Raw genomic sequence first — 55,000 nt, 5'->3', positions numbered from 1 at the left:
AGGATGGTAGTGTGCCATGAAGGTGAAGAATTTATCATTTTCCTATTTGCAGATGTGGGTACGAACGCTGTTATTTGTGATTGTAAGATATGGCATTCGGGCAAAATACCCCCGGACGAAACACCAAACTGGTTAGATATATTATGGGTTGTTTTGGGTTGGGTTGTTTTGTCATTTATATATATATACATACATATATATATATATATATATATATATATATATATATATATATATATATATATTCATATATTTGCCTGGGATGTTTTGTCCGGTGGTGTTTTGTCCTACACTCGAAAAATACATTGACCTCACAGTGACCCTATCTGACCTGCCTTAACCCATTCCAAGTTAACGTTATTCCTAATCTTATCCCAAAAATGATGACATTTGTTATTTTATTTTGCTTTAGTTGTAAGTAATATTCATTAGCTTACAATCAGTTCTATTCAACGTAGTACATTTGGTTTTGTAATGAACATTTCCGTTGAAGAAATACGCAGAAAATGGTTGAGTGGACTCATTATCTGGTTGTTTTCCTGTAAATATTTTCCTGTGGTCTTTTCCTGTGATTACATGCTCTGGGCATTCCAAGATCTAATGCAGCGAGAACAATAACAAATAAAACAATAAACGTAATAAAACAGTAACAACAAAACAAGAGAAAAACAATGATAAACAAATGTCACAGGGAAATGGATGTACTGGCCAAATCAATCTTTCTCAAATTGAATCTGTTTTTATGTCGTCACATATAAATATGAATATGTAAAGTAACGACAAACAAAAGTGATGAGACAGTTACCGTGGGGACTGGACCCCCCCCCAAAAAAAAAAAAAAAAATCCCAGGTTGTTAACCTCCACCTGTACCGGATATAAACCCTACTCATTATCGGGGAGAGAGAGAGAGAGAGAGAGAGAGAGAGAGAGAGAGAGAGAGAGAGAGAGAGAGAGAGAGAGAGAGAGAGAGAGAGAGAGAGAGAGAGAGAGAGAGAGAGATAGAGATAGAGATAGAGATAGATAGATAGAGAGAGATAGAAGTAGAAAGAGAGGGAGAGAGAGAGAGAGAGAGAGAGAGAGAGAGAGAGAGAGAGAGAGAGAAAGAGAAACTACTGAAGAAAAAAACAGCACTTCGAGACAAAATTCCTTTATAGTGATAGTAAAGATAAAATACAAACAATAAGTAAAACAATTACAAAACAGATAAAGTATATTCAAAACTTTCAAGAGAGAAAGAGAGAGAGAGAGAGAGAGAGAGAGAGAGAGAGAGAGAGAGAGAGAGAGAGAGAGAGAGAGAGAGAGAGAGAGAGAGAGAGAGAGAGAGAGAGAGAGAGAGATAGAGCGAGAGAGAGAGAGAGAGAGAGAGAGAGAGAGAGAGAGAGAGAGAGAGAGAGAGAGAGAGAGAGAGATAGAGCGAGAGAGAGAGAGAGAGAGAGAGAGAGAGAGAGAGAGAGAGAGAGAGAGAGAGAGAGAGAGAGAGAGAGAGAGAGAGAGAGAGAGAGAGAGAGAGAGAGAGAGAGAGAGAGAGAGTGAGAGAGAGAGAGAGAGAGAGAGAGAGAGAGAGAGAGAGAGAGAGAGAGAGAGAGAGAGAGAGAGAGAGAGAGAGAGAGAGAGAGAGAGAGAGAGAGAGAGAGAGAGAGAGAGAGAGAGAGAGAGAAACTACTGGAGAAAAAAACAACAACAATACGAGACAAAATTCCTTTATAGTGATAGTAAAGATAAAATACAAACAATAAGTAAAAAGATTACAAAATAGATAAAGTATATTCAAAACTTTCAATAATTTTCTTACAGATCCAGTTTAATAGTCACTTGCTAAGGCTATACATACTCTCATATGGACTATAATAACATGTAAATTATGTAGTAAAAACAAAAACACCGATTCCTCTAATATAATAATGTGCATTGTATAAAAAAATTATTTCCCCTAAAAATAGTTACAACGCTTTCACATACATCCATTACTATGTACAAAGGCAGTGCAATTGAAATTGGAAATTACGCGACGGGACCCTACGAGTGTTACTCATTTCCTGTATAATGCGATTAGATAAATATGCGCACGCACGCGCGGGCACACACGTGTATGTGTAGGTGTGTATGTAGGTGTAGGTGTGTGTGTGTGTGTGTGTGTGTGTGTGTGTGTGTGTGTGTGTGTGTGTGTGTGTGTGTGTGTGTGTGTGTAGGTGTGTGTGTATTTACCTAGTTGTATTTTGCGGGAAGGGGAGCTACGCTCGTGGTGTCCCGCCTTTGTATCTCGCAGTGTCTAGTTTGCTTTTAAACTCATGAATGGTTTTTGCGCACACTATTTCATTGTCCAGTTTGTTCCAAGTGTCCACCACTCTATGTGGAAAACTGTTTTTCTTCAGATCTCTTCTGTAGCTATGTTTTTTTTTTATTTTCTTTCCATGTCCTCTTGTGCTTCTCTTGTCCCAGATTACCAAGTCCTCTCTATCAAGTATTTCTGTGCCTTTCATGATTCTGTAGATGGTCAGTAGGTCACCTCTCTCTCTTCTTTGCTCCAGAGTCGGTAACTCCAGTTTAGCCAATCTCTCCTCGTATGACAAGTTTGCAAGTGCAGGTGCCATTTTTGTTGCTGCTCTCTGGATTCTTTCTATTTTCTTTATATTCTTTTTGGTACTGGGTGACCACAATGTCGCCGCATATTCTAGTCTAGGCCTTATCAGTGTGACCAATATTCTTTTTAATAATTTCTTCGTCCAAATATGTAAATGCCACTTTTATTGATCTTAGCAAGTTGTAGGATTCTCCGACAATTTTGTTTATCTGTTTGTCATAGGACAAGTCGTTTGAGATAATTACACCCAATCTTTTTCGGATTCCTCCTTTACCTCCTTGGTTCCAATTTTGTATTGTCCTGTGTGTGTGTGTGTGTAGGTGTGTGTGTGCATGTGTGTGTATATGTGTGTGTGTGTGTGTGTGTATGTGTGTGTGTGTGTGTGTGTGTATGTGTGTGTGTGTGTGTGTAGGTCACGATATTACCCATAGATACCATATGTGAGCTCTCGTCCGGTAGAATAATAACTGTCGATCATGAGTCCAATACGTGATCCAAGATCCAAGACCGTGGTGAATCACCCCCCCACACACACACATATTGCAACCTCGATGTCGCAGTGGTAGCCTTCGCAGCCGCCACTATGGTGGTCCGAGTTCGAATCCCGCCCAAGGCTGAAATGTTTTCAGTATCGCTGCACTGCGAGTTGTTACTCCAACTTTCGTGGGCGGGGAGTTGGGCGTGTGTGTGCGTGTGAGGTCACAGCACTACCCATAGATCGGTCATACATGAGTTCTGAGCTCTTATCCGGGAGGGTAATAGCTGTCGATCACGAGTCCAGCACTTGGTCCAAGACCATGGTGAATCAGACGCACGCGCGAGCGCACACACACACACACACACACACACACACACACACACACACACACACACACACACACACACACACAATTACACACACACACACACACACACACACACACACACACACACACACACACACACACACACACACACACACACACACACACACACACACACACACACACACGCACACACACACACACGAACATTGCTCCTTTCCTGTATACACACCTGGGTAAATACACACATTTCAATCAGGTGAATGAACGTGAGATAGCTGCACCTGTTGTGGGCCCCACGGTCAAGCCCGGTGGTCGATAAGTGACCTCGTTACAGAAATAGGATCAGGTCGAGGTCAGGTGACCTAGTCCCATAGACATTAATTTCATTTATTCATTTATCTATTTATCTATTTATCAATTTATTTATTCATTTATTCATTTATGCGGAGGTCGGGGGACAATCCATACATGAAATCAGGAGGGGTCCAAGTGATGTCACAGTGACGTATCAGATGAGTTTTGCTCCGGCTAAGCGCCAGGGGGCATCGACAGGAATTTTTGTAGGAGGGGGAGGCAAAATTATAAATATTATATACATGTTGTTCACGGGTGTAGGACAGTTGCTCACTGGATAGTTGCTCACCGGATAGTTGCTCACCGGACAATCGCTCACCGGAGAAGTGACAAATAGGACACTTGCTCACCAAAGATTTTTTTTTACTTTTCTTGAACTTGATAACAAACAATATACAGTATTTTTTTAGTTTTATTTAGGTTTATTACAGCAATAATACACAAACAATATCCATAGACGGACTGATGCTTAGCCGAAAGATGAACATACACGCATGAAACAGCACTGGATCCCAGTGGTGCACGGATAACATACACCTGGCGGTAAATATATATTGATGGGAGAAATTTGTATTGAATTTTATAATTATTAAAAATTAAAATATGAAAGTTTGGATATTGTTTGTGTATTATTGCTGTAATAAACCTAAATATAACTAAAAAATCCTGTATATTGTTTGTTATCAAGTTCAAGAAAAGTAAAAAAAATCTTTGGTGAGCAAGTGTCCTATTTGTCACTTCTCCGGTGAGCGATTGTCCGGTGAGCAATTATCCGGTGAGCAATTATCCAGTGAGCAACTGTCCGTACCCGGTTGTTCACAGTATAGGGTTACAGGGGCGTTCGTAGGAAATTTCGTAGGGTGGACAAGAATTTTTGTAGGGGGGCCAAAACTAAAGATATTACATATATATGATTAATAGTATAGGGTTATATCAAGATATACACTTCAAATTGGCCGCATAGGCATATATATTTACCTTATTTACAAGGGTAACATTTTGACTTTCATCAGTCATACGCTGATATACTATAACTTAAAAGACAATGAAATAATACGTGACGACTGGCAAAGTTGAAAATACAGCCTGGATTTATGGGAAGGGGGGAGGACAACTGCCCCCTTGCCCCCCCCCCCCCTCCGGACGCTAAGGTCAAACTATTTTACTCAAGTAAGGGGCAAGTTCCAGCCTGGAAGGGGCAGTGGCGTAGCTAAGGGGGGGCGGTAGGGGCGGTCCGCCCCGGGCGGCACTTTTTGAGGGGCGGCATTTTTGGTCCTTGTATGATTGATGTAAAATTACGTTAATCAGTCTCTCATAGATGTCAGTTTTTTCTACGTTATTAAGCATAATAAAGCGTGACAGTTTGCGAGCGTGTTAACATCGATCCGATTGAACGGGTATGCATGGGTGAAAATGTGCATTTGTAATATTGAATTATTTAATTCCTTGTGAGAAGAGGCGGCAAACATGAGGTCAGCCCCGGGCGGCAAAAGCACTAGCTACGCCATTGGGAAGGGATCTCGATTGTTCGAGAAGTTCTTCAGGGTTGAGGTCGCTTCCCCAGATGCGTAGAATCACGTCTTTAGCCAGAATAAAACCAGTAAAAGTCTGTCACTGTGTTGAAAGGGTTGAAGCTTCATTACCACCATCTGGGAAAAAACCTGGCTGAGAGGATATACAGGGTTAGATATGCCAGCGGGGAAAAAACGGAACCAGTACTTCTAAGCCTGGTTCTCCCCAGGCAATCTCTGCCCAGATTGCAACAGACTATTCAAGGCGTGGATTGAAGTTATCAGCATCTTCGTACACACATCCCTTAGTGTTGAGTAATATATATAAATATCATTGCATTTTTACCGCAGGTAGAGGTCGTCTTCGCCTGTGAAGGACAAACTACAACCAACAACAACAATAACTACATTAGCAGCGCCTTCTCCTTGGGATTCTGCCACTTTCCGGTTTTTACATCCGCATCCAATTCGGGAACTCGACCTGCACTAGATCGATGTGACCGTAACCTTCTTCAACCTTGGGTCCTATCTTCAGCTGAATAAAAACGCCTGTCTGAGAAAACCCATTGAGCAGTCTACCGTACATTTGGCTCCATTTTAAGGACTTTAACGAAAAAAAAAAAAAAACGGCGATAGAATTGTATTTCTTTTTAATTTATTTCAACACTCTCAGTACAGTGTTCTACTGTTCATAAAGAAATATAAACCAGGAAGTTCCAATATTGGGCAAGATAACGCCTATCCTAAGTGTATCACATTATTAATATGTGCATCTAGTATTTGTGTTTTCCTAGATTTTGGAACGTTTCGTTGCGACTATTGGGGACTTTCTAATTTTAGCCGAAGCCCAAACTGAATTGAAGTACAGTTTCAAATTCTCTCTTACTTGAAATGCTGAGGTAGTAAATCTAGAAGCCTTTCGAGTGAGAAAAAAGTTCAAACTGTACTTCAGTTCAGGAACAGCAAAATTGTTTTTCCTCTGTGCTGCGTTGCCTGTGTCGCCTGCGTCTCACTTTGAGCTTAGGCTTTGAAATTCCCAATAGAGAAAATTATCGGGATCTGATTCTCCCTTCCATCCTCATAACCATTCTCCGTGACTGTCTACAGGTATTCAGGTGAAGATACTTCTAACATGCGGATCTCTATGCCATCCTCCACTCTGTAAACATTTTATTATTGTTATTAGCATTTTATTTCTTTTTAATGTACAGTTGGATACATTTCTAAGCACTACGATGTCCGACGTCTTCTTCACGTCGATAATTTACGATTCTCGTATGTTCACGAGGTTGTAGAGGACTTCATGTCGTAGACAAGCTTAGGCACCTTAACTTACACTCACTGGAAATATGAAGAGTGCGAGGTGATCTAATAGAGGTATTCAAATCGGTCAAGGGCTTTAACAAGGGTAATGCAGGCAAGGTCATCATAATCAGACAGCAGGGCAGGACTCGTAGTAATGGATTTAAATGAGATAAATTTAAGTGTAAGAAGGAAACAAGCAAGAATTGGTTAACCAACGGAGTGGTTAACGAATGGAATAGACTTCGTAACTATGTAGTGAGTGCTGAAACAACTGGTTGTTTTAAGAAAAGGTTAGATAATTTTATGAATAGGGATGACAGGTGGTACGGGGCATTGGAGTGCTTAGTGTAGGCCCTATGGTCTCTTGCAGTCTCCTCCATTCTTATCTACGACTGCGAGTTAATGCGTCTTCCGCAGCAACAACTGTAGTACTTAGAAGTGGAATCGGATTGAAACCTCATGTCCGACTCTGAAGTGTAACATGTTATTATTCATGAAATCTAAAAAGAATGTATTTCCGACGAAATGTGTTGGGAGATCTTGGGGTTTATCTCTCTCTTCGTCCCACTTTACACCACCTGCATCCGTATCCTGTGTGGGATGTACGCGTCTGTTTCGTTTTTTTTCGAGATTTGTTGACAACTCGATTTTCCTTTTTTTTTTTTTTTTTTTAGGAGGCACTACTTCTACAGCGTCGTTTTATTTATTTATTTATTGCCTTTTCTTCTATTTCTACTATAAAATCTTGTATGGTCATGTATTGAACTCATTATTATACACAGCATGAATAATATAAAGTACAAATTTATTGATAAAGTCATTTTGGGTCCAAGGACGTCTAGTTGCATGCGCTGGTGCTGCAAGATGGATAACAAAAGCTACCCATTTTCGAAACTCCTCAACCCCTCAGTTGCAGACCGAGGTGCAGACACCCTGCCTCCACTCTGGGCCCAAGATTAATCGACTTCATTATTATTTCCTACACTTTTTCGTACATAGAGGGCTGCTAAAGAGAGGTAGCTCATCTTCGTTTAACACAGGGGTTCCCTAACTTTTCAGCTCATCGACCCCCTGGTAAAGTTTAAGATTTTCTATAGACCCCCAAACTATTAATTCACGAATTATGTCAGTTTATTATTATTATTGTTGTTGTTATTGTTATTAATGCTAGTAATATTCTTATTATTATAGTTGTTATTGTCATTATACTTATTATTAACATTTGTTATTATTATTACTATTATTATTATAATTTTTATTATTATTATAATTTTAGTTATCAATAGTGTTATTATCATTATTTTGATCCGTTATAAAAGGGCTAAATGGCAACATTCATCAAGGCGACGGCGTTCCAATAATTATACAGACATTTTCACATATACATAAGCATAAGTTTTAAAATGAATATTTATAATTTACCAATAGCTTTAAGAGTTATACTATATATTCTTTATTATAATACTATAAGTAATAATTATTCAAGCCAATAATATTACACAAGCTCGTCATTTTGATGTTCATTCACGATGTGGTTGTGTGTGATTCTCCCTACTTACACAGAATGGGGAGGATTTTCGACTCAGAGTGAACTGACATGGTTTTTCTTTGATTTTAGATATAAGTTGGTTGATTATTCTCACTCTTTCAGTACGGGAAGAGAACAGGATTATTTCATGCTAACCATCTAATTTTAAAGACTGCCTTTCGACCCCATAGTAATTTACTGACCCCTTTCGACCCTGTAGCAACTACTGGCCCCCTTTCAACCCCTGGGGGTCGATATAAGAACATAAGAAATAAAGGAGACTGCAAAAGACCATAAGGCCTACACTAGGCAGCTCCGTATCCATCACCACCTGTCGTCCCCATCCATAAAGTTGTCTAATCGTTTTTTAAAACAACTGATAGTTTCAGCGCTTACTAAGTTTATTCCATTCATCGACCACCCTATTCTTAAATCTAAAATTTGTCCAGTTTATAACCATTACTGCGAGTCCTGCCCTGTTGTTTTATTATGATGACCTTGTTTGCATCACCCTTGTTATAGCCTTTGATCCACTTGAACACTTCTATTAGATCACCCCGCACTCTGCGTCTTTCCAGAGAGTGTAAGTTTAGGTGCCTAAGCCTCTCTTCGTAAGGCAAATTTTCGAGTCCTTGTATCATTTTGGTCATTCTTCTCTGTACTGATTCTAGTGAATTTATGTCCATTCTGTAGGACGGAGACCAAAACTGTACCGCATAGTCAAGGATGGGTCTAACTATCGCTAGATAGAGTTTAATAATTACCTCTGCACTTCTATTCGTTACCGTCCTAGCAATGAAGCCTAATGCTCTGTTTGCTTTATTTCTGGCGCTAATGCACTGCTTCCTGGTTTTAAGGTCCGGACTCACCAGAACTCCCAAGTCCCTCTCGCACTCAGATTTTTCTAAAAACGTGTCATCTAAGTTGTATCTATTTTCGGGGTTGTGTAGCCCTACGTTTAACACGCTACACTTAGAGATATTGAAGTTCATTTGCCATTTCACCGACCATGTTAACAGAATCTGGGCGTCTTCTCCTGACCTAATTAGGCGTCCTATTTTAGTGTCGTCCGCAAACTTACTAACATCACTATTTAACCCATCGTCTAAGTCGTTTATATACATAATGAACAATAAGGGACCCAAAACCGAGCCCTGGGGGACCCCGCTAGTAACATTGCCCCACCTAGATTTTATTCCATTTATGGTGACCCGCTGTTTTCTGTTACTAATCCAAGCTCTAATCCATTCTAACACTTTTCCTCCTATGCCATGGGCTTTGATTTTATTTAGTAGTCTCTGGTGTGGCACTTTGTCGAACGCTTTGCTAAAGTCAAGGTAAATAACATAGTAATTTTCATTGTTGTCTGACGCCTTATATACCTTAGTGTAAAAGGATAGAAGATTAGTCACGCATGACTTACCTTTGGAGAAACCATGCTGTGAATCACGAATTAAATTATGCCCTTCAATGTGTTCTCCGAGTCTATTTACTATTATTGATTCAAGCATTTTTCCTATAACCGATGTCAAACTGATTGGCCTGTAGTTGCATATGGTCGATCTATCTCCCTTCTTAAAAACAGGAACAACGTTTGCCTGCCTCCAAGCAGTTGGAACAGAACCAGTGTCTACCGATTTATTGAATATTTCAGTTAACTGGTCGCAGATTTCAAATTTACACTCTTTAAGCATTCTTGGAAAAATTTCGTCCGGACCCGGAGATTTTGTAGCTTTAAGTCTGTCAATCTGCTTGATAACTTCTTCTTTACTAATGCTGATATTAGTTAGGCTATTTTCTTCATCCCCTCTGAAAATCGGATCGCAGTCAGGTACTTTATCTAACCTCTCATTAGTAAACACCGATAGAAAATAGTTGTTAAACTCCTCACTCATTTTTTCTTCCGATTCTATCATGACATTTTCATCGTTTTTAATTGGTCCTATTCTTTCTTTATTTTTTGTTCTATAGAGGTGAAAGAAACCCTTTGGGTTGGATTTTGCTTGACTGGCAACCTTGATTTCATAATTACGTTTCGCTGAACGTGTATTCCTTTTAACCAGCTTTGCCATTTCGTTATATCTTGATCTAAGGTGTGATTCCCCGTTTTTCATTTTTACGTAAAGTCCTCTTTTAATTCCGATCTCATGTTTCAATCTGTCCGTCATCCATTTGGGAGTATTACTATTTTTCCGTATTGACTTTAGGGGGATAAATGTGTTTTGTGCATTAATAATTAGATCTGCCAGATTGCTATACATCTCATCCAAAGTACTGACCTGATTTTTGGGCCGTCGCCCCGAATCGACCTGACCCAAGGCACGCGCATCACTCTCTTTGACCCAGACCTGACCTAAGGTATGCGTATTTCTCTCCTTGACCCAGACCTGACCCAAGGTACGCGTATCCTCCTTGACCCACTTCTGACTATCAGCAATCTACTGACCCCCTTTCGACCTATTGGCTATTTGTCGACCCCTGGGGGTCGATATCGACCACTTTGGGAACCCCTGGTTTAATACGTTCAGTCAGTGACCAAGAAACTATCCCAGATCAAAGGATTACAAAGGAGGAGCATGCCGACAGGAGACCTTTTGGTCCATAACTAGGTCAGACGCAAAATAATAATAATAATAATAATAATTAAATAAATAAATAAAAATTATAGTATCATGAATAATAAATAGAATAAATAAATATGTAAAGTTAAATAATAAATAGAATAAATAAATATGTAAAGTTAAATAATAAATAAACAGGGAAATAGTAAATAATAATAGACAGACAAATAATGATAAATGATAATTGAATAATAATAAACAGACAAATAATAACAAACAAATAAATAGATAATATAAAACAAATGGCAAATTTTCTCTCCAGGGAGAGCTGTGATTCACCATGGACTTGCATCACGTGTTGGACTCGTGATCGACAGCTGTTACCCTTCCGGATGAGAGCTCAGATATGACCGATCTGTGGATATTGCTGTGACCTTACATGCACACACACCCACACCTAAACCTAACTCACTGCCCACGACTTGAAGTAACGTCTCGCAGCGCAGCGATACTGAAATTATTTCACCCCTGGGAGGGATTCGAACTAGGACCGCTGGAGTAGCATTTGCAAACGCTACCACTGGGCTGTCAAGCCTGTAGGAAGGCCCAAGTGCTGTTGTCAGTCACTGTGGTACTACAGCTTCTCCACTTCGTTAAACTTGAGGCAATCTATCTATATACCATTATACCAGGGGTTTCTTCCCCCTTATATAGGAGGTAGCCATTCAAGGCATACACCCACTCCTACTCATTTCACTCATGTCCACCATCCTTGTTTCCCTCTCATCTTAGCTCCTCATGGATGAAAGGTCATCCCTGTCTCCTGCCCACTGCCTGGGTCAGAAAATGCAGCAATACACACTACATCCACAGCAGGGCTGCTTCACTTATATGCCCACCTTCTCTTCTTGTCCCCTCTTGTGGGAAATAGAGATGGGATAGAAATCCCCTTGAACTGCATCAAAATATCATCCATACACAGCCATTCTCCACTCGCCCCTATCACTACCTTGCTCAAAACCCCTTTCACCTCATCCATCCATTTCATCCTCAGTCGTCCCCTCAAGTTCACTCCATTCACCTCTGCTTTCCACACCTCATTTGCTAATCTTTTTTCATTCTTTCCCTATGCCCAAACCATCCCAATATGCTTTCATCAGCCCATCTCCTTTTCCATCCCTGCTCTCATCCTAATTTCTTTATCCAACCTTGTAACCCCTATCATACTCGCACACCTTTAGATTTCTCATTTCTGCCTCTCTTCAATTTCAAGTCTCTGTCCCATATAGTGTCGTAGGCACAATCACCCCCTTTGCTTCCATTTCCAGATGCCTATTTCTCACGACACTTTTCAGTCCCTCCCAAAAACATTTACTTGTTTCTCTCAATCTACAGTTTACCTTCACCACCACCACTCCTTTCTTGCCACATGCCACCCAAATACTTAAAACTATCCACTTCCTCCAGCCTCTCCTTTAAGACCCACTTCCAACTTCCTGCTTTCTCTTTGTGCATCTCATCACCTCACTTTTACCTTAACTTTTTCCTATAGTATACCTTCCCAAACTCAATCACTAACTGCCTTAATTCCTCCTCTGACCCTGTCACAAGCACAGTGTCATCTGCAAACAACAACTGGCTCACTTCCCACTTCTCCCCATTATCTCAAACCATCTTCAATCCCCTGCCCATCACCCTCGCATTTATCTCCTATACCACCCCATCCATGTACACATTGAACAACCATAGCAACATGACCCAGCACCGACATGGCTGCACCTTTACCTCAAATCACTCGCACTCTATTCTTTACAACCTCCCATACTTCTCAGGTTCTTCGGGTATTCCTTCATTTAAATTGTTTACTCTTAGCACCTCTCTAACTTTCACCTTTTTCCACCTATCCTTCACTCTCAGTTTCTCTTCTAAAAAATTATCTAACATTCCCCCACTCTCTCCTCTAAGAACATGGACATTCAGAACTCTTCCTATCCTTCCTTTGAAACTTGAGGCAAGTTATTATTACAATAAACTCCGATTCATCCACATGTGGGCAGGAAACAGGGATGACCCTTCATCCATGAGGAGCTAAAATGAGAGGGAAACATGGGTGGTGAACAAGAGTGAAATGGATGGGAGTGGGTGCATATCCTGACTGGCTTGCTCCCCTATATGGGGTAAGAGGACCTTGGTATATAGATAGATGGATAACGTTTGATTAAATTTTTGCTTGTTTATTAGGGCATTATTTTTTTCTCAGTACTTTTGGTGGTGGTTGGGGGGGTTGCTAATGATTTCTTTTTCGGAGATGAGGGGTCTCCCTGCCATGTCTATGAGCCATATGCAAGATGTGGGACATGTCTAGTTGAGTCTGGTCTCCCCTATTTAAAGAAAAATTAATGTATTTTCTAAAATTTTCATATAGGTAAGTATGAATAAAATATCTCTTGTGTAAATATTTATTGAAACCAAATCCCACTGATACCTATTATCAAGTCATGTATAAAAAAGTAAATTTTGGTTACATGCATTTCTCCAATTCCCTTGTAATATCGGAAAATTATAGTTTCCAATGGAAACCATAGTCTATTACATATCTTTCATCATAAAACAACTTTTATAAATCTAACATTTTTACAAAGTCCTCTGTAAGGGGCATCGTTGTAGCCTTTTGATGGGAGGAGTTTGTGACGTTAAACCAAATCCAACATTTTTCAGAAATACCTATAATAACACAATTTAAACTTTCACATATAGAAAGGGGGATTTCATTTCCCCGATTTCTAAGACTTTCACAATTCTATGGAAATGAAAAATTCTCTAAATGGTAGCCTTATACAACTTCCATTTTGAGAAGCCCCAGATGGCTTAGTGATATTGCACTCACTTCACGTATTGATTGATCTAAGTTCAAATCCTGGGGAGAGGCACCACAATGTTTGTGCCTTGTCAGAATCACTTGATGCCTTGTTTAGGCAATACATAAACAAACAATGCCCAATACATGCACATTCTCCCTTTACATTAAAGCTTTCTGTGTATTTACCCAGATATGCAGCAAGTCCAACACCTTCTTACTACATGCACATTTAAACCCTTATACTAAAATTTTGTGCATAATTCACCATCATCCCTGAGATCTTCCCGGACATTCACAACTCAAGTGGGGGCTGTCCATTGCACAGTACAACAGGTTACAATAAACTAACTCCCATTTTGAAGAAAGACTCTGCAAATACAGAGGTTGTAGATCCTTGAACATACCTCTTTATCAGCCTCAAATTTAATAAAGGCCACGAAAAATAAATGAGCACAACATATTTATATCAGGAAGGGTATGATGGCTTGTCGCTTCAGAGGATAATCCTTAAAAGTTTCTTTGTACCACTGGTGATTCAGTATAGCTATATTTACCTGTATAAAATATAAAAACAATAGATTAGTACATCCTAAAATCCATTCACATAGAGCATAAAATATTTACTTAAAGTATTGAAATTACATTTTGTTTGCAAACTATCTATTTTTAGTTGTTTGAATTACTTTTAATGCCATAGTAAATAAACTTTCAGAGGTAATCAAACTATTCAACTATTTTTTAGTGATGACTGAACTATTTTCAGCTATAGTTAGTTTTCAGAGACTAGTGAATCATGACTTTATTTATCATTTTGGTGAGTTAAAAAAAAAAAAAAAAAAAATACTGTAATCGAGTCATTTGCAGCCTTGGGATGGTCACTGATTGAGTGGCTGAGTGTGTCACTACTTGGGGCAGATGTCAAAAGAGGAGGCAGATCAAGTGTGCTTCAGCAAGTAATTTCATGGTAATGGCATATTACATTCTAGTCTGCTTCAACTCCTCTATAAGTAGGCATCACTATAACTTTGGAGTCTCCATTTCTGGAACATTTATTAACCCATTCAACTCCGATGACAAGATGTCTTGTCATTTGGTCAAATAAAACAAAAAATCATAAAACACCAAAATGTTTGATCAAACACCAGAAAAATATGACGTCAGTCCTCGCTTCGCTGCGAGCGAAGCGAGGACTGACGTCTTATTTTTCTGGTGTTTGATCAAACATTTTGGTGTTTTATGATTTTTTGTTTTATTTGACCAAATGACAAGACATCTTGTCATCGGAGTTGAATGGGTTAAGTTAAAAACCAATGGCCAGATCACCATCTCTCGAGGTACTGGGCTTGTTGCATAGACTAAGGGCCAGCGTGCAGGCCTGCACCCCATGTAACGGAAAGAAAAAGTGGAAGCTATGTTTCTGGGAGCTGGGTTTCTCCACCTGCTTCCAGGTGCCCCTTCCCTACATGTTCCCACACACAAGTGTTTATTTTGTGTACTAAAAGACTTACCTGGTTTACAACAACCCATGCAGTGACTACCATCCAGCCTGTGTGTCCAGAAAGGATGAATAGAAGGCTGACATACACAAAAATTTCTGCCAACATGTGGGGACAGGACACCCATTCAAAGCCCCCTCCGACTGGCATGCTATAGATGGACTTTTTTGTGCCATCCTCTGTTCCTGAATAATAAAATCAATAAGTAAGTCAAACCCATTATTAATTATTAAATGTAGTAAAAAAAAAAAAAAAAAAAAAAGTGGCACTACCAGTAAGTGAGGAGATAGGAAAGCATGTGGTGGAGTGCAAATTTCTTCAAGGTTAATGTGAATGAAGGTGAAACTGGGAGGGGAGATGTGGGTCTTTGTAAATGCATATGGGCCTGGTAGTGAGAAGAGTGGAGAAGAAAAGGAGACTTTAGATTTAAAGAGTACTTAGAGAGTTTTGGGAGGAATGTCAATGTAATGGTGTTGGGTGATCTTAATGCTAGAGTAGGGGATAAACCAATAGGTGTAGTGGTTGGAAAGTTTGGGGTGTCAGGTAAAATTTATAGTGGGGAGTTGACTGTGGAGATGTGTTTAGAGAGTTGATGATAGTTAGCACAGTGTTTAAGAAAAAAAGTCAATCATCAATACACATGGGAGAGGGTGGTGGATGGAAGGGTGATTGATAAGGCATTAATGGACTATGTAGTGGTATCCAAAAGAAGTGAAGGAAAAGTTTCATGTCCATATTCTTAGGGAGGAGAGTGGGGGAATATCAGATAATTTTTTAGTGAAAGGTAAGTTGAGACTGGAGGACAGGTGGAGAAAAAGGAAAAGGCTGGAAGGTAGATAGATGCTTAAACATTTTGAATGGGAAGGAAAAGGAGGAAGACTATCTGAGAGAAATGTGGGATGTAGTGAAGGATAGAGTAGAAGTAGGAGTGGAAGAGGAATGAGGGTGTTTCAAGGAGGGAGTGACAAATTGTGCAAAGATGGTATATGGAACAAAGAGGTTGGGAGGGAATAGAAAGGGTAGTGAGTGGTAGGATGATGAAGTGAAGAAGTGAGCATTCAGGGATTGGTTGCAAAGTAGGACAAGAGAGGTACAAAGAAAAACAAAGTTAAACAAAATATGAGATAAAGGAGGCAAAAAGGAGAGCAGATGTAAAATGGGGGAGTATGACAGAAAATTTTGAAAGTAATAAAAAATATTTTGAAAGAAGTTACCCCTGGGGTTCCACCCAGCCATGCCCAAAGGCTTATGTTAAAATACTTATACTATAGTGAGGCTGTTTAATGTGTGTCTAAGGCAGGGTAGAGTAGACGACTGCCTGTATAGTTCCACTTTACAAATGAAAAGGGGATAATTGTGACTAGTAGTTTTAGAGGGATCATTTTGTTGAGAGTAGTTGGGAAGGCTTATGGGAGGGTTTCAATTGAGAGGATTAGGAAAGGAACAGAGGGAGTAATTGGTGAGGAGCATAGTGGGATTTGGAAAGGTAGGGGTTGTGTGGATCAGATGTTTTGCTCCAGCAGATACATGAGAAAGCTTTAGCAAAAGGTAAGGCTGTTTTGTGGGCTTTTATGGATTTGGAAAAGGCTTAGGACAGGGTAAACAGAGAGGCATTGTGTACTGCAGATATATGGGATTGGAGGAAAGCTGTTAAGGGCAGTCAGTTTTTACGAGAGTAATAGAGCCTGTGTTAGAATTGGGAATGGAGAGAGCGAGTGGTTTGAGGTAAAGATGGGGCTGCATCAGGGATGTGTCATGTCACTATGGCTGTTCCATGTGTACATGGGAGGGGTGGTGCAGGAGGTAAATGTGAGAGTAATGGGCAGGGGGGTAGAGATTGTTAAAGAAAGTGGAGAAAAGTGGGAGGTGAGGCAGCTGTTGTTTACTCATGACAGTGCACTTGTGCTAGTGTCAGAGGGTAAATTGGTGATGGAGTTTGTCAAGGTATGCGATAGGAGAAAGTTGAAGGTAAATGTGGGTAATCATTATGTTCATGTGAGAGTGAAATGGGTGTGAGTGGGTACTTGCCTTTTGATTTGGCTACCTCCCTTCTAAAGGGGAAAAAGCCCTTGGTATATAGATAGAAATGTGGGTAAAAGGTGCTGAGATGTAAAAGGGGAGAGGATGGCAAAGAGTTGGAAGTAAGTCTCGCAGGAAAGAGGCTGAAAGAAGTGGACATTTTTAGGTATTTGTGGTCACATGTGTCAGGAAAGGGAGGAGTGGAGATGGAGATGAATTGGAGGTTGAGAGAAGCAAGTAAATGCCTTGGGGGATTAAAAAGTGTCATAAGAATTAGGCATTTGGGAATAGATGCAAAGAGGAAATTATATGGAGGGGTGACTGTGCCAAGAACACTATGGGTTGGAGATTTAGAATTTAAGAGAGGCGGAGAGGAGAAGTATATATCTGAGATGAAATGTCTGAGAATTATGGTTGGGGTTGCAAGGATGGATAGAGTGTGAGACGAGGTGGGGAGGAGGGTGGGAAAGGAGATGGCAGATAGGCGTGATGAGAGGACTGGGATGGCTTGGACACATGGAAAGATTAAGTGAAGAAAGATTAGTAAAAGAGGTGCGGAAAGGAGAGGTGGGTGGAATAAAGTTAGGGAATGACTGAGGATGAGATGGATGGATGGGGTGAAAGGGGCTTTGAGCAAAGGAGGAATGGCTGTTGAGCACGGAAGAGATGGGGCAGGGATGGGGGGGGGGAGAAGAGAGTGGTTGTGTGTGAATGATATTTTGATGCAGCCTGAAGGGATTTCTCCTTGTCTTCTCTATTTTCCATATGAGGGGACAGAGAGGAGGGGAGGCACCACTGATTAAATGAAGCAGTCTTGGTGTGGATGTACTGTGTCATACTGCATTGCTTCTGCCCCAGGGTAGTGGGTGGGAGACAAGGATGATCCTTCATCCCTGGCTACTTCCCTTATAAGGGGTAAAAAGCCCTTGATATATAGATAAATTAAATTGTATACATCATCTAATTTTCTTTCATCTGAATGACAACATTTCCTACCTGGGCACACTTTGCGAAGACTTGCAAGCCGCCTCAGACTATCATGTTGAAAAATGATGGCTGCAATGAAGATTACAATTCCAATCCAAATATTTGTGCTTAGTGGAGTAAATGATGGCAATTGGTCTGTAAGGATTAGAACACATAGTAATTATGATTAGTACAGATTATAGTTTTTTTTTCCCCAAAATTCATAAAAAAAAATAAAAATAAAAAAAAATGAGTCAATTACACAAGTGAAATGAGTAAAATTCTAAGCACAAGATATTTCAGTTCAGAATTACTAGGATTTATCCAGTCGGTACAAAATATCTTGAGAACCATGACCGGTAAGCTATGTGAAGCACCAGGCAATAGCAAAAGCTAAGCTTATGGTTATGTAGAAATGATTAGTTATCATTTGTTTTCAACCAGAACTTGGAAATGTAATTGCACTGTAAAGTTTGACAATTTCACAAATATAAAGCCTATATGATGCTTATGAGCCCTCACTAGCCTTACCTGTGTTGTTCAAGCTTGGATCTGCACTTAACAATGTGACAAGAACTCCTATGTAATGAACATATCCAACAATATACAAGACTGCATTCATCGTTGCTGAGCTTGATTTGCTTACAAACAGGTTTTCATATAATCTTCTATACATATGTAGAGTAAAAAGAATGTTGGCTACAACTATACTGGTAGCATCTACTGCTGGAAGAAAAGAATATAACATAATCTAGTTATGTATCAGAAAGCCCTTAATGCATACTGTATGTGCATGAGTTATCAATTAGGCACATGGACATATAAAAAATATTTATACAAAAATTCAATCTCCAATGTGTATGTATTCAAATTTTATTTTATTAATCATTATTTTTGTTACTGGAAAAAAGTTCATAACGAACCTGAAACCCGTTTAGGGGTGGTCAAATAGTCCAAACATGTGCTGATCCAATGTGTACCTGGTTTCCCTTGACTAAGTCTTTGCCACAAAAGAACATTAAGCACAGTTATAAGACAGCTTCCAAATATGTAAAAATGCACAAACCATCTGAAATTGGAGGGAGAGAAAAAAATATATATATATAAAAAATAAATAAATAAATAAAATAAATAAATGAATAAAAACTCACCATGGGCATACAGTGAAATAAGAATGGGGGGAGACTATAAGAGACCATAGGGCCTACATTAGCCAGTTCTGTGTCCATTACCATCTACCATTCCTTTCCATAAAGTTATCTAATAATCTCTTAAAACAATCCATTGCTTCAGTACTCATTATATAGTTACTAAGTCTATTCCATTTGTTATCCACTCGGTTGGTAAACCAGTTCTTGCCTATTTCCTTCTTGTCCATCACCACAGGAGTATAGAAAATAGTGGTGTCCCAGGAGTGGTATATATATGCATATACCAAAGACCTCTTCTTTATATGGGGATGGCAAAGTCAAAGGACACACTGCATATACATTAAAACCCATTCAGTGCCTCTCGCATCTCAGCACTTCATATATAGTAAACCCTTGATATAATGGATCTCGATATACCGGACATCGGATATGACGGACAAAAATCTGACTGGACAAACCCTTGCTATAAAGGATGAAAATCCGTTATAGTGAGGAATCCTCAGTTATAACAGATCTTCGGATATAATGACAGATCCCTGTTCCCATATTGTCTGTTATATCAAGGGTTTACTGTACCTATTGAATGTGAGGTTATCCCTGTAACCCACTACACTGCTTGGGTCAAAGGCAATGCAGTGAGGTACAGTATTTCCACAACAGAGCCTGACAGCTAGAGTAGGTGTTACCCCCACCATTTCATCTTAAGGTGACCCGCCCTCCTTATCAGTTCATAATAATTCATGTATCCTTTCAGTCATTCATACCATACATGCATACATATATCAAATGCTTTTTCCCCCTTACAATGAAGGTAGCCATAGTCAACTTGGCATAAATCCACTCCCACATACTCCACTCCCATTCACCCCTCCCTCCCTCTTTTCTTGGCTCCTCCTGGATGATGGGTCATCCATTGCATATTACCCACTGTCCTGGGCCAGAAGCAATGCAACAAGACAGCATATCCACAGCAAGGCCACTTCATTTAATCAATGACTCCCCTCTCTGTCCCCTCATGAAGAAAAAGAGAAGACATGGAGAAATCCCTTTGTGCTGTGTCAAAATATCATTCACACATAGTCCCTCACCACCACTCCACATCCCCCACCCACTCCCTTCCATGCATCACAGCATCATCTATACACAACCAACCTCCACTCACCTCTATCTTCTCCTTTCCTTCCTCAACAGACATTCCACTCTTTCCCAATGCCCCTTTCACCCCCATCCATCCATCTAATCCTTGGTTGCCCCCTCATGTTCACTCCTTCCACCTCTGCCTTGCACACCTCTTTTACTAATCTTATTTCACTCATTCTTTCCATGTGTCAAAACCATCTCAATACTCTTTCATCAACCCTATCTCCCTACTCCTTTTTCACCCCTGCTCTCCTCCTCACCTCCTCATTTCTCATTCTATCCAACCTAGTAACCCCTACCCTGCTTCTCAGGCATTTCATCTCAAACACATTTAATTTTTCCTTTCTTATGTTCCATGTTTCTGCCCCATACAGTGCTGTCGGCACAATCGCCCCTTCATACAATCTCCTCTTAGCATCCATTCCCAAATGTCTATTTCTTATTACACTTTTTAATCCTTCAAGGCATTTTCTTGCTTTTCTCAATCTACATTCTACCTCCACCTCCACTCCTCCCTTTCTCGCCACATTTGCCCCCAAGTATCTAAAGCTATCCATTTCCTCCAGTTCCTCTCCCTCAATACTCACTTCCAATTCGTTGCCATCCTCTTCCCTTGTATATCTCATCACCTTACTTTTACCCACATTTATCTTCAACTTCCTTCTTTCACACACCCTTCCAAACTCCGTCACCAACTTCCCCAATCCTTCCTCTGATCCTGCTATAAGAGCAGTGTCGTCAGTAAATAACAACTGGCCCACCTCCCACCTCTCTCCGATCTCCCTAGCCCACCACCCTTGCACTCACATCTCATACCACAACATCCATGTATAAATTTTATAATCTTTTATAATCTTGCATAGTCTTTTAATGTGTGTGGATGTGGTACACATGAGAGTAAAAGGAAAGAGATAGGTAGTATGTTTGTGAGAAGATGGATGTGTTGGCATTGAGCGAAACTATGTTGAAAGAAAGGGGCGAAATTGAATTTGGGAGTGTAGCTGGGTGTCAGGAGTGAGAAGATGAGGGAGAGGAGTGGCTATACTAGTAAATGAAGAGATAGGTAAACATGTGGTGGAGTGAAAAAAGATTTCTTCAAGGTTAATGTGAATAAAGGTGAAACTGGGAAGGGAGCTGTGGGTCTTTGTAAGTGCATATGGGCCTGGTAGTGAGAAGAGTGTAGAAGAAAAGGAGGCTTTTTAGATATATTTAAACAAGTGCATAGAGGGTTTAAGGAGAAATGTCAATGTAGTGGTATTGGGAGATCTCAATGCTAGGGTAGGAGATGAACCAATAGAAGGAGAGGTTGGAAAGAGTGTAGTGCCAGGAAAAAATTGTAGCAGAGAGATGATGGTGATGTGTCTAGAGCATAGATGATAGTAATACAGAGTTTAGGAAGAAAGTCAAGCATAAGTACATATGGAAGAGGGTGGTGGATGAAAGGGTGCTTTTTTTATGTTATCCTTGGCATTTGTAATTGTTATTTTGAATTATGTGTTCTTTTCCTTATCTGTACTTCATGTATATTGATTCAATGCCAAATAAAGTACTACTACTACTTAATGGACTATAATGTGGTAACCAGAGGTGTAGGAAGAGGTTTGGATGTGCATGTTCTTGGGGGAGACAGTGGGGGACTATTAAATAATTTTTTGGTGGAAGGTAAGTTGAGAGTGGAGTATAGATAGAGAAAGAGGAGAGGGACAGAAGGTAAGGTGCTTAAAATAAACGGCATGAATGAGAAGGAAGGGGAGGAGTACAAGAAGCTGAGAGAGGAGTGGGAGGGAGTGAAGGATGGAGTAGAACTAGGAGTGGGGAAGTCGCAAAGTATGCATAAATGGTGTGTGAAATAAGGATGACAGGAGGAGATAGAAGGGTGGGTAGTGAGTGGTGGGATGAGGGAAAGAAGTTTGTGGAAGAGAAGAAACGAGCATTCACAGATTGGTTGCAAAATAGGACAAGAGAGTCATGAGAGGTAAAAGAAAAGTAAAGCATAAGATACAGGAGGCAAAAAGGAGAGATGTGAAGTGGGGTAACAGTAGGACAAAAATTTTTGAAAGTAACAAAAAGATGTTTTGGAAGGGAATTAAAAGAGGATGGGGAGGAGAATCGGGTGTAGGGGAAAAAGTGAAGGGTGCGGATGGAGAGATGATGATGGAGGAGATGGTAGTAGGAGGGTGGGTGGAGTATCTTAGGGAGTTACTGAATGTGAAGGAGGATAGGGAGGGAAAGGTGGTTACAGTGGGAGGCACTAAGAAAATGACAGTGATGAATGTATAGTCAAATTCAAAATGTGGCTTAGTATTACTCTTAGTACATAATGTATACTCTAGCACTGGCAAATTATCTAAATTTCAGCCTGTGGTGAAAAAATCAGTGTATGTACTTTTAAGTCCAATTGGGCACAAGATAAATCCCAGGAATTAAAAAGTAATCAAATTATAATATGGCATTGTCCCATAACTACTAAGTACTCCTATACTGAAACCCAGGAGTAATGCAATGATCTTGTTTATCTTTTATTCATTATATATATTTTGACTGTCTAAATACTTGGTTCTTGAGTTTATTAACAGCCCTTTCTGTTGAGTGACAAATATGATCATTTTGTTCTGGCTAATACCTTATCTAATTAATTTGAAGGAGAATGAAAAATTCTTAAACTCCTTCACCCCTGTGACACCAATTAGTTTGGATAAATTTGAGCAATCTGATTCAGTTGAGGGCAATACTGAGCCCACTATTAATGGGATTGCAAAAACAAATCAATTACTTTAACTTACTTCTTTGGAACCTCCAGTATGGTCATGTACCATACCTTGTTATACCTCTCCCCCATCTTGCCATAATGGACTAACTGGAGAAACCATTTTGGGGCTATGCTCTGGAGAACATTGACTACTGTTCCCCCAGCAAGTACTGAGATCATGAAGATAACAAACACGGTCACAATCCAATTCACTTCCAGGATCACTTCATTTAAAGAATCCATGTTGAAAATATTTAGCCAAGTTGAACGTTCTTCCATTATTTCTCACTTATTTGTTTCAATGTGAATGCCTACTTCGTACAGTTCCTTCTTCACAATAAACTCTGGGAGTTTTGCTTTTATTTTTGGTTTGCAGGTATATGACAATCTAGATAATTGCTTAGTTTATGTTACTTTATCTGGAAAAAAGGAAAAGATTGCATTAGTTCAATATCAGCAGGATATATATAGATAATTCTGTTACATGCTTACAAGTTGAGGTTGATCAATGACTGGTCTTTCAATGATGATCTTTATTGATTATTGTGACACATGCACCCTAACCATAATGAGTGGACAAATAGTAGACTGAATGAAGAAAGTGGGAAGGAACTAACAAGGAAAGGGTGGAAGCAAGATAAAAGAGACAGAAAGATGGTGGGAATTAAGTTGTATTTAATTGGTGATAACTACTGCTTCTACAATTTAAGACAGTATTGTCCTGAAGAGATGGGGGTCATAGAGGTGGTAAGGGAGAAATGTAAAGAATATGCCAGAAAGAAGGGACAGTGCGAGTGATCAGTATTTTTCTTCGTGTGGATAGAGAAGCAGAGGCTGAGATACACAAATGTGAGAGAGAGAGATAGAGAGGCAGGTGGGGGGCAGTGTGGTCATTATGAATGATTAATACACACATCATGCTATGTCTTGTGACACTGGCTCTGACCCAGGGCAGTGGACAAGGTGCAGAGATGACCCATCATCCAGGAGGTGCTAAGATAAGAGGGAGGGTGGAGGGGAGTGGAGTGTATTTAGGGATGGAATGGGTGGGAAAGGTTTTATGCCTTTTTCTTTTTCGCTACCTCCCTTGTAATGCACCATCATGAGTTTAGAATTCTTTAGTTGAAATCTTATAGTTACAAATATTCTCAGTACATTATTATTTTTTTCCTTATAATGTTCAAGGTAATAGAAGGAATACCATTCCTCATAATGTTCTACCATTGGAGTGCTAGCAATACAGGTAAATGAGGCTTATGAATTACAATTATAAGGGGAAGTAGATTACAGATCAGGTTACAGTTATATGGGAAGCAGAAAATATAGGAAGAGGTAGTTCGTTACACATTGTCTTGTACATGAGCCCACTTGAGGTTACAAGCACACACTATTGTATAACAGTCTAAAGAGTGCTTGATTGTCTCTGTTGCCAGATGTATAGCATCCAATATGCATCCTACACCTCCCTTCCCCCTTCAAGCTAACTTGTTCAGCTTTTTGCCAGTCTTGGCTGTGAGGTGGCTGGAACAGCGAGGATTTGGTGCTTGGGGCTCATCTACAACAGATGCAGGGTCATGTATGGTAAACACTGGCAGTTGTAAGTGCTGTCAGTTATGCCATAGGAGACAGACATTCAGCAGGTGAATGTGGTGACACCATGACCTGTCATGCTCTATTTAATCAAGTTAAAAAAAATTACAAATAAAAAAGCCACCAGTGTCAGTTGAGCAATATGTAGAACTGATGGTAAATTAATGAGCTTTGTTTAAAAATTGTAAAACAGAATAAAAACATTAGATCTCTGTATAGTTGGACAACACCAACCTGGAAGGATTAAGGTAAATCAGCTGAGGTCACTGTGATCATAGGTTGTCTAATCTGGTATAACTATTTTGAACAGGTGTTTGGTGTGGTCATATTGAAATGACCTGTCTACATATAGTATACAATCTTATTCCTCTCTATAGTATGCTAGTATTCCTGAAGACAGTGTGAATAGTGGAAATCTAGGAGCTCAAAAATGCATGGTTAAAAAATCTGCTAAAATGAGCTCATGTATACCAAAAAATGTCAGTCGCAAAATGTGATTTTTCATGTATATGTAATGCCATCATATATAGTGTTGTAAATATATGTACACATCATGTATTGCCAGTCAATAACTTGTTTAAAAGAGGGGAATGTCTGTTGAGGAAGGACGGGAGAGGACAGAAGACGGGTGAATGGAGAATGGTTGTATATGGATGATGTTGTGATGCATGAGGTGGAATGGGGGGGTGAGGTAGTATGTGTGAGCAAAATTTGACGCAGCCCGAAGGGATTTCTCCCCGTCTTCTCCTTTTATGCAATGGGGGGATGGAGAGGGGGGGTCGCTGATTTAATGAAGCGGCCTTGCTGTGGATGTGCTGTGTCTTGCGACACTGCTTCTGACCCAGGGCAGTGGACAAGGTGCAGGGATGACCCGTCATCCAGGTGCTAAGATAAGAGGGAGGGTGGAGGGGTGTGGAGTGTATTCAGGGATGGAATGGGTGGGAATGATTTTATGCCTTTTCCTTTTTGATTGATTTGATTTATGGAATTTTTGGCTAGAAGGCCAAGCGCCGGAGCCGGTAGGCCATTCAGCGCCTTTTCCTTTTTGGCTACCTCCCTTGTAAGGGGGAAAAACCCTTGGTGTATGTATGTTTTAATACTTTGTTTTTGGTACTTAAATAAATTGCGAATTTCTTTCCTAGTCAAAACTGTATTTTTCTGTCATTTTTTCAACGACTTTTTTATCAATGTGACCTTTTTTTCCTAGCCAAAATTTTTTCCTTTTTCTGTGACTTTATTACTGGCCACAGCACTATCGCTGTACCCATTTTGTTCCAGAGCTTGGATATGGGGTCCTGTAATCAAAACCTACTGGCTGACATGAATAGTGGGTGGTGCAGGTCTTGTGCCTGCTGTACTGTACAGTAGTCACACTTGTTGGCTTTAATCTGCCATTCCAGCCTATATGACGCAGGGTGTGCTAACACGTACGTACAGAGGACACCCACACAAAATTTGAGCTGGGGAAAGACTGATGTGGTTCGGGGTCTTCCATATCTCAAGCAGGACTCAGTCAAACTCCTCACAGTTGAAGTTGCCAATGGAGCAACCTTCATAAGGTATTTGACCACTGCTTCGGTATGGCCATTTGATTGTGGGTATTGGGGTGATGTCACCGGAGGTTTGACTCCCCAGTGTGTCAGGAACTTGTTGAAGTTGTGACTCGTAAACTGGGGTTCTGCATCAGTCCTAAGGCATGTGGGGATGCCTGAGTTGTGGAAGTAGCTCCTGAAGTGGGGTATTGTGGCTGCAGCAGAAGTGTCCCTGCTGCTTGGGAACATGATGGGTCACCCTGACAGATGGTCACTGATGATACGGAATTCCTTCACTGCCACTGAGAATTGGTTGGCTGACACTGTCTGAAACAGTCTTGTTGGGTTGCCGTCATTCAAATGTTCCCCCATCTGCTGGCTTGGCAGTAGTGTCTGGTATACGTCACAGGCACTCACAACGTTCGTGATGTTGACATTGATGCCTGGCCAGGATACTGTCTGCCGTGCTTGGTAATTGTTGGTCTCAATTACATGATGGCTATCATGCAGGCATGTCAGCAAAGACTTGTGCAGTGCTACGGGTAGTACAACTCATGGACCATGAGGCAATAGGTTAATGTTGCAGCAGAGCTCATTGCAAATCTTCCAAAAGGGTAGGAGTGACAAATGGAGGTTGCATCGATGGCTGGGAGAGCTGTGCCGTACACTTTCAAGCAGCCTGGTGTACTTCTCACCTACACATGCTTACTGCTGAGGTTCCTCCATCCTAATGTCTCCTGTTGTGGTCAGTGTACTGGGCTTAGTGAGTGACTGTATGGCTCTAAGTGGAACCACAGCCTTGACAGAGATATTATGTAGCATGTCGTCATTGATTGCTGCTTGGGTGGTCGACTGGGTTATAGGACAGTGTCAGGAATGCACAGCATTTTTGCCTGCATGTCATTGTCCTGTGAACACATATGGCGACAGTTTTTACTTGAGGTGCTGCAGATGAAGGTTCTCCACAGCGTCAAGGGTATATTGATTCAGAATAAGGACAAGCAAAGGAGTTAATAGTAAAGGCATTCTACATTAAATTCCCTAGCTCAAAATGTCCTCCAAAAAAAGGCAATGTCCTAGCCCTCTCTGAGAGGGGGAGTTCATAATGTTAAGCTGGATCAATATTCTTATGACTTCATTTCTTATTTTCTCTTAGCATTCTATGGCAGAAGACAAGAATATTGCCATGTTCCTCTGCATGTTGTAAGAGGTGACCAAATGGAACAGAGCTGGGAAATTATAGGCAACCTTTCCTTTTTTTCCCCACAAACGGTCAGGTCTTGAGTAAATTTTGACTTTACACCCTTCCTTTTACTGCATTGAGGCCTTTGTACTGTACTGTACTAAAGAAACTAGTTAGTGCTATTGCAATTCTTTAATACCTATATTTCTACATGAATCAAATCTTAAAACATATACATCCCATCTTAAAACATTCCAAATATACAAAAAGTATAAATTTAAAGCCTGTTTATATGTGGGATTGTGCCTTCAGTTGACAAGCAACTTACAAGTATAAAGGATTTGTCTTGTATAATATATACTGATAAATTCACTGTGTGCTCACTACTATCTATGGATCTGTCTACAAAAGCCCTGAGAAATTATGTATATCAGGAGTTAATATACATATTGGATTCATGGATGTTGTTTTTATCAATGTACGAAAATAGTAGTGGAAAATAACAGGTCATTAATATCAATGGTAAAAAATAATACAAATTCTGTGTAACTGCACACACACACACACAAACACACATAAATATATATATATATAGTTCACATATACATACACACCCACCCACACCAAAGGCATTCTCCCACTTACAATGGAAGTGTCAAGTCAAAGACCATATACACATTCAGATAATCCCATTACCAAACCACAAACTGAATTCAATAAAAGCATGATTCAAGGACGAACTGTGCATTTATCTATGTAACAAAATATACATACTAAAGGCCCTTTCCCCTTGTAAAGGGGTAGCTGAATCAGCACACACCCACAGCTTACACTATTAAAACCCATTCAATAATACAACAATACCAATATCACTGGTAAATAAGAATACATATACAATCATTTTGATCACCACTCATGAGCAATGATATATGAAATACTAAAAAGGGATCAGGCTTACGATATAAATCCTATCATATTTTTCTATGTCTATAACTAATTTTATATGACTGGTCTAATTGTTCATCATTTCTAACTATAAATATTTCTTTCATGTAAGTAATTTCATATGACTGTTCTACGTATAATTCATAACCATGAAAAATTATTTTTTTACAACCATCATCCTCTTCAGTACATAGTAGCATTTTTCCTTTTATTCCAGCTGCCTCTAGATTATCTTACTCATCTCCATGCTACTCTTCAATAGCAAGAGGGTTAGTCTACTTTACTGGAGTGTAACTGTAGCTTTGAGCTATGGTTACACTACAACCTTGGATGAAATACAACCGAATTGTTGGAATCCAACCATTCTGTTGACGAGTGTGATGCTTTACTCAAGTCCTTCTGTACCAATTACTTTCCTTTCATTCTGGCTGCCATCAGACTATTTTATTCACCTCTGTATTATCCCCATATTGGCAGTAATAGTAGTATTATCAGTAGAAGTAATAGTTGTAGTATTCAAAGTAGTGGTATTAAGTGTCAACAGGATAGAACATTGAGTAATGGAAGATCTCAATGCCTTCATGGACTCCTGTCATAGGTCCACCCTAAATATGCTGTGATTCACCATCATATTGGATCACATTCTGGATTTGTGAATAACAACTATTACCTCCAAGGTGAGAGCTCATGAGCTCATAGCCTGACCCATGGTTAATACTATGATCTTACACTACATATTTGTCTTGCTCAAGTGGGACAAAAGTGTATGTTGTATTGGAAGAGCTTTCATACCCTGAGCAGGACATAAACTTAATACCACAGAGTTGCAGCCTGTAATGCCACAACACTAACATGCAGTGTTCATATCTGCGTTATGTTTGTGCTCTGCAGTTTGATGATAGGCATGTCAGTATGTGATACAGTCTAGTAGTGTGGGCATGCATCATCTGTTATATTGTCTAATCTGTGTTGTTAAGTTTTGAGTGTTGTGTGATAGTCACACTAAATCTACTTAGTCGTACTCTATCTGTTCTGCGAGTATTTAGAAGTTTCTCTGTTTTGTGTAGAAGGTGGAGGATAGTCTCAAGAATTCTATTGGGCTCCAGAAGTTCAGTCTGTAAGTACAGTTTGTAAACATTTGTTTATATTGTGGTTGGATGGTGTTATACTGGTGTTCTGGAGTCTGTTAGATATGCTTAGTGTGGATAGTCTTTTGTATAATGTGTGGTGACAAAAACTGTCCCACACTAATAACACATAAGAGTCCAAATTTTCTTCCCACACAGATCTAAACAAAGGTCTTAGGACTGTTGCCAACCACTTGTGGGGCTGTAGATTTCCAGTTAGACACACTCAAGGCAACATTTATTATTACTATTATTTCCCATGCATGCATATACTGAAAAATTGTATATAAGGAAAATTAGCCTTATGGGACTGCTGGGTATGTTTTTCTTGTGTGATGTGGTTCATGTGTATTGTATATGTCTCTCTCTAAAACATAATTTATGAGCCACCAATTTGTGTTGTGCTGTGATGTGTTGTATGTCTTATTTATGTAGAGCAGTTGCAGAACAGTCAAAAGCCTTGCTTATGTCTTCTGTGGTACGTAGTATGCAGTATGATGGCATGTGGTTATTTCCATCCAGTAGGCATTAAGGTTATTTAGTGGTATTCTTGTGGAGTGGTGAGTATGGAAACTGCTGTATACGAGGTAGTTGGATAATGACAATAATAAATATTACACGAGTTTCCCCGACTGCAAACCCATGGAAACAAGTGGCCTCCAAAGTGGTTGGCAAAGTTCCTTAGGACCTCCCATAGATCTCACTGGAAAGAAATGGTGGACTGTTGTTTATGCTGTATTAATGTAGAGATGTTCCACTGTTACCTTCTCATAGGAGAAGTAGGAGTAGAATAGGTGATACTTATCAGCTCTCCTTGTGTGAAAAGGTGAAGGAAATACAGTAGAAGATGAGAAAGATCTTCTGGAGGCTGAAGGTTAGCTCATTAGGGCTGCACCTTCATGTGGAAATGTGTGTGTGTTGATGGGATTTTATGACAGGCAGCCAGGAGATTAATCTCTCAGATGCCTGTCTTGCAGGACCACCACTTACAGGTATCCATCGCTGATCTCAAAGAGAGTGGGACATGTGGGTTGACATAGATTAGGACAACTCTCTCCATTACCTTGGTAATGTGGGATTTAAGTCTTGGTCTGTGAGCTGACAGGAAATCAATATATGTGATGATATATTTCCTGAGCTGGTGTCCTGAGATACCAGTGTTTGATAAGATGGTAGGCTATTGCCCCTGGTGGTGGGACAAAGAGCTCTTCTGAGGGGTTTCCTCTTAAGCGCAAAAATGGATTGTGTTTAATCCTTTCTAGTGCCTCAGCTATTTCTTGTCGGGAGAACCACTTGGCATCTTGTAGCTCATTTGGGTCTATGGAAAGCTAAAAGAGAAGAAAAAAAGATATGTACATCCATATTGATCCTATCAGGATATACTAATATAAGCTAGGTAACAGAAAATATAATGATAGTAAATATGAGAGAAAGAGAGAAAGAGAGAGAGAGAGAGAGAGAGAATGTGTGTGTGTGTGTATTACCTCCACTGTAATAATACTAATACTAATAATAATAACAATTATAATAATAACACGGTAAACCTTTACTATACTGAAGCTCTTTATAATGAATTTTGGCTATATGAACCCTAGTAAGACCTACTGACCATTAGTCTGATATAATGAATAAAGCCGGTATATGCAGTGCACGGTTTTATATGGATGGTGGGCACATGGAAAATTTGAATGATTAAGTACATACAGTTCAATATGCGCAGAAAGTTCGATATAATAAAACCTTTGGATATGTTGAACTTTGGGCTTATTACACAAGAAGAAGAAGAAGAGTAAGAAGAGTAAGAAGAGTAAGAGTAAGAAGAAGAAGAGTAAGAAGAAGAAGAGTAAGAAGAAGAAGAAGAAGAAGAAGAAGAAGAAAAGAAGAAGAAGAAGGTGTGGGGAGGTGGAAGGAGTCCAATAAATGTAATAAATTCAACATACAATATTGGCTACAATCCATTCTTGAAAACTGTTCCAAAATTGATTTGGTTGAGGACTGAAACAAGTTTACTGATCTGCTGGATACAGCTTTAACAGGGTAATATTTTCCCACAAAACTTTGAATTTTGCATCATTCTCCATTTTCCTCTGGGCTGGTCGAGAACCGATATTTTGTATGACTATTGGACAAAATAAATTATTTTGGTTGAAAATGGACTGTTTGACTTCTGAGATGTTTGAGAAGTGAGGTTCTACTGTATTTCCAGTAATTTTTTTTTCAAGATTTACCAAGATAGATAGGTTCTTAATATGCCTTGATAGGGAGTGTCAGAAATTCATTCCAAGTTACTAGATTTTGTACTCAGTCCACTGTTGTCTGCTCTTCTTCACTGATTGCATAATTGGAATCATGCTGGTTTCACATCCATTTAATTTGTGTGTCTGGATCCCACACATTTCCCCAATACCCAGTAGTGACTGTTGCCTGCCTCACTAGTTCAAATGCATAGGCCAGTGTTTCCCAACCTTTTCGAAATGATTACCCCAAAAATCAAGTTTGCAGTTATCAACTACCCCATTGAACATATACCCAGTAATATCGGATTTTTTTTCGCTGTCACCTGATGAACTGCATGGGCTATATAGCCCGCTATTGGCTGTATATATTTAAGGATCCAACACAAATACAAACTTTTCCACTTTTATGTACATCAACATGTATATGTAATTGTAGAGAGTTAAACTGATTGACTTGGTCAGGCTACCTCTTCTCAAACAGAACATTCATTACCCCAAAAATATGGGTTCATTACCCCGGGGTTGGGAAACACTGGCATAGGGTAAGTGCAATAGCTTGACCCACAGCTGTGCACTTCCTGGCTCCTCCCCTTCACCTGCTCTTGTAACAACTATCAAATTTCTCAGGTACTTCATCTAAAAAATATTCAAACATTTTCTTACCCCACTTGTCTTCCAAGACTGTTCCATACTGGGCCATGGGTGTGACCACTCCTTTATACGTTACCACTCCTTCATACGTTTTTTTTTTCTTTTTTTCATTCATCACAAAATACCTATTTCTCAAAACACATTTCATTTCTCCCAGACACTGACTTGCCTCTTTTACTCTATTAATTCACCTCTACATCTACCCCTCCATTCACTACCACAAGTGACCCCAAATACTTAAACCCTCTATTTTCTCCAGCCTTTCACCTTAAACTGGAGCAAGTAAAGAGTAAATATTTGGGATCACACATGGTAAAAAAACAGAGGGGTAATTATAGAGATGAATGTTGAGGGAAAAAATATATGTTTTTGGCTACCTCCCTTATAAGGGTGCCTTTGGCATATGTATGTAAAAAATATAATGAATAATAAAATAAAAATAAGTAAATTAACGAGCAGGGAAGAGACTGGAAGAAACAAAAATGCCAACACTTGCCAACATATATTCTAAGCCATACTATGGTATACTACTAGCACAAACTTGAAAGTAAATAGAATTTGCATAATATTATCTATTGAAGTTAGACTAAATTTGTACCCATTCTCTATTGAAGTTACGACTAAATTTGTACCCACCTCTTCTTTCTCACAAACTGCAAAGCAGCCTGTCATAAGTGATCCTGGGAAGGGCCAATGCTGGGAAGCGATGTATCTTACATCTGTGGCCTCCAAACCCACTTCTTCGGCAACCTCTCGTCGAACTGTTTCCTCAAGACTTTCACCTACAGAGAGAGAGAGAGAGAGAAAAAATCAAGATAAAAAAGATGAATTGGTAATAACCGAGTAATTCATAATGATCATCAGAAAGCCGCAAAGACAAAAATAGAAGTGTAAACTATTCAATATTTCTACATCAGTTGCTAACACAAGTTCAAGGCGGGAGGAAGTTCCCAACATTCAACTCTCCTTATGCAAAAAGGTAGAGTAAATAATTGAAACTGATAGAGATACAGAGGGAAGTTAAAGTGTTGTCGAGTTTTGAAGATGCATGCCTTGGAGATGATTCTCTCTGATGTCCATCTCACCAAAGAATTCATTATATAAGATCAAGTTCTCTGATAAACCTAGTTCTGTTAAACAAGTCTCTACGGCACATAAAACGTGCTATCATGCTTATAAGTTTAAGCTTCCTCAAACTCACCAATGTCTGAAAACCCCGCAATGCAGGAATACATCCCCCGAGGGTGTCGTGGCTGTCGGACAAGGATTGCGTTCTCGTGTTCTTTGTCTGTTATCAATACAATGCCAACAGGATTACTTGAAGGATAGTGGGTCATTCCACATCCTGTACATTTCCTTGAATATCCTGTTCAAAACACAAAAACAAAATCTTGATTAATACTGTGCTAATCCATGTATAAAACATGGTGCCTAAAGAAGGAGGAAGGGGAGGAGGAAGAGGAATATTCCTAGTATTTAATTATCAATAACCACTGCTTCTATCTTTGGTAGCATAGTCATGCTAAAGATTTTCAAGTCATAGAGGAATTCTGATAACTTAACTACTCTTGTTCCTCCTCTTTACTGCTCTCAAATCTCTCCTTTACCACCTCTGAGATTTCAAACTCTTATGCTGGGTCCACATTGTGCCTCATACAGTGCTGCATGAGGCAGTTGGCAGTGTTGCATGCAGTGCCAGTGTCCACACTATCAGCACTGCTACACTGTCAGTGCTGATAGAGTGTGGATACTTGGCACTGCACTCAACACTACCAGCTGCCTCATGCAGCACTGCACGAGGCTCAGTGTGGGCCCAGCCTTTGGCATGACCAAGACTTCAAGGATAGAGGTACTGGTTAGAGATGAAATACTACAACACTCCTCTTGCTTCCTCCTACTCTACCTCCCCTTCTGCATGAGCATTCATTTGATTTTTGAGTGGAGATTAGTCTCCACTCGTAAAAGAATTCTGTCTGACTCTGGTCTGGAGGAATATCATTTAAGTCCCTAAAATACCAAGTGAATAAATTGTATCATTGGTATTCCAAACATGGAGGAAAAGAGTGAGGAGAAAGGGGGTGATACGGAAAAGGGATGAGGAGGAGTAGGAGGAAAAGGAAGACGAGGTCAAGAGAAGGAGGAAAGGAAGGAAACCAAAGAATAGAGGGATGAGGATGAGAGTAGAATGGAAAGAATAAAGATGTGGATATCATGTAATTCTTTTTTGTTCATGAATTATTGGGAAAGAGAGGGGGAGGCACTCAGCAAAGTTATTTAGCAGCAACCAGAAAATAAATATATAAGGACTACCATTAGCCATGGGTTAACTGAGATAGACTTTCCCCTTAGCAAGAAAGGGAGAGATAATTACATGATACACATGAAGTATACAAACATCTTTACACAACTGGCCTCACCTGCTGCATTCCTTTCTGTTTTGGAGCCACACTTGCCACAAAATGCTGTATTTCTGTTCCACATAAGAACACAGTTTGCCCTGGATAGGATGTGTGCTTCCCTCCAAGTCACCATAAACAAAGCAGCTCGAAGATCCGTAAAGACTCCTGATGTTTCATCTTCCAATTTATCTTTCACTGGATCTCGAAGTTCACCTAGCTTTAGAAATTAAATAATGGTAACTGTAAACACAGCTTAAGTATATTTCTAATAAATATATAAAACTAAAAAGCAAGCATGCCCAACCAGAAAAAATTCTTCATAAACACAAATACATGTAGCAATAATAAAGGAAACCACATTCATGCTACAGTCCACAATACAATATCACCTCCTCATTTCTCACTATACAACTTTGTAACCCCTATCATACTTCTTAGACACTTTATCTCAACAACATTTAAACTTCTTTGACTCTCTTAAATTCCAAGTTTCCACCCCACACTATGTCATAGGCACAATCACCCCTTCATATAATCTCTTCTTTACATCCATTCCCAGATGTCTATTACTCCAGTTCCTGCTACATGCAAACCCCAAATACTCAAAACTATCCACTTCCTCCAGCCTTACACACACACACATGCATATTACTTCCTTGAAACACATCAACAACCAAACTCCTTATAGCACATATTATTTAATTATGCTCCATTCTCATCCACCACATACACTCCAGAACAGTATGCCGATCTTTCATTGCACTATCTCTCCACTTCTGCTCTCATACCCCCTAATATCCTTCCTCTCATTTTAAATTATTCAATGCACTCACTCAAATCCAAAAAGAAAATCTTTCCTTTCCCTCTTGTGGCTGTGGTGCATACTCAACAATTTCATACATACATATACCAAGGCTTTTTCCCCCTTACAAGGGGGGTAGCCAAAAAGAAAAAGGCATAAAATCATTCCCACCCATTCCATCCCTGAATACACTCCACACCCCTCCACCCTCCCTCTTATCTTAGCACCTCCTGAAATGACGGGTCATCCCTGCACCTTGTCCACTGCCCTGGGTCAGAAGCAGTGTCACAAGACACAGCACATCCACAGCAAGGCCGCTTCATTAAATCGGCGACCCCCTCCTCTCCGTCCCCCCATTGCATAAAATGAGAGGACGGGGAGAAATCCCTTCGGGCTGCGTCAAATTTTGCTCACACATACTACCTCACCCCCCATCCCCCCGCCCATTCCACCTCATGCAATCACATCATCATCCATATACAACCATTCTCCATTCACCCCTGTCTTCTGTCCTCTCCCGTCCTTCCTCAACAGACATTCCCCTCTTCCCCAAAGCCCCCTTCACCCCATCCATCCACCTCATCCTAGGACGTCCCCTCATGTTCACTCCCTCCACATCTGCCTTCCACACCTCTTTTACTAGTCTTTTTCAATTTCATAGCCTATCAAAATAAACATCATGTTAGGACAGAGCCTTTCATAGTACAACATTTCACTTGTTACAGGTTTTTCAAGTACATAGTCGTAATACACTTTCATACAAATTTCATATCCAAAATTTTCACCTTCTCGTATATCAAGCATTCATATATTTCCTTATGCTTGTAGACCTGCTCCCACATATCCTTATTAAACAGTAAAGATAAAATTCTGTTTACTCTTTCACTCCTCTATTTAAATCTTCTCATTCCCACCCACTATTACCTTCATTTCATTCAGTACCAGGATGTCCAACAAACACTTTCATCATTAACGCGATCTTCTTACACGTTATATCCATACATTCATATAGCTTATTCTCAGGATTTAATACCCTTTGGTATCTGGCCTGGCTATCAAAATGTTGCTTCCTTAATCCACCCCTTATTTTTATTTTTGTATATGAGTAGTTTTCAATGCCTCCTATCCCTTTTAGTATGCCTCTTCCAAGAAATGGAAATATATCAAGGTATTCTTACAGATCCCAACCCCAGGCCTTTCTATGTTATTAAAAGAGAAAAGAACTGACTTAGATAACACAAAGCAGGTATCACAGATTATTGGTAATAACAGAAATGAGCCTCATTCTTACTTGAACACTATACCTTGGGGTACCATCATCAGCTACATCAAGAAGAACACTTGTTTGTAGGATATCAGGAGCATAATTCTTTATTTCTGAAATACATAAATCATATTTGTTGACTAGATATGAATAAATAAAAAAAGGGAAATAGGTAGTACTGAAAATAAGTTCAAACTAATCTCTCATGACCTCATACACAAATCCAGATGGAGGTGGGGATGGCCACGGGTTTCGAAGACGATTCTCTCCGACTTCCATCTCACAGGGCTACCACCAGCAGGTACTCATCATGGATCTCCCCAATAGTGATATCAACAGGATGTGTATAAGGGTTGTAGTTACAGTGAGACCTCTCATTAATGGACGTTAATTAGCTGTGTTTGTGGTGTTTGGTGCTGTTGTTTAGTGCATGCAATCACCATGCCACCCAAAAACCACTCCAAATCAACGGATTATTCACATCAACGGACACTGTTACCCCCCTTTTAGTCCGTTAATGAGAGGTAGTCCTGTACTTACAAAGCTCTTAGGTAATCTTTCATTACATGAACTACACCTTGGTTAAAAAAATTAATAAGAAGCATACTACATAATTTGTTTATAATAAATTCTTAAAGGTACTTCATCTAAGCAAATGTATTACCATATTCATTCTTTCAATATAATTATGTACTTTCAAATATTTTGGTTTGGCTAATGTGTGATTTCAACCTGGTACACATTATGAATAGGCAAACTCCCGAGCAGTATGATAGGAGATATAGTTGACCCTTCATCCATAAGTGCCGAGATAGCCAGAGAATAAATATGTTCATGTACAAATATGAACTGGGTGTGTGCCTGTACTAGGTCACATTGACTTTCCTCATGTTTCAGCTCTGCATTTGTGTTCTCAGATCAGTTGTGTGTTTTTTGTTTCCCAAGAACTTCAGATAAACTCAATCTTTTCCTCATCTCATTGAAACTGGAGGGTGTACAAGTATGTGTACTATGAAATTTGCAGGAGATAAGAAACGAGGACAGGGTAGGGGATAATTTGGTAGACAACTGATATTCACATGCATGAATTAAGATATTTTGGAGGGGGGGGGGAATGGTTGGCTGGTAGAAAAGTGTAGGTGAAAGCAGTGTCGAATGCATTAGCCCTAACATTCACCAACAAGGGAAGGAGGCAGATCTCATAAGCTTCATCCATGCACATTAAAAAATGGAGAAAAAAAGTTATGAAAAAAATTAATGTATTAAAAAACTGTACATGTATGCCTATTTTGAGATGTCATAAATTTTACAAAGTTTGGTTGTACAAGTGAACCATATCAAAATGTCACACATGTATAATTAACATTGTGCATCTTGCAACTCTGTCACTAACCACTGCAGCCTGACTATGGGGTTTTACCTACATATACTGAGTAGTCTACAACTTCCAACATTATCAATGATTGCTTAGTATCTAAACTCTACTAGGATGTATATGGAAAGAATGAGTGCAAGAAAGAATAGCAAAGAATGTGCAAGTGGAGTGAGCTCAGGAGGAGGACCCAGAATCATTATCATCATCAATAGGAAGCAACACCAGGGGCACATCACTGCACTCACACCCCCATGGAGTTCCTCTTCCTATTCCAAACAATTCTTAACAAAATTGGTCAACTTGCTCTAGTCTTGAGTTCTGTGGCTGTCCCCTATGTTTCCCACTACAGGTTGTCTTTTGTAGAGTTAACCCTATGAGTGGTATCAAGACCTGGGAAGTATGCCACATGTCCATATAGATGGAGCTCATATTCATGAATCACCATGGTACCAGGACTTGATTGAGCCACACAGAGCAGTTGCTGGTCTGATACAAAGTCATATCAGTGATAACTCATATGCCTTCAGATGCACTTGTATTATAGACATCAAGACACCTTTTAAAGTCAAAAAGTATCCATACCTCAGCCATACAACAAGACAGGGAGTACAAACAACTAGAAGACTATTTTTTTTTATCAGTCCTAAAGTATAAGTATCAACAATGCTATGTACTCTACTTGAGTGAACCCACAACACCATGGGGTTTGAAGGACTTCTAGACATGATCCATCACTGTTTTGCACTAAACTACCTAGGCATGTGAAGTTTTTCAAGACTTGCCACGTATATGGACAAAATTAAATGTATCATTCAATATGCCCTCAGACACATGGAGCTTGACCTTGTTTCAGGAGATCTAGTGTCTCAACAACCTTGTCTCACTGTGCAATGGCCTAAGGGCTGAAACCAAGGCCTTCAATGACTCCACAAGGAGTGCATCATTACCAGCAAAGACAAAGTCAGTGACAGTGTTGGCAATGGATACTCTACAATGACAATGATTGATGACTGTCCAATACCTAGTCCATACAGGAAAGAAGTGAGACATGTCTCTTTCACAGTTCACAGTGATCTCCATCCCAAAGTACACATCTGACATCAGGTCAATGACACAGATCTTGAATGTGACAGATGAATAGGGAGAAAAGAACTTTGGATCTATGTGATACATTAGTAGAGCAAGATGTGTATAAATGAGATCTGTCGCATAGAAAAGTGGATGAAGAGGGGTGTTGTCACATAAACCAGGTTTAGTTGTTGGGTCCTGCTGTGGAGATGTGCTTTGACACAGTGTCTGAACCAAACAGTGTAGCAGGTGCCGAGATGGGAGAAGTGGTTGAATTTTTATGTGGGTGTGTTTTTGGAGATGGCTTGTATACATTACATATTTATGTTTCTATGGTTTATATATACTTTTCAAAAAATATCTGCATCTGCAGTCAAAAATACTATATTGAAAATATATACCCTGCACCTGCAAATATTAAAAAACCCACATCTGGTTCACCTTCTACTATCTTTATTTTGTAGCTATTGCCTTACTATTTCACACAGTTGTGTGCTACCCATTTGAGTGAGATAAGGTTAATGTGTATGGGCTTACCTGAATAAGCTAACCATACAATGGCTTTATCAGTATTGGCTTCATCCACACGGATAAGGGGCTTGCTTCGGCAATAAGCAAGAAATTTTCCACTTGGGACATATGACAAGCAAGTCCTATCTTCTTCTTTCAATCTCTGAAAAGGGCAATATTATTGAATTCTACTTCAGAATATTGATATCTACATAATTTCATGTTACAACTAATACTTTTATACAATATTTTAACCGAAGAACCCATAATTATTATCCATGTGCCTTATACAATAATGAAAAATTCCTCTAAAAGGAGTAATGTTTGGGATATTCCTTGTTTAAAGCTTTATTACTTACTGTGTTTTGATATTTAATGATATAATGAAAAGTCATAATCATCTCATATGATATTGCTGTAATTACTGTAGAAGTACCACAAGTACTGATAAGAATAAACAATTACAATGAACTGCATATTTCAGAAGTTGTAGTGAGAAGTGACATCACCTCTCTCTATCCAGGAAAGAAAGAAATCTGTCAACTTTAAGACACTTAATGGACTTATATACTCAATAGAGCTCATCTTCCAACAGCTTCAACTGTGACAAGATCACTGTGAGATGAGCTCTGTGACTGAAAGCAAGGGATCTATGATACTTTGCATAAGAAGATGGATGAAATGAAGCCACTGAGAAAATGGGCATTTATGAGGGTAACTTTACGGTAGCACACTAGCCTCGTATTCATGAGGTAAGCAGATTGAGCCCTGCCTGGGCCAGTGAGCTTAAGCTGTTTACTGGGTAGGTTACTGTTGCCATGGCTGGGCACCATGGTCAAGGGTTGAGGCTTGCCTTGGCTGATGCTCTGAGGAGAGTCTTTGAGGAGATAGATATTGGAGCTGAAACCCGGCAACTTTAACTTTAAAACAAAGTGGGACCTACAGGAGGATCACAATTCAGTGCATTCCTCAGAATACTGTGGGAGAATCTACAGGCTCATAGGCAAAACTGGAAATGTGTTGGTGAGCACTGTGTAATGTATTGACCATAACTTCTGGGTCAGAAACAGTATCACTCAGAGATGGGTGAGCAATTCAGATAGTTCTTCCTAGTAGGGACAAGCCTCTCCCATGAAGTAACTCCTAGTGAATCTTAGTTTTATACATTTGCTGATACTCATAGAAAGACCATATGATTTCACAACTACTGCAAGAGTGTTGACCTCATTTTAGCTAGCAGTAATTATCAATAATGAGGGACTGATGTACAAAACATAAAGACTAAAATATTTCTATTGGAGAGATGGTATGGCCAATATTCAAAATTGTAAATGAATCACATCAACTGTGATATAAATAGTAAAGTGGTAGTCAAACTAATTTAAGACATCTATTGACAACTTGAGACAACTAAGGAGAAATACTAAAACTGTGATAAGGCTTATATTCTACATGAAAAATGTGTTGATTAGTCCTTTCTACAATTTTTGCAAAAATCTTAGAACATCCTAGACACTACAAAATGAGATAATATTGCATTAAAATGTGAATGAAAGGGCATCAACAAGTCTTTTATTACAGCCACCATATAGTGTCTAGTTGAGAACAAACGAGAACTTGAACCACTGCTGATTTACCTAATTGTAGTACACATGAAAGATACAACGCTCATTAGGTGCCATCTCCTATTCTCTAATTTTCTAACATACCAAGACTCAAATCCATGTACAGTTCCAACTTAATCTATATCTTTGATTTCCAATTATCACATTTAGATTTGAACTCATGTATTGTTTGAGCTTGGGCTATATCACTTTCTAAGCTATTCCACATATCTATACATCTATATGGAAAATTGTATTTTGTCACATCCTTTTGACATGTGATCTTTCTTAATTTACTTCCATGACCCCTTTAATGGCCTACTATCTTTAATCACATCTCTTCTATCAATGCAATCTCCTTTAGTGACCTGTTCACTGTAATCATGTCACCTCTTTCTCTTTGATCTTTCAAAGTTGGTGGACCCAGTGCTTTTAGTCTTCCCTCATATAGTTTATCTGCCAGACTGGGGATCATATTACTGATGCATATTCCAATCTTGTATGTATCAGGGTTTCAATGAGTTTTTCATCATCTTTTCATCCATATAATGGAGTGCCACTTTAATCTTCTGCAGTAGTCCATACATCTCTACCACAATCCTGCTGATATGTCTGTCAGGAACAGGTTGTCTTTTATCAATACCCTTTGCACTGGTTCACTAGTATACTTTTATTGATATTTGTGAAGTTTTGTCTCACCCACTCACACAGCAATTTGTATATTTTTTGCATCTATGGTATATTACAACAACTCCAACAACTTTCCTTAATAATGTTTCTTGCAGAAATCAACATTCAGGGATGGCAAAATAAATATTTCCCACAACATTCTCACTACCCATAATCTTGTCTTACCTGCACCATAGTAATTTGTATATTATTGCATCTAAACTACGACAATTCCAACAACTTATCTTAGTATCATTTTTCCTACAAATCAATTAAGATGTACAACTGTTCCTGCACACTTTTTTTTTATTATTAGATTAGGTAGGTTAAGTTAGGTATGTTAGGTTAGAATGGGGAGAAAACATGTTTCATGAAAAAATAGTGGGTGATGCTCTCAACAAAAATGGCACTTTGGTGCCCGGTAGTGAGAAGGATATGGGGATTACTTTTTCGCCATCCCTTAATATTAATTTCCACAAGAAATGTTACTAAGAAAAGTTGTAGTATAGATGCAAAAAATATACAAACTGCTGTACAAGTGGGTGAAACTAAATGTCATATATTCCTTTTTATTTAATAAAGATCTTTCAGAACAACTAATAATTTGGTAAAGTCTTATCTGATCTGCTAAGTCGCTGGAGCAAGACTACGTTGGAGGACCTGGGGAAAATAACTCCACCACAACTACTCCAGGGGTAGATTGGGAGGGAGGGAGCCTAAAGGCATGAATAACGACTATAGAGTACAGTCTAGAAGTATAGCCAGCCAGGCTCATTGGGAATAGGCTTGATACCGTACAAGGTTAGGTTAGGCTATGTCCAAAAATGGACTGAAATTCAATTAAATATTTGTATTAAAACCTATCAAAAATATAACACAGGTGGTTCTGTATATTTCATTAACTGCCATTCTCTTTTGTGGACTTTCACACAACTTTATAAAGGTGACTACATTTTCTTTTAGTCTACAGAAGTATGATGTGTGCGATCAAAACTTGAGAATATTCAATATAGGAAACTCCAGATCATAGCTATTACATATTCAACATCACTGGGGAGACATAAAATCTATATAGCTGCAATGGGTAAAATTCCAGAATCATGCAAGCAGGTATAACAGTCATTAACACCAACAGGAAACTTGCATTTTCCAATAGCTTCTAACCTAACGTAACACGTTACTATTCCATAGAAAAAATTATAACGCAAATATGAGATATGAAAATATGTTTGCTGTGACTTATCGATAGTTTTTCTACTCGATAGTCAATTTCCTATAATACCAAGTAAATTTACCCTACCTGAAGAAATCTCACTCGTTCTACATAGCTTAGCCCTCTCGTTACGTATTTGTTCAGAATCCAAGGGTATCTGTTGCACTTTGATATTATCGAATAATACATCTTGTAACTCAGAAAATGTGATGTATGTTGCAAGGCTTAGTTGGTTCCCATAAGCCCAGTTAGTTTCCAGAAAGGAAATAAGTACCACTGCACTGTTTTCACACCACTACTATTACGCAACACAGCAACAAGATCGATGATTTTCGTTGTTTACATACAATCTGAAGCAGAAAGACCATCTGATTTTGACCATAAAAAAGACAACCATTCTTTCTGTGGTAGTAACATTTAAAAGAAACAGAATTGTGAATAATGAAAAAAAACAAGCGCAATTCTTCTCTAGTGGAGTGGTATATCCATTTTATACCCAACGCTTATCATTTCTGTATAAGCAGCTGATCAAGACGGAATCGAATAGAATCGAATGTGCCGGTACTATAGACCTACCTGGCATGTTATAATCAACGTACAATAGCCTCGTCAGGTTCAATAGTGTACATTTTAAATTAACACGTTGAGAAATGTTGTCATCAATGAATATTCAATACTGACCAATGCTAAATGAGTTTATTTAACTAGAAATAAACTCACCGTCTTCCCGTGTACTAATCTAACTCACCGATGACGTGTTCGTACAGTAATGGTCAACGTTTTCTGTAATTTCTTACAAGAGATTTAAATTTTTCCTAGATATGATTAAACTCATTAGACATTTAATACATGTACACATATTTTTTGTATTTCATGCAAAGTGTATGAAAATAGTGTTACAATAACGGAGGAAAATAAAAAATGAAGTGCATAATGATGAAAACATTCTTGAATTAATTACATGTAGTCACTGAAGGAAAAATGGAAAAGGAAGTAACGAGAATAACATATAAGAAAAATGAAATAAAATAAACAATCGTAGATAAGTGTGATGATAAGAGAGGAGATAAAATAAACGAGAAAAATAATAAGAAAACTCGATAACAGAAAATTAAAAAAAAATATTCGAATATAAAAACAAAATAACAAGGGAAATAAAAGAAAGTCAAGATAAAACAAACAGAAATGCATAACTAAACTTAAAGGAGGACTTATACAAAGATATAATGTCAGTCAATCAACCCATTACCCAAGATCTCTATAGCAAGAAACCTGCAGCTTTTAGGTAACCGGCAACAACCACCAGACTGGTCCATACATCACTCTAATCGTTACCACAATGGGCTAGTTTCCCCGCAGTGGCGGCGCCAGGGGATTGCTTGGTGGGGCTTTAGCCCCCCCCAAAAAAGTGGCCAGCCTCCCCAACTGAAAAGAGCAAATTGAAAATTTAAAACACTCATTGAAATAATTTCATTAAGTGGAATGATTTAATTGCCAGGGCTAAAGATTTGTCAGCCATCAGTGCTAGCCCTACCATTAACCCCCTCCCCTTCTGAAATGAGGATAATATATGTGTATTATCATATTACTATTAGCCCCCCTTAGCCTCCCCAACTAAAAATTCCTGGCGCCGTCGCTGTTTCCCCGCAACTGTTGGAGCAAGTTTGTGGCCCGCAGCTTTCGGGAAGGAATCTGATATTCTACTGGAGGAAAACAATTTTCCTCCAGTATATTACATGACACTCTATGTATTTTTTGTTGAGAAAACAAAATAGTTTGCCATTGTGAGTAACGGCGGGAAAAAAGTTCTGGAGGTGGGGAGTACCGCCGATTGATAGAAGGTCGGAGAAAAAAATAATCCAATGTGACAATCCCTTCAAGTAAGAAAAACTGCATAGCCTGTGTATTGCGAGGGTGGTGTAATGTAGGATGGAATATTCAGTATATTTTGTGTGATGTTTGCATCTGGCGCAGCTTGTTTATGTAGCTGGATCTATTCTGTGTTGGTACCGTTTCATTTCTGAATGATGATGATTTGAATCTAGGCGTGGAAGTGTTTTTTTTGTTTTTGTTTCCTTGGGATTTTTTTTTTTTTCTGTGGAACTTACGTCTGTAGGAGTTTGATAGAGTAGACTATGGAGTTTGGTGATTTGTCTTGAGGTACTTGTTTTGTGATCTGAGTGTAAATTTGTTTTTGTATGCAAATGTTTGAGTTATATCCTGCGGGGGAAGTGTATTTTTTGGCGTTCAGTTGGTGAACATAAAACAAAACAGGAATAAAGATGGAACACAGAAACGTGGGGGGAAATTAAATACAATACTGGGAGTTAAATACAAACTCACCACCCAACTCCCCCGAACGGGGAAGTGAGAAACAAAACCCTGTCAGTTGCGTCAAGAGTTTTTTTTCTTTCTTTTAAGGCCGATGTTTGGGTCACCTCCCCACCTGGCCAGGGTTGTCGGGAAGCAGTGCAAGAAACGCAGCGGGTCCCGGGAACCGAACTCACGACCACCTGATCATAAGTTCGACATGGTATCCATCGGGCTACCGCGCGGCCGATTTAAAGGGAAAAAAATAATTATTTTAACAACAACAACAACAATAATAATAATAATAAAATAAAATAGATAAAATAAAACAAGAAAATAAAATGAAATAAGAAAAAATAGAAAAATAAACAAGTTAAATTACGAAAGAGAAAAGCTGCAGAATCAGACAGTTAACCGGTCTCTATAATCGTCTTCAAACCAATATATAACTAGTATAATGAAAACAGAGTTTAAAAACAAATGGGTTACATGGAGCGACAGGTGAATTCCTCTTGGCTGTCCACGGTCCGGTTTGTTGACTCCCTCCTTTGGCTTGTTTCACACGGATCGACTTTCCGCCGTGCGCCGTCCACGACACGACGTCGTGCTCTCAAATAACCATGGGTGTCTATGGACGCTTTCACACGTGGTCATGGTCGTGACGTGTGAAAGCGTCTATAGACACAAATTATTATTCGAGAGCACTACGTCGTGTCGTGGATTGCGCACGGCGAAAAGTCGATACGTGTGAAACGAGCCTCCGTTGTCATCATCTCATTCGAACTCAGCTGGTTCACAGGATCTGAAGAATGATTCTGATTTCTGATGACCGTTAGCCCCTCTTTTTGGTGGTTACAGAGCGCTGTGGATTGTCATATATATGATTAGTAATTAGGATATGCGTTGTTCCATATTTTAGTTCACAGACATAAGAGCATAAGAACAAAAGAATGGAGGAGAATGCAAGTGATTAAAAACGACGAAGATGTCTTGATAGATTCGGAGGATGAAATGAGTGTGGCGTTTAATAAACATTTTCTTACGGTATTTACTAAGGAGAGGTTAGATATAGTGAAGATGAAGAAAGTAGACTAACTAAAATCATCATTAATAGGGGAGAAATAGTCAAACAGATTGATTGACTTTAAAGGTACAAAGTCCCCAGGCCCAAACGATTTTTTTTTCTAGGGCTCAAAGAGTGTAAATTTGAAATCTGCAACAAGTTAAAAGAAATATTTGATAAGTTGGTAGACACTGAATTCGTATCCATTTATTGGGAGCAGGCAAATATTCTTCCCGTTTAAAAAAAAAATATAAGTCGTCTATGTGTAACTACAGGCCAATCAGTTTAACGTCGGATATAGATAAAATGCTAGAATCAATAATAACTAATAGAATCAGGATCACATCAAGAGACATAATTTGATTCGTGACTCACAGCATTAGTTCACCAAGGGTAAGTCATGTGTAACTAATCTTCTAATTTTTTACATTAATGTCTAAGAAGCATCAGATAATGATAGTTACGACGTTATTTACCTACTGTAGACATTAGTAAAGTGTTTGACAAGGTGTTTCACCAGAGACTACTAAATAAAGCCAAAGCCCATGGCATAGGAGGAAAAGTGTTTGAATGGATTAAAGCATAGTGACAGAAAACAGCGGGGCACCATTAACGGTGTAAAATCCAAATGGGGGAGTATTTTTAGTGGAGTTCCCCAGGGCTCGGTACTGGGTCTCTTATTGTTCATCATGTATATAAATGACTTAGACTAGGGTTATTAGTCCTGTAAGTTTGCGGACGACACTAGAACAGGACCCCAAATCAGGTCAGGAGAAGACGCTGGGCTATTATAAGATCTTAATAAATTGTTCACATGGTCGGTGAAATGGCAAATGGACTTCAATGTCTCAAAGTGCAGTGTGTTAAATATAGGTTCACACAAACTAGAAAACATATATAGCTCAGATAACACCTTTTTAGAGAAAACTGAATGCGAGAGAGACTTGGGAGTGTTAGTGAGTACTGACCTTAAATCTAGGAAACAGTGCGTAAGCGCCAGGAATAGATCTAACAGAGCATTAGGTTTCATTGCTACGGCGGTTACGAATATAAGTGCAGAGGTAGTTATCAAACTCTATCTGGATTTAGACCAATTCTTGACTAGGTGGTACAGTTTTGGTCTCCGTCCTATAGAGAGGATATAAATTCACTAAAATCAGAACAGAGGAGAATGGGCAAAATGATACATGGGTTCAGAAATTTATCTTACGAGGACAGGCTTAGACACCTTAATTTAAACTCTCTAGTAAGACACAGAGTGTGGGGTGATCTAATAGAGGCGTCCAAGTGGATCAAGGTCATCATATTAAGACAACAGGGCAGGACTCGCAGTAATGGATTGAAATTGGACAAATTTATATTTAAGAAGGAAATAAGCAAGAACTAGTTTACAAATAGAGTGGTTGATGAATGGAATAGGCTCAGTAACCATATAGTGAGCGCTGAACCTATGGGTTGTTCTAAAAGAAGGTTAGATGGATGGGGATGATAGGTGGTAGTGGACATGGAACTGCCTAGTGTAGGCCTTGTGGTCTCTTGGAGTCTCCTTCTTTCTTATGTTCTTATGTTCTGAGACCATAAAGCCTACACTAGGCAGTTCCTTGTCCCTTACCACTTGCCATCTTTATCCATAAAGTTATCTAACCTTTTCTTAAAACAACTGATGGTTTCAGCGCTCACTACATGGTTACTAAGTCTATTCCATTCGTCAACCACTCCATTGGTAAACCAGTTCTTGCCTATTTCCTTCTTAAACCTTAGTTTGTCTAATTTAGATCCATCACTATGAGTCCATCCCTGTTGTTTTAATATGATGACCTTGCCTACATCACATTGTTAAAACCCTTGACCCATTTGAACATCTCTATTAGATCACCCCGCAGACTGTAAATGTCCACAAGGAACTCCTGATATCCATAATACTGCTTCCGGATATGCTGTGTGGAACACACACACACACACACACACACACACACACACACACACACACACACACACACACACACACACACACACACACACACACACACACATATATATATATATGTTGCACTGAAGATGTAATATACGAAAGCGCTCTGCTTCGTTAGTTTCTTTTTCCAAGTGGTCTACTTTGCATATATGTATATATATATATATATATATATATATATATATATATATATATATATATATATGCTAATAAGAACACGGGAACGTGTGTTCACTTATGCAAAGTAGACCACTTGGAAAAAGAAACTAACGAAGCAGAGCGCTTTCGTATATTACATCTGAACATGTAATATACGAAAGCGCACTGCTTCGTTAGTTTCTTTTTCCAAATGGTCTACTTTGCATATATACATATATATATATATATATATATATATATACATATATATATATATATATATATATATATATATATGCTTAAAAGTGGCAGTCTGCCGACAAGATTGACTAGATAAACACCATATGAGGACGGAGCCTTTATTTGTACGACGTTTCGCTTATTACAGCTTTTTCAAGTACAAGTTGAGATACAAATGCTTGAGATTAAATAAGGGGAAAGGAGGGAACGGGGAGAGAAAAAGGGGGGGGGGAAGGAAGAGGAGGAGGAGGAGGAGGAGGAGGAGGTTGGGGGGATTGGACACTGGGAAAGGATGAGAATGCTGGCCCAAACGTCCGTGAGCGAAATGTCCACAAAGGGTGGTTTAAGTATTTAATATTTTGCTGGCCATGGGTATTAGGGGAATAATGTGAGGAGATATGTTAAACATGCCCCTGTTTTGTTCAATAGTGTTCGTTCCTTGAATGATTGCTGCTTCTAAACACTTCCTGCGGATTTTGTCTGGTTCCCGCATCAGCAGCTCTGCATTCTTCCAGTCCATAAGATGGTTTTCCTTGTTTCTATGTGTCACACATGCATTGGTGGTGACATCATGCCTGACGTCGTAACGGTGTTCACGTATTCGTGTATTCAGGTCGCGTGACGTTTCTCCGATGTAAACTTTATCACATCCTGAACACGGAATACGATAAACACCGGCTTTGGTGCTCGGTGTCTGGTTGTTGTGTGTTTCCGTCTTCGTGATGTCTTTTATTGTTCTGCTTGTCTGGCACACTATTTCCAAGTTGGTGGTTCTTAAAAGACGTGTCAGGTTGGTGGCAACGTCGCCGGTTGGCAACACGAGACGTCTAGTTGTGCTGTCCTGCTGCCTACGGCTTTCCCGAATCTTAGCGGCCTGCTGTTTGCAATTATCTAAAAGAAACTCTGGAAATTTTAGTGTTAAAAAGGTCTCTTTAATAAACCTGCACTCTTCTTCTAAGTATTTTGCACTACATATCCTAAATGCCCTAAGGAAAAAACCTATTACTACTCCTCTCTTGGTCCTTATATCATGGTGGGAGTAGAAATGAATTAAATCATTTTTGTTGGTGGGCTTTCTATACACTTTGAATTCAAATTGGTTACCGTACTTAAAGATGTGTGTGTCCAGGAAAGGAAGAGAATCGTGGATTTCTTCCTCTAGGGAAAACTGAATGGTGGGCTCCACTTCGTTTAAGGCCGTCTGCAAGCGCTGAAGATTGAAACGCCTGGGTGTGACGAGTAAGATATCGTCCACATATCGCAGCCAGGTCACATGCTCGGGAACGATGTTGGCAAAGGGTCCTGTTTCTAGAAATTCCATGAATAAATTAGCCAGGACTGCACTTAATGGAGAGCCCATGGCCATGCCAAATTTCTGGTGGAAGAAACTGTCCTGGAATTTAAAATAATTAAATTCAACACAAAGTTTGATCAAATCGACAAAATGGTTGGGGGGCAGGGGGAAGTCGATTTTCTCCTTCTCGATTCTATCACTAAGGAGCTGTATTACCTTATCCGAGGGGACACATGTGAAGAGACTTTTCACGTCCAGGCTGGCCAACTTCTTGTTTCTGGCGGAGATATCTCGGATTCTGTCTAGTAGGTCCCCTGAGTGTCTGAGATGAGCTCCACTGATGGTTCCCAGGAGGGGGGACAGATGTCTGGCCAACGTACCTGCTAATCTGTGGGGAGCACTCCCTATCCCTGATGTTATAGGTCTCATTGGAATATCATTTTTGTGTGTTTTGGGCAGACCATACATCGTAGCTGTGCGTGGGAGATTTGGCAATAAGTAAAGGAGCTTTTTACCTGCAACTGAACTTTTGAGAATTTTTCTTACCTTGTATGCGAAGTTCTTCGTCTCGTTGTCTACTTCTGCCTGGGAGACTTCACGATATGTATTAACATCACTGAGCAGATATTTCATCTTCCTCTCGTAGTCTGAACTGTCCATCACCACTACTCCACCTCCCTTGTCAGCGGTGGTGATTCTGATGGAAGAATCCTTGGCTAGCTCTGCTAGAGCTCGAACGTACCTTCTGGGTATTGTAGGGTTGGGACGTTCGTTGAGAGCTAAGGTCAGTAGTCCTTGTGTGTAACCTTGCATGAATTCACTGTCTTGGTATCTGTAGTTTTTAGTGATCAAATCGATGTTTTGTTTCTTCCTGTGGGTACCGGTTGCAAACTTAAGCCCGAGGCTGAGTACTTCGGTTTCGGTGTCAGTTAATGCTCTGTTGGAAAGATTCATTATGATTTCGGGTCTTCCCATGGATTTCCAAACACTGTCGGCGCAAAGCCTATCCAGTTCACGTAGATGTCTATTCTTCTGTTGGTTATTGAAGGTAGCGATGTCCACTCTTATATCTTCGGCGATCGAATCGGACATCGTATGGCGGAGCTGCGAGCCTAACTTCTTGGCTTTCTCGAAAGCCTGGGAGACCTTGGTAGAAAGGCTAGTCCAGCATTCCGTGAGGTAGGACTTAAGGTGAGGAGGAAAGGGGTGGTCAAATTGGAGAAGTTGTTTCGGCGTAGACCTGGGGGCGACCATTTCCTCAATGCAGTCATGAAGGAAGTTCCGCCTATTCCGCAAGCTATAAGCCTTTCTCAAAGCACGTGCATAGCGACCGTATAAAGGTTCCATTCTGTCCTCGGTGTTGTGACAATTTGCTTAAAAGTGGCAGTCTGCCGACAAGATTGACTAGATAAACACCATATGAGGACGGAGCCTTTATTTGTACGACGTTTCGCTTATTACAGCTTTTTCAAGTACAAGTTGAGATACAAATGCTTGAGATTAAATAAGGGGAAAGGAGGGAACGGGGAGAGAAAAAGGGGGGGGGAAGGAAGAGGAGGAGGAGGAGGAGGAGGAGGAGGTTGGGGGGATTGGACACTTGAAAAAGCTGTAATAAGCGAAACGTCGTACAAATAAAGGCTCCGTCCTCATATGGTGTTTATCTAGTCAATATATATATATATATGTGTGTGTGTGTATATATTGCAGAAACAACAGGGGAAATAAAGTCGGAATACTAAACGTTTTCGTCTATTCCGACTCTATTTTCCCTGTGGTTTCTGCAATATTATTTAGTCACGCGTTATTGTTATTATTTTTGCAATATATATATATATATATATATATATATATATATATATATATATATATATATATATATATATATACATGAGTAAGTATTGTAATCTGTCAGAATTGTGCTTTTTGCAATGATCTATTCTTTCCAGCATTTTAGCTGTTTCCCTGTCCTGCGAAGTGACTAGGCATGATTGCCTTCATCGGAATTCGGGAACTGAAGAATTTATGCAGGGACAGTCTACATGGGGAAGAGTACCCATATTCTTTGCAAAAATAGAATTGTTGAGGGTTTGTGACAAGTTGGAATAGGTAGGCAAGGAAAACACGAATTATTAGCCAAGATTAATCCTGACTAGTTCCGTACTCAAAAGGCTTCTTCAGAAAACAGGGATGATATATGCGTGAACATCAAGGGACGCGGATGTATGTGAGGAGTTTGGGAGAGCTCAAGCAATGTCATGTCTGTTCAGGATTGTAATTCAGGTCTTCTTTACCCACCATTTCCAAAAATAGAATTCTTTCTCAGCGGGTCACTTCTCAGACTCCGAATATTTTGGATCCCTTTCCAGTGCACTTTGGATGACGTCATGTATTTTTCTTATCTGTATATATATATATATATATATATATATATATATATATATATATATATATATATATATAATTTATTTTTGAGAGTATGATTAAGTTAAATTAATGCAAAGGTTTCGAACGTGAGTATGGGACCCATCAGAAACAATTCCTATTCTTGCGTGTTCTGCAACATCCTCAGGTGACACCCTTTAGGTAATGCATCAATGCAGCAGTACGAAGAAATGGTTGTATTTTTTCCTGCGTCATCCTGATTTTGATGTATTTATGTGGTTTGCATATGTGCATTTTTGTTGAATCAAACGAAACCACACCAAACATGCAAGCCGGACATGCAGCCTGCGTTAAACTACAAGACTGCATGTGTATAACTGAATATTCTGAAGCGGCTTTGTGCACTTGTTCCTACCACAGTTGCCAGGGAACTGCATGAAAAATAAAGACAAACGACAAAACGATTTCTTTTGTAGGGTGCGCTTGTAAGTTGAACATGAACAATAATATTAGGTGTTTACGTGATACATTTTTTAATTTGTATACATCAAAAAACGGTTAAAATAAACTGATAAATTAATATATAAATAAATAAATGAATGGATAGATAGATAAACAAATAAACGAATAAATGAATATATAGATAAGTAGATAAACAAATAAATAGATAAATAGATAAATATATAGATAAATTAATAAATAAAAACCCTCAGACGGCTAAGAAAGACTTCTGATTGGCTGCCTCATCTCTATTTATTAATTTATTTATTTATTTATCTATTTGTTTACTTACATATCTACTTATCTATTCATTTATCTGTTTATGTACGTATTCATTGATTTGTTTATCTATTTATTGATATAATAATGTATATGTTTATTTATTTACTTATGAAGTATCTATCGATTTATTTGTTTATTTATTGATTGATTGATTGATGTATTCATTTGTCTATTTGTTTTTTTTTTGCCAAAGGAACAAGATAAGCGTAGGTTACGAAGAATAGATGGCAAAGGGGCGAGGGCGAGATGATAGAAATGTATCAAAAACTTATAGATATATTATAGTTATGTGAAAGGGGATGGAGATGGGATGGGGGGAAATAAGATGGAAATTGGGGGCGTCCTTGATGAGGATGTGGATAATGATGGTGAGGGAGGATGTGGGTAAGGTGGATGAAAAAAGATTGGGGATGAAGGGGTAAGAGGAGGGGGAGGAGGAGGAAGAGAAGGAGGAAAAGGAGGAGGAGGAGGAGGAGAACGTAGAGACGGTTATTTTCTCTAACTCTGTTAACTATGACATCACACTATTGAGTGATGACGTCATTGGATTGAAAGTGAACTCTCCCAGTGACTTGCAAGACGACGCATGGTAACACCCTCCTCTTCCTCCTTTTCCTCCTCCTCCTCCTCCTACTCCTCTTCCCCTCCTCCTCCTCCTCCGCGGCTTTTCTATAAATACCGCAGAACACTATTCCTTTACTATTTTCGAAGTTGAGGAAATGAAGTCAATTTACGCTGAAACTATTGGTTGCTTTGAGAGAAGGTTAGACAACGTTAAGGATAAGAATGACAGGTGGTAAGAGACATGGAACTGCCTAGTGTAGGTCTTATGGCCTCCTCCATTCTTATGTTCTCGTGTTTTTGTAGAATAGTTTATGTACTATATGTCACACGAGAGGTAAGTATGAATCACTCTGTTGGAAATTCACACACACACACACACACACACACACACACACACACACACACACACACACACACACACACACACACACACACACACACACACACACACACACACACACACACACACACACACACACACACACACACACACACACACACACACACACATACACACACATATACACACATATACACATAAACACACACATTATCATGACTACAAACGGAAATACATACAAATTATTTTTCTTCCACTAAAGTTAATTTCGTTACCAGCTTTCTCTCAGACAACATATTCCTATTTTGATCTATATAAAAACAGGAGCCTACGCCAGGAGACGCTGAGTAGCTGCGGCCGAAGCTGTGACCTTTGCCCTATGTGTCTGAGGGACTGTTGGGGCGGGTAACAGTCGCTGCTGGGTATGGGAGAAGAGTGCGGGATTTGAACCCACATCTAAGCGAATTCGAGACCAGCGCGCTTCCGATGACGCCACCAGCACCCAATTACATTTCGGTCAAACATTGCTTCAAACAATTGTTTGACAAACCGGGTTTGGCAAACCGTTTGAACGTGTAAATAGTCCTTTAGTCTCCTCCCACGTGTTGTTGGTAAACCTGGTCATCAGTGCTACCAACAGAAAATCTCTCTTGAAGGTTTGTAGCCGGGATATGTCCAGTCTCACTGTTGAATAATTGCACTTATTGTTGTGATTAA

General features: G+C 39.3%; 1 protein-coding gene across 4 annotated transcripts; it reads right to left on the bottom strand.

The window, feature by feature from the left end:
* Positions 1 to 13,098: 13,098 nt before the first annotated feature.
* LOC143021864 (NAD(P)H pyrophosphatase NUDT13, mitochondrial) lies at positions 13,099 to 43,673 on the bottom strand. Of its 4 annotated transcripts, XR_012966013.1 has the most exons (9): positions 43,285 to 43,672; positions 39,739 to 39,874; positions 36,786 to 36,871; positions 34,711 to 34,909; positions 33,495 to 33,659; positions 32,930 to 33,075; positions 30,469 to 30,733; positions 23,063 to 23,447; positions 18,917 to 19,057 (listed from the first exon to the last, which is right to left on the bottom strand). XR_012966013.1 is itself a non-coding variant. In XM_076179635.1 (7 exons), the coding sequence occupies exons 1-7, from the start codon at positions 43,384 to 43,386 to the stop codon at positions 30,515 to 30,517; spliced, it is 1,053 nt and encodes a 350-aa protein (XP_076035750.1). In that variant the 5' UTR covers positions 43,387 to 43,673; the 3' UTR covers positions 27,594 to 30,514. The 4 variants fall into 4 exon arrangements, 3 of the variants coding, with proteins under 3 accessions (XP_076035751.1, XP_076035752.1, XP_076035750.1); XM_076179635.1 differs by lacking the exons at positions 18,917 to 19,057; positions 23,063 to 23,447 and having other exon boundaries at positions 27,594 to 30,733; positions 43,285 to 43,673; XM_076179636.1 differs by lacking the exons at positions 30,469 to 30,733; positions 32,930 to 33,075; positions 33,495 to 33,659; ... (2 more) ...; positions 39,739 to 39,874; positions 43,285 to 43,672 and adding exons at positions 13,099 to 14,061; positions 15,016 to 15,188; positions 18,019 to 18,144; positions 18,520 to 18,714 and having other exon boundaries at positions 18,912 to 19,057; positions 23,063 to 23,443.
* Between the last annotated feature and the right edge of the window lie 11,327 nt (positions 43,674 to 55,000).

The sequence above is a fragment of the Oratosquilla oratoria genome, chromosome 43 (genome assembly GCF_046742065.1).
Source record: "Oratosquilla oratoria isolate Oo_2021 chromosome 43, ASM4674206v1, whole genome shotgun sequence".
Classification (NCBI taxonomy): Eukaryota; Metazoa; Arthropoda; class Malacostraca; order Stomatopoda; family Squillidae; genus Oratosquilla; species Oratosquilla oratoria.
This window is presented reverse-complemented; position numbering and strand designations above follow the sequence as displayed.

Bases quoted from the DNA above. Each gene is read 5' to 3' on its own strand.
- LOC143021864 (XM_076179635.1), bottom strand. From the start codon at position 43,386: ATGTATTATTCGATAATATCAAAGTGCAACAGATACCCTTGGATTCTG. The intron at 36,872-39,738 runs GTAAGCCCATAC...TATGTATTTCAG, and splicing joins TGTATGGTTAGCTTATTCAG to AAATAAAGAATTATGCTCCT. The intron at 34,910-36,785 runs GTAAGAATGAGG...TAATTTCTAAAG, and splicing joins CCCCAAGGTATAGTGTTCAA to CTAGGTGAACTTCGAGATCC.